Genomic DNA, 72,089 nt, shown 5'->3' with positions numbered 1-72,089 from the left:
TGAGAGAGATTTGGCAGTTGGCAACTTTGTACTAGCCAATACTGCAAGTTTTAGCATCACCTGAGATGGTGTCATCAAATAAAAATGGAGTGTGATCTCCAAAAAGTGAGAGAGGTTATTGTAGGTCTCCCCAACATGGTCCTATAGGAACTAGTATCACATCCATACCTTGCACGAGCTCTGAGATATGCTTTGTCAAAGATCGCAGCCCTATGGCATTTAGTGACCTTTAGGGACATTTCAGTTTGGCGTTCCCAAGAACTTTCAAGCACTAAAGGGGATAGGATGAGGTTGTTGATAAGGTTTCTTAGCCACTCAGAGCTAATGAAGTAGATAGTTCGATCCCACAATGAAAGGTGAGAGAGATTTAGTAGTTGGCAACTTTGTACTATTCAACACTGCAAGTTTCAGCATCACTCAAGATGGCGTAGTAAAATGCAAATGAAGTGTGATCTCCAAAACATGAGAGAGGTTATTGAAGGTCTCCCTAACATAGTCCTATAGGAACTAGAATCGCATCCATACCTTGCATGAGCTCTGAGATATGCCTCATCAAAGATCGTAGCCCTATAGAATTTAGTGACCCTTAGGGACATTCTGGTTCGGCATGCCTAAGAATTTTCAAGCACTGAAGGGGATAGGATGAGGTTGGTGATAGGGTTTACCCAGCCATCTAGAGCTAACAGAGTAGATAGTTTGATCCCACGATGAAAGGTGAGAGAGATTTGGCAGTTTGCAACTTTGTACTAGCCAACACTACAAGTTTCAACATCACCCGAGATGGCAATGTAAAATAAAAATGGAGTGTGATCTTCAAAAAGTGAGAGAGATTATTTTAGGTCTCTACAACAAGGTCATGTAGGAACTTTAATCGCATCCATACCTCACACAAGCTCTGAGATATGCCCGTCAAATATCGTAGCCCTATGGCATTTAGTGACCCTTAGGGAAATTTTGGTTCAGTATGCCTGAGAATGTTTGAGCACTAAAGGGTATAGGATAAGGTTGAGGATAGGTTTTACCTAGCCACTCTAAGCCAATGGAATATAGTAATATAGACAGTTTTATGGTTATTTCCTAAAAGTTGCTAAATTGTTGCAAAAGTTGCTAATGCACCTTTGCAATTTTTGCACTCTTTGGAATTTCAACTAACCACCAACCTAAATGAATCCTAATCATTCTAAATGATTATTATAGACTTAAAACCACTAAAACAACCTACAAAAGTGCAAAAAATTGCAAAATGCAAAAAGTTGCTAAAGAGCAATTTTTGCAAATAATAGTTGTCAAACTGAACATGTGGTTGTATGGTGTTCCAACCATCCAAATGGAAGTTACAACTACTTGAATGCATGGAGTTAATATCCCCACACATGGAAAAGGTCATTATACAGATGGTGAACAGTATTGGTCAATAAGAAACTCAGATTTTATGCCTTTTTTACTATTTTTTCAATTATGTATGGCCTATATGGATTTGTGGTGGTACAAGTCTTATATGTTTGGATAGAGGGTTGAGTCAGGATTCCATTTCAATTGGTTTTGAGGTCTTTATCTTAAATGCAAAAAAAGTTATATCAGTTTTAGTGTAGGTAGGTTAGATTAACTCCAAATTTGAGAGTTTCAGCAAGATGGAATCCTAACATGCAAACCCACCATGGGATTTCAATTTTTCTTTGTGGAATACAAGTTAGGAGAGGTTTCGTTGAGATGGAAAATATTAAGGGTTGTAGGAGCATGGTATCTATTTTTATCGGGAAGCCATAGACTGAACATAATCTTATGTCTGGTCTAGATTTGAAGGAAAAAGAAGGATCAAGCTCCTAAACTAATTAATCTGACCCAAGTGAAGGCTGTGGAAGGAAAATTTTGATATATAGCATAGATCCAAGGGGTTTAACCAAGTTTTTGAACCCATTTGTTTATGTTTTCCTTGTAACCTAGCCTAAACTGGCCATTTAGGACTGTGACACAAAGTGGGCATAACTTGATGCTGGAGTCAAATTGTTGGTTAATATTTTGGAATATCTTAGGGGATGTTGTAGAGTGTTTAAAAATGAAACAAAAATATGGGTTCCTTTTTATGGTTTGGGAGTTTGACCATTAAAACTAGAAATTTTCCTAGTAGGAAGTGTTGGTAACAGTTTTGAAATTTGATTGTTGAGTGTTGAGAAACCTCAAGTTTGAGATTTTTCTTGTTGGTTTGAGTCTATAATAACCATTTCCATCTGAAAATTTGAGTGTTGAAACCATTTAAGAAGTATTTTCCTTTGTAGGCCTATTGGTGGTAGGGAGTTCCAAAGTGTTGATCCAAGTTTTTTGAGTACACTAAGTTTGAGGGTTGGGCTTGCGAAGTGGAGTCCACTTGTAGGGTAGAGTCTCCTTGTATTAGAATTCTATTGGATCCTTAGTCCTTGTTGTATTCAATTAATGTATCTTCATATAATGACCTTAGTACCCCTACACAATTAAGCGATGATGATGAACATGAGTAAAATTATGAGATTTGTGCCTAAATGTTACAATGAAAAAGTTGTATCTATTTTAAAATTAAGAAATATAAAACAAGTTTAAAGACAAGCTTAGGCTATGATGCAAGAGCATCATATGATTATCAGAGGCACATTGGAGGTCCAAGTCATCACAGAGGTCATGGAGAATCTCCTAGAGTCAATTGGGCAATCCTTCAACCAATCATGGCATTTGAAAGCATAAAAAAGTCATAATGTTGTATGATGTTTTGATGGATTTCAATGTTGGAAAAGTTGCAATTAATCCATTGAATAGGATCTAGGAATTTCATAGGGTAGGAGAGTCCTTTGATAGGGTCCTATAGGTTATCATAACCTTAGCATGTCATTTGATAAGTTAAAAGATTCAAAAAGGTCTTTAAAATTAAACATAGCTTAATAGTTAAAAAAATTTAAATCTTGAATGTAATGGCTACATGGGAATTTTGGATGGAAACTCCATAGTTTAAATTTTATGAAGGAATAGGAAGTGAAACCAATTGGAGTTGGTTAAGGGAGTTAGTTTCTATCTCCCAAGTCTATAAATATTTGTTTTGTACGGACTATAAACACAGATTGTATGGACTGTCTCAGAAAAATAGAAGGAAAGTGCTTGGTTCCAAGAGTAATTTGAAGATATCTTTTCTTTTTGAGTGGTTTCACATGTTGGAATGATTGGTAACATCTTAGCAGACATGTTTTGAGAATCTTTACTTAGTTTAGCATTCAAACTTGAAGTTTTGTTCATCAAATTTCTATATTGTTGGTTGTAGCAGTCTTATTTCTAATCATGGTCGTTCCATGAAATTCTCACTATTTCTTCATGGAATTCAATTTATCTAACTTATAAAAATATTTCTAACCATGAAATGAAGATATAACTTGAGATTAGTGACCACCACATCAAATAAAGTTGTGAAAACAAGGGTTGTTCGGAGGGGACAGTCAATTAGGAAGAGATTTTCCTTAAGGAGGGTAGTGTTTGTGAGTTGATTCATGTTTATGGTGATAAAACATAGATGTTTTAATTTTAAATTAGTCCAAGAAGGCTTGGCACGTGTGAGATTAGTGATGCCCTAGGAAAAAGGGTTTTGAGAAGGTGAATTGGGGCTTTTGGGTTTAGGGAATCCATAGACTGAAATTGAGAGTGGATTTGTCTAATTAAAGTAATTTTAGGAGCCTATGCAAAGTTTGAAGTCCATACATTGAGTATATCTATATGTTGCTTTGTAAATGCATTATTGCTTCATTGATGAAAACAAGGGTAGTGTGTAGAATCTCAGATATTTTCTAAAGGAGTTGCATCTAAGTCTTGCATATGTTTTAGAAAAGGATAAAGGATATCTAGAAAGGTAATTTATTCAAGGAGTCATTTGAAAAAATCAAAAGTTATCCATCATTTTTTCTTGTTGCTGTCATAGACTTGTGAAAATGCATTGACAACATTTGGGTGAATTATGCATTTTGGCTTGCAAGGTATAGAAAGTGAAAGGTATTTATGGAAACATGCTATATAGGCTAGAATAAACCTATTAAATCCTAAAAACATCCTAGATTTGACTATTTGTGGGATTTGCCCATTAGGACCTCTATAAGCCAAAATGGGCTTAATCGAGTCATGTAAGGGGTCCAAAGGGAGGTTTCATTTGGTTTTGAGAGTCTAAATGAGTTTAAAACCTCATTCCCATGTGTGGGAGACAATTTTGGATGGTCAAAATTTATTGATAATGTAAGAGTTTTGAAGTTTGAGCAATGAATGTATAGTTTTCCCTAAAATTTGAGTGCATAAAAAGGGGTATGTGATTGCTCCAAAGGTGGATTTAGTGTTTTCTCCAAATAAGAGTTTAATTTTATGTTGTAATTCATCTAATATAACCAAATTGAATGTGTTTCAACCATTTTCGAGTTCTAGAGACGTTGCAAAGTAAGATTTGTAGAAAGCCCTAGGGTAAAGGGGCTAAAAAGGAGGGTTTTGTAAAAACCATTGTAAAGTTGATCATGAGACCCAAAAAATATAAGAATCATTGCATTTGAGTCATCTCTTAAGAATTTTTTGGGTCATGGAAGTTCCAAATGTCAATGGATTGTGAGTTACTTTGTAAATGGCCTTAAACTAGGCCTAGTTGGCAGACTGAAATAACCAGTTTTGAGTGATATTTTACAAAAAAAGTGTAGTTGGTTTTGGAGTATACTTTAGAGCAAGGAAAAGGGTATTTTAATCACCCAATAGTTTAGGAATTTCTATGGGAAAGTTTGGAGAAAACAACAAATTAGTGATTGGCAAGGGCTAGTTGGAACAAGCCTAGAAGAGGCAAAATTGAGAAAGTGTAAGAGATGAGTTGTTGAGAGTGTGCAAGGAGTTTGAACATGTTATATGGGATGTTTTGAGATGATCAAAGGTGTTGGGGTCATGGTATGAAGCCAAGGACAAGTTTTGGTATGTTGGAGGCACCAGGGTACACTAGATGCATGGTGAACAATGTGAGTGTTTGGAAGACAAACTGAAGATTTGGGTTATAACCTCTTAGACATGGTTGTAGGAAGATGTTACCAATTCAATTTACTCCTCTTGAACCCTAGTGGGTCTAATTCCTTGGGTAGATTCCAAGAATACAAGAGAATCCCAGAGTTGAGTTGTGGTTCCTAAGGGAATATAGGAGGGCTTTGCATCAAACACACACACTTGTTGTATAGTCACAGATATTGTGATCATTCATGAACTTGAACAACACCGTGTTAGAAATAGTGTCTTGTAAAAGGACTACAAAATAGAGGGAAATGGCCATTGGCGGATCAACATTATCCTTAGAGAGAACTATATCTGCCACTACCCCATTATCATCAGATTGAGACCTATTTTCCTTCTTAATTTTTGATGATTGTGAACCTCTACAATTCTAGGCATAAGATGATTAACATAAAATGGTACTTGAACAAAGAACACTAATAAAAATTGAGGATGTGAATTGATAAAACCATTTCAAAGATGATTTTGAAATCTCACCATTTATCACTTGTGTGTCAACTTTATTAGCCCTCTTCTTTGGTGACCTGCAAATGAAAAATTAGCTCAGTAAAAAATATAAGATAAGATTAATCCACTAAAATTAAAGAATGAAAAAAATTGAATTTTGCTTGTCATTAAGAATTATCTATTTGTAGAAATCCTTGCTTTTAGAGTTATATGATAACCCTTAATGAGTATTAAAAACTTCTCCCATTGTATCGTTGCTTTGGCTAGTTTAAAGTTTCTGGTTACATGAACACAATCATGACTTTACATCACAATGCATTCAAATTCTAACAATTTTCATGTTCTTTCACTACATTTTGATCTAAAAAAAAAATTCTAAGCTTTCACTTATTCAAATGACTAATCTAAAAATGGGTCCTATTAAAGGATCTAATATAAATTCCAGTAATGTATCTAGATTCTAAACAAATCAAAACTAAATCTCATCACCTACACATCATAACAATAGGGTCCACCTTAGTCATGTGGATAGTCTTGGGGAAGAGGTTGTAACATTGTATTTGGATCCAATTGATCACTCTTTCTCTCTCTCCCTCTCTCCCTATTCAATCTAATGAGCCAACTGGATCTGCTCGACATTTTAATGTCTCAAGTATTGCCTCATGGTCTGACTCACGAACTTTCCAAAGAATCTTATTATGTGGTTTTCCACCATATTTTGTCAAGTAGACATTTGATGTGACAACAAGGTTTGAATAATGAAGAATCTTCCTCTTTGTTTGCCAATCCTTGAATAACCACAAGTTAGGGTTCTTCATAGAATATCATCTAATCCATGTGCCTGTTATAACCACCGAACCGACATGGTAGTCTAAACCTTCACCATCTATAATTGAGTGATCAAATTTTTTTTTTGCTTCAACACAATGACACAAATAATAATTTTTCCCTTCTTAATTGTCTTTAGGTGCAATAACAGCAAAAACATGGCTTGCATTGACAAATGTAGAAAATGTGGTCATTAATTCAAAAAATACTTGGGTAAAAGTTATAAAGTTACATATTGAAATTACAAAGATATATAAATATATATATTACCAGGTTGTACTAGATCTGACAAGTGGTCAAAGTCAATAGATGAATCCATCTCTACCATTTCTAGTGCTTCTGGGGGATGATAGGTGTCATTTGGTTCCGAAGCCTGTAAATCCCATTTGTCCACCCATTCAATTGACTCACAAACATCCCAATTTTCCTCTACACATGATGGACAATAGCATGCCATTTTTTGTGTGTGGACAATCCATGAACCTGCATCAGAGCTTCTAAAAGAGTGTAACTCACTAGATCTTGTTAGTGTGCAAAAATCATAATATAGTGCAATGTTAGTATTATCTATCAACCAAAAAAATTTACAAACCGTAGACTCGCCTTCCTTACCTGGACCCATTGTACCATTACACCATTGGACGATGGATTTTGCATCTATCAATATTGCTCCATCTTTGTACTTTAGTTCTTCACAAGCCAAGGATTTTTTAATGCATGCGGCTATGCCATCATGCTCTCCCTTACCGAGACTAGCCTCTATGAAATTCTAAATATATTGAATTCTACACAACCTGTGCATCCTACTCAACCAATAGAACATCCGTGGGTTCTTGAATAGAGATGTGCAATTGTCTGACCAAATAATGTGCTGACGATATGTTATGCCCCTGTTAGCCAAATCTTCATAAAATAGTTGAAAACAACCATGTACGAACTCCGTAGAATGTGATTGATCATCACTAATGTAAAAATGGTACTCCCTCAAAATCTTTCTGTCATCCTCTATACTTGTAGGTGAATGCATGAATGTTATGTGAACAAATATGGAAACCTATTGAGAAGTATAATACTTTTCTTGCACCTCATTTTGTGGTTGTAGTGTGTAGTTCTCTACGAAATCTACAACCAAAATAATGGTATCTAGTGGAAACGTATCCTTACACAACTTGAATTGCAAATCCAGCCATCGAGCTCTATGGGTATGCCTTGCATTCTCGTAAATAATCTTTTCACAAAAAATATTCATGAACTCATACACTGGAATCTTTTCAATGACTAAATCACATCTTTTAACATGTTTCCCATCTTTTAGAGCATATGTCACTATCTTAAATTTTTTGTACTCTACTATTTCATTTACAATTGCATGTGTACTATCCATATGTTGACAAGTTGATAAAAGTTGCAAAGAACCACAAAATGAGCACGTACCATCCAAGCATGATGTCTTGTAAAATTTTTGGTCATCCCCTATTTCACATAAAATGTTGGATATGAATTCCTTTGAAGATCTTGGTGGCTCATTCATGTCACAATTCTACAAAACAAACAAAGAATGCAAAACTACGCATATATGCCTAAAAATATCAAAATGGTTAGAAAATTCAATATGTATCCTACAACAACAAGTTGTGCGTGTGTGATTTATCTTCACATAAAAAGGTTTAACCATCTCAAAAAATCTTTGACTTATTCAAATTTGAGGATACATACCAATAAATTTTGCAAAAAATTGTGTCTGAGTTGAGTCCAAAAAATGTTTCGCATGCGGGTCACGATTTTGGCTACTAATCTTCCTTTTTACAACATCTCTTTGATTAGGGGAAACACGTGTGTTATTTTTCCAAAAATATTCGATCAATGATTTCAAGGCTTCACTAATTTCTTTATCCTTTCATGGTAGTCTACTGCTAAATGTCCATAACTCATTTTTTGTTGGAGCTTCCAATCTCTCACGCCTTAGCATGGCTCTCTTTAGAGTACCTCTACCAATTTTTAATGTTTTTCTTGTCTTTCTCATGAGTCAAGCTTTCTTCATTTGGCTACTTACTATTTTTGATGTAAGTACTCATCTTGTGATATTACTATCTTTGGTGCGTGATTTAGAACCCACTTTGTCATAAGCACTCATTAGATTCTTTATAATATTTTTTTCATTTGAATTGTCCATCGTCCTTAGCCCAAGAATCTTCATGATAGGCCTAAATTTCAAATTCCTCATCATTTCAACAAATAATTTGCATTGACCTATAATATTTAATTCTTCAAAAAATAATCTCCACATACGATTAACTTTTATTTGACAAGTACACTTGCTAATCTTGTCAGGCATTGATTTCAGAATTTTCGTATCAATATCAATAAAATATTTTGGTCTTCTAAAATGAATTCTTGAAGGTGTTATAATATCTTCCATTCCCTCAATATTTTGAACATCAACATAAGGTCGAGTGTATTGTGTACCTTGAACCAAAGATGATGTGCCTTGACAATAAGATGCAAGAGATGGAATATCACCTACTTGATGTGTTGATGTTGTGCCTTCAACATGACATCATGGAGTGTGTATATCGTCGGATCTACAAATTAGTGTCTCTTCAACATGAGAGGATAGATGGTGTAGCAGACAATATGACTCCAACATTAGAAATGTAAGACTTAGATGCAACTCCTTTAGAAAATATATGAGATTCTACACACTGCCCCTATTTTCATCAATGAAGCAATAGTGCATTTACAAAGAAACATATAGAAATACTCAATGTATGGACTTCAAACTTTGCATAGGCTCCTAAAATTACTTAAATTAGAAAAATCCACTCTCAATTTTAGTCTATGGGTTACCTAACCCCAAAAGCCCCAATTCACCTTCTCAAAACCCTTGTTCCTAGGGCATCACCAATCTCACACGTGCCAAGCCTTCTTGGACTAATTAAAAATTAAAACATCTATGTTTTATCACCATAAACATGAATCAACTCATAAAAACTACCCTCCTTAAGGAAAATCTCTTCCTAATTGATTGTCCCCTCCAAATAACCCTTGTTTTCACAACTTTATTTGATGTGGTGGCCACCAATCTCAAGTTAGATCTTCATTTCATGGTTAGAAATATTTGTAAAATTTAGATAAATTGCATTCCATGAAAAAATAGTGAGCATTTCATGGAATGACCATGATTAGATGCAAAAAAATGTCAAAATGCTTAGAAATAAGACTACTACAACCAACAATATAGAAATTTGATGAACAAAACTTCAAGTTTGAATGCTAAACTAAGTAAAGAATCTCAAAACATGTCTGCTAAGATGTTACCAATCACTCCAACATGTGAAAGCACTAAAAAAGTAAAGAAATCTTCAAATTACTCTTGAAACTAAGCACTTTCCTTCTATTTTTCTGAGACAGTCCGTACAATCTATGTTTACAGTCTATACAAAACAAATATTTATAGATTTGGGAGATAGAAACTACCCCCCTTAACCAACTCCAACTGGTTTCACTTCCTATTCCTTCATACGTTACATTCAAGATTTAAATTTTTTAACTATTAAACTATGTTTTTAAAGACCTTTTTTAATCTTTTAACTTATCAAATGACATGCTAAGGTTATGATAACCTATAGGACCCTATCAAAGGACTCTCCTACCCTATGAAATCCCTAGATCCTATTTAATGGCTTAATTTCAACTTTTCCAACATTGAAATCCATTAAGACATCATACAACATTATGACTTTTTTATGCTTTCAAATGCCATGATTGGTTGAAGGATTGCCCAATTGACTCTAGGAGATTCTCCATGACCTCTTTGATGACTTGGACCTCCAATGTGCCTTTGATAAGCATATGATGCTCTTGCATCATAGCCTAAGCTTCTCTTGAAACTTTTTTTATTGTTCTAAATTTCAAAATAGATACGACTTTTTCATTGTAACATTTAGGCACAATTCTCATAATTTTACTCATGTTCATCATCATTGCTTAATGGTGTAGGGGCACCAAGGTCATTCTATGAAGATAGATTCATTGAAGACACCAAGGACTAAGGATCCAATGGACTTCTAATATAGGAGACTCTACCCTGTAAATGGACTCCACTTCACAAGCCCAACCCTCAAACTTAGGGTACTCAAACAACTTGGATCAACACTTAGGAACTCCTTGCCACCAATAGGCCTACAAAGGCAATTAATTCTTAAATGGTTTCAAAACTCAACTTTTCAAATGGAAATGATTATTATAAACTCAAACCAACAAGAAAAATCTCAAACTTGAGGTTTCTCAACACTCAACAATCAAATTTCAAAACTGTTACCAACACTTCCTACTAGGACAATTTCTAGTTTTAACAGTCAATCTCCCAAATCATAAAAAGGACCCCCTACTATTCTTTCATTTTTAAAAACTCTTCAACATCCCCTAAGATATTCCAAAAGATTAACCAACAACTTGACTCCAGCATCAAGTTATGCCCACTTTGTGTTGCAGTCCTAAATGGCCAGTTTAGGCTAGGTTACAAGGAAAACGTAAACAAATGGGTTCAAAAACTTGGTTCAACCCTTGGATATCTACTATATATCAAAATTTTCTTCTACACCCTTCACTTGGGTCAGATTAATCAATTTAGGAGCCTAATCCTTCTTTTTCCTTCAAATCTAGACTAGACATAAGATTATGTTCAGTCTAGGGCTTGCTGGTAAAAATAGATGCCATGCACCTACAACCATGAATCTCTTCCATCTCAAATAACCCTCTCCTAACTTGTATTCCACAAAGTGACATTGAAATCCCATGGTGAGTTTGCAAGTTAGGATTCCATCTTGCTGAAACTCTCAAATTTGGAGTAAATTTGACCTACCTACACTAAAACTGACATCACTTTTTTTGTATGCAAGATAAAGACCTCAAACCAATTGAAATGGAATCTTGACTCAATCCTCTATCCAACTATATAAGACTAGTACCACCACCAATCCATACAAGCCATAGATAATTGAAAAAATAGTAAAAAAAGGCATAAAATCTGAGTTTTTTATTGACCAATGCTATCCACCATCTGTATAATGACCTTTTCCACATGTAGGGATATTAAATAAATTCCTTCAAGTAGTTGTAACTTCCATTTGGATGGTTGGAACACCATAAAACCTCATGTTCAATTTGACAACTATTATTTGCAAAAATTGCTCTTTTGCAACTTTTTGCATTTTTCAATTTTTTGCACTTTTGTAGGTTGGTTTAGTGGTTTTGAGTCTATAATAATCATTTGGAATGATTAGGATTCATTTAGGTTGGTGGTTAGTTGAAATTCCAAAAAGTGCAAAAATTGCAAAGTTGCATTAGCAACTTTTGCAACAATTTAGCAACTTTTAGGAAATAACCATAAAAATATTTATATTCTTATATTCCATTAGCTCTAGGTGGATGGGTAAAACCTATCCTCAACCTTGTCTTTTCCCCTTCAGTGCTCAAAATTTTTTAGGCACACCAAACTGAAATGTCCCTAAGGGTCACTAAATGCCATAGGGCTACGATCTTTGACGGGGCATATCTCAAAGCTCATGCAAGGTATGGATGTGATTCTAGTTCCTACAAGACATGTTGGGGAGACCTACAATAACCTCTCACTTTTTGGAGATCACACTCTGTTTTCATTTTACGATGCCATCTTAGGTGATGCTGAAACTTGCAGTATTGGCCAGTACAAAGTTGCCAACTGCCAAATCTCTCTCACCTTTCATCGTGGGATTGAACTGTTTGCTCCATTAGCTCTGGGTGGTTGGGTAAACCCTATCCTCAACCTTGTCCTATCCCCTTCAGCACTCAAACATTCTCAGGCATGCCAAACCAGAATGTCCCTAAGGGTCACTAAATGCCATAGGGCTACGATCTTTGATGGGGTATATCTCAGAGCTTGTATGAGGTATAGATGTGATTCTAGTTCCTACAGGACTGTGTTGTAGAAACCTACAATAACTTCTCTCACTTTTTGGAGATCACAATCCATTTTTATTTTACATTGCCATCTCGGGTGATATTGAAACTTGTAGTGTTGGCTAGTACAAAGTTGCCAACTGCCAAATCTCTCTCACCTTTCATCGTGGGATTGAACTGTCTACTCTATTAGCTCTAGGTGGCTAGGTATACCCTATCACTAACCTCATCCTATCCCCTTCAGTGCTTGAATGTTCTTGGGCATGCCGAACCAGAATGTCCCTAAGGGTCACTAAATGCCATAGGGCTGCGATCTTTGATGGGGCATATCTCAAAGCTCGTACAAGGTATGGATGTGATTCTAGTTCCTACAAGACTGTCTTGGGGAGACCTACAATAACCTCTCTCACTTTTTTGGCATCACGCTTCATTTTCATTTTACGATGCCATCTCAGGTGATGCTGAAACTTACAGTATTGACTAGTACAAAGTTGCCAACTGCTAAATCTCTCTCACCTTTCATCATGGGATCAAAATATCTACTCCATTAGCTCTAGGTGGCTGGGTAAACCCTATCCTCAACCTTTTCCTATCCCCTTTAGTGCTTGAAAGTTCTCGAGCATGCCGAACTAGAATGTCTCTAAGGGTCACTAAATGCCATAGGGCTGGGATCTTTGACGGGGCATATCTCAGAGTTCATGCAAGGTATGGATGTGATACTAGTTCCTAAAGGACTGTGTTGGGGAGACCTATAATAACCTCTCTCACTTTTATGAGATCACACTCTATTTTCATTTTACAATGCCATCTCAAGTGATGTTGAAACTTGCAGTATTGGCCAGTACAAAGTTGCCAACTACCAAATCTCTCTCACCTTTCGTTGTGGGATCAAACTATCTACTCCATTAGCTCTGGGTGGCTAGGTAAACCTTATCCTCAACCTCATCCTATCCCCTTTAGCAATCAAACATTCTCGAGCATGCCGAACCGAAATGTCTCTAAGGGTCACTAAATGCCATAGGGTTGTGATCTTTGACGAGGCATATCTCAGAGTTTGTGTGAGGTATGGATGCTATTCTAGTTCCTACATGACCATGTTGCAAATACCTACAATAACCTCTCTCACTTTTTGGAGATCACACTCTATTTTTATTTTACAATGCCATCTCGAATGATGCCGAAACTTGTAGTATTGGCCAATACAAAGTTGCCAACTGCCAAATCTCTCTCACCTTTCGTCATGGGATCAAATTATCTACTCCGTTAGCTCCAAGTGTTTGGGTAAACCCTATCCCCAAACTTTTCTTGTCCCCTTCTGATGTAGACAAAATTATGATGAGTCCTTTAAACAACCTAAAATGAGCAAAAGTGTAGAAGTGTTCCAAGAGACTCTTCTAGGTCTTGATGGGCAAAATCTACAAATAGTCAACTCTAGGAGGTTTCAAGGCATCAATAGGTTTATTTTGGAATATCTAACTTGTTCCAATCAATACCTTTTAGTTTCAATACCTTCTAAGCCAAAATGCTCAATGTACCAAAATGTTGTCAATGCAAGTTTTTCCAATTTTGTGACAGTAGCAAGACAAATTGATCAATAAATTTTGTTTTTCCCAAAAGAATCTTTCAAGAAATGGATGTTTTGAATACCCTTTATCCTCACACAAAACATATATAAAACTTAGATACCCTTCCTTTGGAAAATATCAGAGATCCTTCATGCTGCTCCTGTTTCCAACAATGTAAGAATGATGCAATTACAAAGCAAATGATAGGAAGACCTAAGATTTGGTATGTTGATATCAAAGGTAAATTTGGGGCCATTCTCCTATCTAAAGTTAACTAAAGGAATATGTTGATTGTATCACTTCATATGTACTTACAAAGAATATCATACTTATAAATTGATATAGTGGTATAACCCATTGAGCCAAGAGTTTAATTGAGGATTGAGTTAAAGAGCTTTTGAGCCGAGAGTTTGATTGATGAAATTTTAGAAGCATTCCAAAGCTCGTGATGCCCTTTATCAAGCTATACCCCACTACACTAGTTACAAGCACCTTCAAGTTGTTTAGGAGTCTTTAAGACCTTCAAAATTGACTTGTAACTTTTTATGCCAACTTCAAAAATAAGAAATTTTATTACATTAAATCTAGGCATTATCTTTGAAAAAAAATTTATTAGCATTCTTATTTAGCCCCATCCAAAGTTTTGAGAAAGGTCTAGGAATAATTTGTGCTGAAATGTAAACTTAATTTAAATAGTAACCTTATGCAAATTCAAGGTTGACATTGTCCATGAACAAATCATTGCTCAATCAACCTTGTCCTCTCCAATTTTGAGTTCTCCCTTGTCTACCAAATTAGTCTACAAAAAAACTCAAAAAATCCTAATCATTCTCAAATTGATTGTGTTTGAGAAGGGTACATTGCACTCACCTTCAAGGTGTGAATCTCTTTGTAATGGTAACATTGCTCTCACAAAAGCCATAATATTGAAACCCAATTAATGCATGAAAATACCACATTGTAGGTCATGTGTCTAATGGCTTCTTGTTTAATCATTTTTTTTTATATATTCATTACACATCCAAATTGGCACCAACTCTGTAACTCTCTATCCTCCACTAAAAACATCAAATTGCTAGAGTCAACTCATTGTTTTGTGTTGTTTGTCATGACTAGGGATGATAAGAGTATGAGTAGATATAAAATATTTTCTACAAAATATAAATATATTCCTATGTGAAAATGGATAATCAATATTGACTAACTTTACAGATGTTAAGAAAAGGGAAATTTAGTTAAAAACATTGGAAATTTAGTTAAAAACATTGATAAATTGTTAATGAAGATAAAATATTGAATGGACTTATATCAAAGGTAGTGATGTAAAAATAGAAGATATGAGTCAAAGGGGGAGAAATGAACTATTGGCGAATGCTACTCAGGGAGAGAAGTGTTATAGTTAAGATATGATCAAGCAGAGACATGAAGTAGAGAAGTGTTCCAAGGAGGAGATGAAGGGTTTATTAGTTCTATGAGTATTTTCAGAAAGGGAATATATTATAGAAAAAAGTGGAAACATTATTTTGTTTCATCATAATTTGAAGATGATAAATATTGGTGAGTAGAGGAGGTCTGAGGCCATGCACCAATTCATGCACCAATTATCTAGTAATTACTTTGAAAACCAAACCTAGTGTGACCTTATTAGGTCTATGTACTTTACATGGGTTAGGTGCTACAGGAATGGAATTGGGAATCTAGGCTTTGGAGTCTTAAATAAATTTTAAAAGGGTGTCTAAATCTACCCATAGAATAGTTATATTTCAAACTAAGAGGAATTTAAGTCCAAAAAATTAGAGTAGGAGACCTACAAGGAATTCTATGATAGTCAACATTTTGTACTATATGACAATTGAAGGGTTAAACCAAGAGTTGATTCTCAATTATTTCAACATAAGGAAGGTGTCCCAATAGAAACTTGGGGTTGGTGAAGCCATTGGTGAAGAGTTATAGTTATTGGCTTGGAATAGGGCTAGTATCCCTAAAACAAAAAGGTGCAAGATCTTGATTGGAGAAGTACTCACCTTGGAGGAGTTCACAAATGATGCTATCACTTTGGATAGGCCACAAAAATGATATCCTAAAGGAGTAAGATATTAGGAAGGCCACAAGTTTAGTTTGGTAGATTAGGAAGAAGAAAGTGCTTAAATCTCACTTCTTGCTCAACATCTCTGCATTAGTGAGGGGGAGATGAAGAGGATAGATGGCTACATAGATATGGAAAAAATAGAAATATAAAAAAGGGGGGGGAATAAGAGAGAGTGAGATACAAGATAGAGTGAGATATAAGGATAACATAAGCCAAAACTACCAAATTGCAGTGCTTGAATCCTTCATTAGAAAATTGACACCCAAATTTGAATACGAGTCTAGAAAACAGCATGTTCCTTCCACTTGTTATACTCTTCTATTTCCTTTTAAAGATGCTCTATGATTTTTCATAACATGCATTGTAAATTCATTAACAAGTATAGCTCCCTCTTACAAGTATCTTATGTGAGATCTTAGATTCGTCCCCCTCTCATGTGAGATATCTCTCTTTATTATACATCACAACTAATTATTGAAGCTCAACAAGCTAATTGTGTTTTTCTTCTTGTCTATATTCTTTTTGTAAAAATTATTTTTTCTTCTACACAAACTTTGTGACCACTTGTGATCAAATTTTTATCTTATTTTTAACATAAATGTTTAGAGAACTTTTGATCTAATTTTGTTGGATACAACAATTTCAAACTATTGATTTCTTTCATGGAGTTCCTAATAAATCTCAAGGTTCTCATTTAGGTGACCAATTGCCAGGAGGTCCACGAATATTGCCTAGTAAAGTTTATTGCCAGGAGGTCCTAATCAATCTTGACTAATAAAGTTTATTGCCAATCAATATTGTATCAAAAATTTAAACTAATTAGGTATTGAATTAAACTTGATAAACAAATGATAGAGAAGGAAAACTTTAAACATGAACAAGATCATAAATCATATGACGATTACATATTGCAAATGATTAAATTATGCTTAAACAGTGATAAAATTTATTGTTAATCAATATTCTATCAAAGTTTCAAACAAATTAGGTATTGAATTTAATGTCATACATAAAAATATCTAATTTAATGTCATACATGCACATATCTAATTTAATGTCATACACGAACATATCTAATTTAATGTCATACATGAAAAAACATATAATATAAAATGATAACCAATAATGTCATGTACATTAACAAACACATAATATATTATGATAACCAATAATGTTGTATATGAAAAAACATATCATATATTAACCAATAATGTCATAAGTTGAATAATGTCATACACCAAATAAATGTCATACATCAAATATAGAATGTCATATACATCAAATGTGTATCAAATATGTCCACTAATGCCTATATATATACATGTCTAGATCAACTATATCTTTTCCTTCCCATGAGGGGAAGGAAACAAATCTCTCGACGTCTTATGTCATCATGTGAGATGGTGGAGATGATGGGGTCCTCCTGACATGCTTGCTTGTCCTCTTGTTGAGGCTCTTCTCCAACTTGAGCTGATACAAACAAAGTAGATATGAATCAATATTTATTATATGTTGAAATCAAATATATGTACACACAAAATCAATTTTTTTTTACCGCCATCAAATAGTCACTCTGTAAGTCCACCTCAAAGGCTCATGGACGATCAGGCATGATGAGACCCTACAACAATTCAATAAGTATAATCACTTATAAATAACATTAGAAATTTTTAGACTAACTATTATAAGCAACTAAAATGAAGAAAATTCTTTCATACCTCAGTCAATGTCTATGAGCTAGCCATAGCTACGGCCACTCCATGATCAATAGACTGTCAAAGATGAGGAGGTGTGTCTGACATCATGACCTGCATGTCATAAAATACACGTTACATGTAACATGAAACATGAAATAAATATAATCAAATGAATTAAATTAACATGGAACAGCTATACCTATATGAAGCTCATACGATGTCTATGCTCTGAGTCTGTAGTAAAGGTTGAGGGTCCTGTGGAGAACTGATGCACATGCATAATTTTTTTTGTCAATCCTTAATATGATTACGTAATATATATATGTATTAATTAAAATGATTAAATCGATACATACCTTTGGACTTGTGGAGGGGACAAAAAAAGGGCCTAGAGGATCACTGCTAGGCCTAGCAACACTCTGACCCTAAATTTTGAACAATATAAATAGATGCTAATTAATTAATCATTCACTATACATATGAAATGCCATCAAATTAGTAAATTATAATTGTAATTTACCTATGTGTCAATGCCAAATGTGTCATTCAGAAATTGATCAGTGACAAGCCCATGATCCTCACCATCTCCAGTATGAGTGCCAAATGTGCATAGGGATCCACATGAAGTGCACATGTGACCATGATGCACAGAAGTCTCCCCCTCAACTAATGGTTTCATGGAATGGATGAGGGTCTACGTCAAAGCATTAATGGTCCCTAGAAGCTGGCCTTTGCATGTTCCTTCACAAGTGAAGGAATAGTCACATGCTTACGTTGTGGCTTGACCACAAGTGCCCTAACTACATTAGGGTCATGACATGCTCTTGGCCTCTAAAATGATGACCCCTCACCTCTACCCTGAGAGTCTAATATATCAAAATAATTGGGGATCTCCCCAAGGACAAACTCACAATATAATTTCTTCAAAAAATACATGGGGACCTTGTGATTGTTGCAAGGAGGGGCATCAAAAACCATCAACCATCTATCCCAAAAATTATTTCTAATAGCATTGTGTATGCACCAATGGATGGGGAATTATTTAGTACCCTCTCTAATAGTATTTTTCTCACTGGATTTTCTAAATAATGCACATCTACTACTTTTTTGGTATTTCTTTTTTTTGAACATCTTCATATGACAATTTATTTGCATAAAATATTTTTTGTTCATCCCTCTTAACCCTCCAAATATCTAACTGACCACTAATTGAGGTTAGCTGGGTCTTAATGGATTCGAGGGATGATGCCAATTGAGCCCTCATTGGATTGGTTTGTCCAGATTCTTTCAACTGAGCAATGAGAAATTCTAATTCAATTTTGCCTCTCTCTATTTCATTTATTATATTTTCTTGTGTGCCTAGTGGAGGTCTTGCAATTGGTTTGGGTTGTGGAATTTTTTGTTCTTCTTGAGGAGGGTTTTGGTTTTGAGTTTGTTGAGGGTTTTGAGGTTCTTGTGGATTTTCCAGTTGATTATGGACATTTCCTAATAAAAAATTAATTGAAATCCAAATAAATAAACAAATCTAAATGAAAATTGTAAAAACACTACAAAAAAATATGAAAAAAATATCAAACAATGCAAAGTTAAGTTTAGATCACATACGATGTCGCCATGGGTGCGCTTGTGATCTTGGATTTTGTCGACGAGGAGGCATATTGGCAAAGGATGGTGAAAATGTTGGATTTTTCAACCCACGTGTGCACTGCTCTACAGGAATAGTAAAAACCTCTGATGAAAATGATGGGCTACGGGTGTGTAGCCCATCATATATAAAAAATTTATTTTGCTAATAGCACATACGTGCTATTGAAAATAGAGAAAAAAAAGTGTTGGCACCTTTTTGGCACCACAACTCGATGCATATGCCCTCTATATACTTTTAATTCTTGTCAAATCAATCAATATACATTTTGTATCCTAAAATATAAAAAGATCAATTTCTTTTTGATAGACCTAAATAGTCTTTTGGTCCTCTCAACCTATACATCGGTTGATCAACATTATCCTTAGAGAGAACTATATCTGTAACTGCCCCATTATCATCAGATCGAGACCTATTTTTCTTCTTAATTTTTGATAATTGTGATCCTCTACAACTCCAGGCATAAGATGATTAACACACAATGGTACTTGAAAAAAGAACACTAATAAATATTGAGGATGTGAATTGATAATACGATTTCATAGATGATTTTGGCATCTCACCCTTTATCATTGGTGCTTCGACTTTATTAGCCCTCTTCTTTGGTGACCTACAAATGAAGAATTAACACAATAAAAAAACTACAATAAGATTAGTCCACTAAAATTAGAGAATGACAAAAATTGAATTTGGCTTGTCATTAAAAATTATCCATTTGTAGAAATCCTTGCTTCCTGAGTTATATGGTAACCCTTGCTTGATGAATATTTTAAACTTCTCCCATTGTATCCTTGCTTTGGCTAGTTTGAAGTTTCTGGTTACATGCACACAATCATGACTTTACATCACAAAGTATTCACATTCTAACATTTTTCATGTTCTTAAATTACATTTTGATCTAAACAACAAATTCTAAACTTTCACTTATTCAAATGACTAGTCTAAAAATGGGTCCTATTAAAGAATCTAATATAAATTCCAATAATGTATCTAGATTCTAAACAAATCAACACATAAAATCTATGATTTAAACTAAATCTCATCACTTACACATCATAACAATACGGTCCACCTTAGTCATGTGGATAGTCTTGGGGAAGAGGTTGCAACATTGTATTTAGATCCAATTGATCACTCTTTCTCTCTCTGGCTCTCTCCCTATTCAATCTAATGAGCCAATTGGATCTGCTCGACATTTTAATGTCTCAAGTATTGCCTCATGGTCTGACTCATGAACTTTCCAAAGAATCTTATTATGTGGTTTCCCACCATATTTTATCAAGTGGACATTTGATGCAACAACAAGGTTTGAATAATGAAGAATCTTTCTCTCTATTTGCCAATCCTTGAATAACCACAAGTTAGGGTTCTTCATAGAATATTGTCTAAGCCATGTGCCAGTTACAACCACCACATCAACATGGTACTCTAAACCTTCACCATCTATAACCAAGTGATCCAATTTTTGTTTGGCTTTAACACAACGACACAAATAATAATCTATCCCTTCTTCATTGTTTTCAGGTGCAATAACAACAAAAACATGGCCTGCAATGACAAATGTACAAAATCAATCATTAATTCAGAAAATACTTGGGTAAAAGTTATAAAGTTACATATTGAAATAACAAAGACATATAAATATATATATATTACTAGGTTGCACTAGATCTGACAAGCGATCAAAGTCAAAAGATGAATCCATCTCTACCAGTTCCAGTGCTTGTGGGGAATGATAGGTATCAATTGGGTCCAAAACCCATATATCCCATTTGTCCACCCATTCAGTTGACTCACAATCATCCCAATTTTTGTCTACACATGATGGACAATAGCATCCTAATTTTTGTGTGTGGATACTCCATGAACCTACATCAAAGCTTCTAAAAGAGTGTAACTCACTAGATCCTATTAATGTGCAACAATCCTGATATGGTGCAATGTTAGTATTATCTATCAACCAAAAAAATCTACGAACCGTAGACTCACCTTCCTTACCGGGACCCATTGTAGCGTTACACCATTGGATGATGGATTTTTCATCTATGAATAATTCTCCATCTGTCTACTTTAGTTCTTCATGAGCCAAGGCTCTTTTAATGCATGCACTTGCACCATCGTGCTCTCCCTTACCATGACCAGGTTCTATGAAATTCCAAATATATTGAATTCTACACAACCTATGCATCCTGCTCAACCAATAGAACATCTGTGCATTCTTGAATTCAGATGCGCAATTGTTTGACCAAATAATGTGCTGACGATATTTTATGCCCCTCTTAGCCAAAACTCCATAAAATAATTGAAAACAACCATGTACAAACTCTGTAGAATTTGATTGCTCATCATTGATGTAAAAATGGTATTCCCTCAAAATCTTCCTGTCATCCTCTGTACTTGTAGGTAAATGCATGAATGTTATGTGAACAAATATGGAAACCTATTGAGAAGTATAATACTTTTCTTGCACCTCATTTTGTGGTTGTAGTGTGTAGTTCTCTAAAAAATCTACAATCAAAACAATGGTATCCAGTGAAAATGTATCTTTGTACAACTTGAATTGCAAATCCAACCATCAAGCTCTATGGGTATGCCTTGCATACTCGTAAATAATCTTTTCACAAAAAATCTTCATGAACTCATACACTAGAATCTTTTCAATGACTAAATCACATCTTTTACCATGTTTCCCATATTTTAGAGCATATGTCAATGTCTTAAATTTTTCATAATCTACTATTTCATTTACAATTGCATGTATACTATCCATATGTTGATAAGTTGATAAAAGTTGCAAAGAATCACAAAATAAGCATGTACCATCCAAGCATGATGTCTTGTAAAATTGTTGGCCATCCCCTATTTCACATAAAATATTGGATATGAATTTCCTTGAAGATCTTGGTGGCTCATTCGTGTCATAATCCTACAAAACAAACTGAGAATGCAAAACTACGCATATATGCCTAAAAACATCAAAATGGTTAGAAAATTCAATATGTATCCTACAACAACAAGTTGTGCATGCATGATTTATCTTCACATAAAAAGGTTTACCTATCTCAAAAAATATTTGACTTATTCAAATTTGAGTATACATACCAATAAATTTTGCAAAAAATTGTGTCTGAGTTGAGTCCAAAAAATGTTTCACATGTGGGTCGCAATTTTGGCTACCAATCCTCCTTCTTACAACATCTCTTTGATTAGGGAAAACACGTGTGTTATTTTTCCAAAAATATTCGATCAATGATTTCAAAGCTTCTGTAATTTCTTTATCTTGTCGTGGTAGTCTACCACTAAATGTCCATAACTCATTTTTTGTTGGATCTTCCAATCGCTCATGCCTTAGCATGGCTCTCCTTAGAGTACCTCTACCAATTTTTAATGTTTTGTTTGTCTTTCTCATGAGTTGAGCTTTCTTCATTTGGCTAGTTACTATTGTCAATGTAAGTACTTGTCTTGTGATATTACTAGCTTTGGTGCATGATTTAGAACCCACTTTGTCATAAGCACTCATTAGATTCTTTACAATGCTTTTTTCATTTGAATCCTCCATCGTTCTTTTCCCAAGAATCTTCATGATAGGCCTAAATTTCAAATTCTTCATCATTTCAACAAATAATTGGCATTGACTTGTAATATTTAAGTCTTCAAAAAAAATCTCCACATATGATTAACTTTTATTTGACAAGTACGCTTGCTAATCTTTTCAGTCTTTGATTTCAAAATGTTAGTATCAATATCAATCAAATATTTTGGTCTTCTAAAATGAATTCTAGAAGGTGTTCTAATCTCTTCAATTCTCTCAACATTTTCAACATCAATATAAGGTTGAGTTTATTGTGTACCTTGAACCAAAGATGATGTGCCTTGGCAATAAGATGTAAAAGATGTAATATCAACTACTTGATGTGTTGATGTTGTGCTTTCAACATGACATGATGGAATGTGTATATTGTCAGATCTACAAATCAGTGTCTCTTCAATATGAGAGGATGATATGACTTCAACATTGGAAGATGGCGTAGTGGAAAATATGACTACAACATTGGAAGATGGTGTAGGTTCACAATTCAATTCTCTTCTTAAGCATAATAGTCTCATTTGTTCTCTTTGTATTTCTAATTCTTCCTCTTTGTTTCTTTGTACTAGTGGTTCTTGATCCTCTTCGAAAGTCAATTCTTCATTATTGCTTTGCAATTTTCTTTGTTCATGTAGTAATTTCATTTTATCTCTTTTAATTGCCAAATCTCTCTCCCTATCTTCATTTGTTTGAGTTTTTGGTTTCTTCCTTGGTACGATGATGATTTCTACATGTCAAATTATTCAAACATCTGAATTACTTAAAATGTGTAAATTACAAATTATTCAAATACATATAAAAATTATAATTATTTGAATGAATACACAATATATATCAAATGACTTGTCAAATTTCTAACCATTTCGAAATAACATTTCATTCAAACATACAATTTTCAATGAATTTACTATTTATTAAACAACATGTCAAATTATAATCAAATCTGTATCTATATATCAACAAACAATATTTAAAATGGATTGTACTAACCTTTTTGATACAAGGAATATTCAAAAAGTCTTCAAATTGCATATCCAATGATTGAATTTGGTGTTTGCTAGCTTGAAAAAGTGTTGAAATAGTGTTTTCTATGTTGAAACTCGTGATTTCTATCAGAATAATAGAGTGCACAACAGACCAAAAGTAGAGAATGGATGAAATGGACCCCAAAGTTTCTTTTTGACCATTTTTAGGTGATTTCATATAGTGCATATGCACTATAGCATGTACGCACTATAAAGCGCATATGCACTATAATGGGTACACACTATGTGAAAATACATCACTCCCCATCCTCCCTACTCTCTATCTTCCCTAATCTCTCTCTCTCTCTCTCTCTCTCTCTCTCTCTCTCTCTCTCTCTCTCTCTCCTATCCCCTACACTCTCTCCCATCGCTACATCCCTATTCTCTCTCCCATCCCCTACACTCTCTTTCCCCCCTCTCCCATCCCCTACTCTCTCTCTCGCTCTTCCTCTCCCATCGCCTACTCTCTCTACCTCTCTCATCCTCTCTCCTTTCCCATACCCTACTCTTTAGATATCTCACACACACTCCCATCCTCCCTCTCCCACTTCCTACTATCTCTCTCTCTCCCCCATCCCCCTACTCTCTTCCATTCCCCACTTTCTCTCACACTCTATCACATCTACTACTCTCTCTCTCCTCCCTCTCCCATCCCCTAAACTCTCTCTTTTATGGATACACACTCCCATCCCCCCTCTCTCTCCCCCTCTCCCACTCCCTCTCCCACCACCTACTATCTCCCTCTCAAGTTATCCCTCTCCCCCTCTACTCTCTCTCTCCCCCATCCCCTACTCCTACTCTCTCTCTCCAATCCCCAACTCTCTCTCATCCTTTCACTTTGTCTCTCTCATCCCATACTCTCTCTCTCTGTAACCTCCTACTCTCTCTCACACTCTTTTCCATCCATTTACTCTATCTCCCCCATCCCATACTCTCTCTCTGCCACCCCCTACTCTCTCTCACACTCTCTCCCATCCCCTACTCTCTCTCTTTGACACACACACAAACACACACTCCCAACCCCCCTCTCTCTTCTCTCCCATTCCCTACTCTCTAGATTTTTCACACACACTCCCATCCCCCTCTCTCTATCTCCCTCTCCCTACTCTCTCTCACACTCTCGCCCATCTCCTACTCTCTCTCTCACTCTCTCCCATCCCCTACTCTCACTCTATCTCTCCCATATAGTTCTCTCTCTTAGCCACCTCCTACTCTCTCTCACACTCTCCCATCCCCTACTCTCTCTTACACAATCCCATCTACTTCTCTCTCTCTCTCTCTCTCTCTCTCTCTCTCTCTCTCTCTCTCTCTCTCCCTCTCCCATCCCTTACTCTCTAGATCTCTCACACGCACTCCCATCCCTCTCTCTCCTCCTCTCCCACTCCCTCTCCCACTACCTAGTATCCATCTCTCTCAAGTTCTCTCTCTCCCTCTCTACTCTCTCTCTCCCATCCCCCACTCTTACTCTCTCTCTCCCACTCCCAACTCTCTCTCACACTCTCTCCCATCCCCTACTCTCTCTCACATTCTATCTCCCATACTTTCACTTTGTCTCTCCCATCCTGTACTCTCTCTCTACCACCCCCTACTCTCTCTCTCTCTCACCCTCTCCCATCCTTTCACTCTATCTCTCCCATTCTATACTCTCTCTGCCACCCCCTACTCTCTCTCAAATTATCACACTCTTTCTCTCTTTCAAAAACACACACACACACACTCCCATCCCCCCCTCTCTCTCTCTTCTCTCCCATCCCCTACTTTCTAGATTTGTCACACACACTCCCATCCCCCTCTTTCTATCTCACTCTCCCTACTCTCTCTCACACTTTCTCCCATCCCCTACTCTCTCTCACACACTCTCCCATCCTTTACTCTCACTCTCTCCCTCTCCCACCGCCTACTCTCTATCCTCCATCCCCTACTCTCTCTCTTTCAAAAAAACACACACTCTTATCCCTCCACTCTCTTATCTCCCATCACCTATTCTCTAGATCTGTCACACACACTCCCATCCCCCCTATCTCTCTCCCTCTCCCTCTCCCTCTCCTACTACCTACTATCTTTCTCTCTCAAATTTCTCACTCTCTCTCTCTCCCATCCCCTACTCTCTCTCACTCTCATCCCTTACTCACTCTCTCTCTCTCCCATCCCCTACTCTCTCTCACACTCTCCCATCCCCTAATCTCACTCTCTCTCTCCCATCTCATACGATCTCTCTCTACCACCACATACTCTCTCTCACACTCTAATACTCTCTCTCATCCCCTACTCTATCTCTCTTACACACATTCCCATTCCCCCTCTCTCTCCCTCTCCCACTCCCTCCCTCTCCCATAGCCTACTCTCTCTCCCCCATCGCCTACTCTCTCTCTCTCTCCCCTCTCACATCCCCTATTATCTCTCTCTTTCATAAACACACACACTCCCATTCCTCCCCCTCTCTCCTCTCCCATCCCCTACTCTCTAGATTTGTCACACACACTCCCATCCCCCCTCTCTCCCTTCCCCACTCCCTCTTGCACTGCCTACTATATCTCTCTCTCTCTCAAGTACTCTCTCTCCCTCTCTATTTTCTCTCTCCCATCCCCTACTCTCACTATCTCTCTTCCATCTCCTACTCTCTCTCACAATCTCTCCCATCCCCTTCTCTCTCTCTCTCTCTCTCTCTCTCTCTCTCTCTCTCTCTCTCTCTCTCTCTCTCTCTCTCTCGCCACCATCCTATATGAGCTCTCTCTACCACCCCCTACTCTCTCTCAAACTCTCACACTCTCTCCCATCCCCTACTCTATCTCTCTTATACACATTCCCATTCCCCCCCCCCTCTCTCTCTCTCTCTCTCGCACACCCTCTCCCACTGCCTACTCTCTCCCATCCCCTACTCTATCTCTCTTACACACTTTCATTCCCCCTCTCTCTCCCTCCCACTCCCTCTCCCACCACCTACTATCTCTCTCTCTCACACTCTCTCCCTCTCTCTCCCATCCCCTACTCTCACTCTCTCTTTTCCACCCCTACTCTCTCTCACACTCTCACACTCTCTCCCATTCCCTAATTTCTCTCTTACACACACTCCCATCCCCCTCCTTTCTCCCTCTCCCACTCCCTCTGCCATTGCCTACTCTCTTTCTCTCCCATCCCCTACTCTCTCTCCCCTCTCTCATTCCCTACTCTCTCTCTTTCACACACACACCCATCCCCCCTCTCTCCTCTCCCATCCCATACTTTGTCTCTCACTCTCTCCCTCTCCCACTACCTACTCTCTCTCTCTCTCTCTCTCTCTCTCTCTCTACTCTCTCTACTAGCCCCTACTTTCTCTCACATTTTCACACTCTCTCATATCCCCTACTCTCTCTCTCTCTCTCATATTTCCATCCCCCTTCTCTCTCCCTCCCCCATCACCTACTCTCTCTTCCATCTCCTACTCTCTCTCTCTCGAGCTTCTCTATCTTCCCCCTCTCCCATTCCCTACTCTCTCTCTTTCACACACATGCACTCCCATCATCCTCTCTCTCACTCTTCCTCTCCCACTATCTACTCTCTCTCTCCCCCATCCCCTACTCTCAATCTCTCTCACACTTCCTCTCTCTCCCATCCCCTACTTTCAATCTCTCTCCCCCCATCTCGTACTCTCTCTTTGCCACCCCTACTCTCTCTCACACTTCCTCTCTCTCGCATCTTGTATACTCTCAACCACCCCTACTCTCCCATCCTGTACTCTCTCTACCACCCCTACTCTTTCTCACTTCCTCTCTCCCATCCTGTACTCTCTCCCCTCTCCCATCCCCTACTTTCTCTCTATCTCTTTCTCTCTCTCTCACACACACACATAGCCATTCCCTCACCACCTCCCCCCCCCACTCCAACCCCCCACCTAGCTCTCTCTTTCTCTTAGGTTGCAATTTAGGTCTCAATAGTGCATGCGCTGTATACCACACACATGCTATTGACAATTTAAATGCTTCTAATAGTGCGTGCACACTATAGGGTGCACGCGCTATTGAAAGCTTTGTATTAAAACCAATCCTAAGGCTTGGTTTTTCCTTAGAGATCCAACCCAAAGGTTTGGAGTTTATAAATAGGTCTAAGATGTGTTTTTTAGCAAACATACCAAAAATGATTGATTTTTCTTGTGTGCTCCCCATCAAGATTCCTCGTGGTTGGCTATCGATAAGATCAAGTTACATAGCATTATAAGTCTTTGTGTTAGCTATCTAACCATATAATTTATTTTCAATTTGAACTATTTCAAGCCTTTGATCTATAATTTCTTTTGAATGTATGTTCATTTTTTGTCAAAAACCACCATGTACTAATTGGGCTATAGATTTTAGCTCGTTCATCAAATTTTGCAACAACTTAGTTTTTTTAGAAACTAGACTCCATTCTACACACATTAAAAAAAAAAGTTTTGATTTTAGATTAGTTTTCAATTATTTCTAGGGGGAGCACACAGATATTTCACATTTTTGGGATGTGTCTACTTAAAAAATTCATTGAAAAAAAATACACATTATAAAATTACTCGAAAAATCTGGGATAAACTACATAGTGTTAAGTAACTTTTGACCGGAGCAATTAAAGAATTTCAAAAAAAAAAGTTAAAATTTTAGGGGGGCCACACTTTGTACTATGTTATGTTTTTTTGGAATAAACAGTATCACTTTTGGTGGCCCCCTTTTTTGAGGACCTAAAACTAAACCATTTTGAAAAAAAATTAGTAGTTTAGAAACTAGATTCAAAGGACTACAACTTTTGTTTTTGTCATATCTTAAAATTTTCAGCATAACTATCTTCAAATTCTTGTTGAAGTTCAAAATTTTTAGATTTTAGGAAAAAGGTGTCCACTTATACCCCCCTTTTGGCACCACAACTTGGTGCACTTACCCATTCACTCTTATTTCCATTTTTCTTAAGACTCAACTTAAGTTCTACTATTTTCAATTCATATTTCAAATTTTCATTTTCTTTCTTCAGATCTTCAAAATCATCATCACTAGTCTACTCACTAAGTGTTTTAAATTTTAGGTCATCTATCTTGTCTTTTAGTTTACCAATATAAACTTTTGAAACTTCATATTTATCCTTCAAGCCATCTCTCTCCTCTGTAAGAAGATCAATTTGTTTAAGAGCCTCTTCAAGATTCTTATTCAATTGTTCCATATCCATAGGGATCTTATTCAAGCCATTAAGCCTCTTCTGAATAACTACACTCAAAGAGCAATTGTTATAAATAGATAATACTAAGGGTGGGGGGTGGCTAAATTAGTATTCTAAAAACTTTTTCCCACAATTGGATTTTATTAATTACTTTATAACTTGCATATGCAAGTAAACCAATAATGTTGAATAGTATAAATAACCATACATACAGAGAACTCATAACACCACATTTTGTTAACTAGGGAAACCCTGGCCAAGGGAAAACCCTGGTGGGGATGATACCTACAAGATGATTCACTAAACAAAAGTATCTAGTTAAGGATATTGATCTTGTTAGGAGTCTATGAAGTACATATAGTGTCTTGAGTCCTTGTTAGGAGACTAGGCCTTATTAGAAGCCTCAACCTCTTTAGGAGTTCCTTCAACCTTATTAGGAGTTGCTTCAAATTTTTAGGAGTTGCTTCAACCCTATTAGGAGTTTGTGGATCATATGTAAATGATGGAAGAAGAGCCCACTTCCCTATCATGCAATAATATAGTTTGGTTCTTCACAAGAATAAGAATACATATATAATACTTTAAGTTTTATGTTCTATCTCTGATCATATATTAGATCTCGCATCATCCTTGAGCCTTCTATAAAATGTAAGAAATCCTTACATAAGCTCACTCAACATCATAACCATAGCATAAATTCACATATAGTAATTTGCATAAGTACTTCGCATCATCATATCACACATCATATCTTCATTTTAACTTCGCAGGTTAAACTCTTTACTTATACCAAGTAACTTAATAAATATTTTCTTGGTTGGTTCTCTATAATATAAAATATTATCTTCATAGTTAGCTCATTAAGACTTAGTAATTATTTTGTTACCAAAATAATTCCTCAATTCATACAACTTATCTTACTTGTATACTGTGTAATACCCACACTGGTATTTCAATTATAACTCAAACTATATTATTCATACATGCACGCACACTAATACACATCATTAGGACAATGTCATGCATTAATCCTTAACATTGCAGGAGTCAATTCTCAAACAATAATCCATCTTTAATTAATCTTCTCTATGTTGTTGTAAGTTTTCTAACACTTAGATAGTTTTCTATCTCTAATATCATGACTGAACTATAAATTATATGTTTCCATAAATGACAACCTCATAAATCCTCTATATGGCCATATTTTCAACACCACAACCTATGAAGGTGATACAAATGTCAATAGAGCCAAAGCTGAAAGCCTGAGAGGTAAGTTTAATGATATGAAAATGCTCGATAGTGAAACTATTTCTAAATCTTATGCAAGAGTGAAAGATGTTGCCGATGTTATAAGAGACACTAAAGGAACCATTGAAGTGAAACTATGGTAAGAAAAGCCTTAAGAACTCTTCTACCTATGTATGCCATTAGAGTTTATACTATAGAATAATTAAGATGCATTCCTGGAAATGGTATAACCCTAGAAGGACTGGTTGGAAGACTTACATCCTTTGAGTTAGATAACTTTGATAATGTTCTACTAAAAATGTTGAGACCACCATTAAAGACAACCTAACTATTTATGATTCGAAGGACATAAAGAAAAAGAAGAAGAAATATGATGATAGTAACTATGATACAGATGATGAGGACATCGATGAGCTTGAAGCCCTACTTGCTAGAAGATTCCATAGAGGGAAAGCAAAATATAAAGGTAAAATGATTATCAATTTCTTTAATTGTCATGTGGTTGGTCATATTGCAGCAAGATGTCCTGAGAAACAGAAAAGTAGAGATGACAAATATGAAAACAAATACAAAAGTAGAAAGAGTTATAAGGACAAAGGTAAGAAATCCCACTATATTGCTAAAAAAGAAAGTGATAGTGAGTCTAGCATGTCTGATGATATTGAAGTAGTATATGTAGCAATGAAGGTTGATTCTAATGAAGATACTACTGGCCTAATATCCTATGTGAACAAAGATGATAAATTGATAATAGATAGTGGATGTTCACATCACATGACTAGTAATAAGAATAAGTTTAAAAAAATTGAACCTTATGTTGGGAACACTATAAAATTTGGAAATGATGCCATGTCCTATTAAAGGAATAGGGTCTATTATACTAACAACCAAAATCACTTGTGAGAACACCTATTTTGTAGAAGGATTAAATTACGATTTGTTAAGTGTTTCACAACTATACAAATCAAGATATAGAGTTGAATTCAATCAAAAAAAGGCTTTGATCTACAACTCTGAAGGAAAGCTCAATGGTAGTGATCAGAGAACAAAAGGTAACTTATTCTATCTTGATGAAACTACTGAGACATATCTAATGGTTAAAAGTGATGAAGTTTGATTATGGTACAAAAGGATATATCATATAAACTTTGATAATATGATAAACATTAGTAAGATGATGAAACTTAGAGGATTGCCTAGGGTAAGTGCACAAAGATGGGGGACCAAAAAGGGGGTATAAGTTGCCACTTTGTTTTTCTGAAACCCAACAAATTTAAACTTTAGTAGGAAATTGAAGATAGCTGGACTCAATATTTAAAGGTATGATAAAAATAAACATTGTAGCCATATGAATCTACTTTCTAAACTACTTATGTTTTAGTTAAATGGTGGAGTTTAAGGCCCTTAAAAAATGGGAGCACACAAAGTGGTCTTATTTTTTGAGTAAATTTATATCATATTGTCAGGTGTGCTCCCCTAAAATGTTTTTTTTTTTTTGAATTTTTTTAATCACTCTAGTAAGGATTTAGCTAACACTGTAGTTTATCCCAAACTTTTTGGTAATTTTTTACTTTATATTTAATTTATTGTGAATTTCTAAAGTCGAGTCATTTCAAAAACATAAAAAAAATTGTGGCACCCCTAGAAATTATTGAAGAATAATAAAAAATAATAAAAAATTTCTTCTAGTGTGTAGAATGGAATCTAGTTTCTAGAAGTTAACTTGTTGCACGAAATGATGAAAGAGCAAGAATATACCCCCAAATTACTACAAGTTGGTTTTTCACAAAAAATGGACAGACATTGAAAACAAATTAGTGATAAAAGGCTTAACATAATCCAAACTCAAAATAAAGTATATGGTCAGATAGCTAACAAGGAGATGAATAATCTTATGTAACCTGATTCTCTTATTATATAACCACAAGTGAACGTGATGGATGCGACAAAATCAAATATACTTTTTTTTTGTGTATGCTTGTTGGAAGTCACATCTAAGACCTATTTAAAATGTCCAAGCCTTTGGGTTGCACATCCAAGGAAAATCCAACCCTTAGGATTGGAATTCTTGAAAAATATGCACAAAAGGATATATCATATGAACTTTGATAATATGATAAACATTAGTAAGATGATGAAACTTGGAGGATTGCCTAGGGTAAGTGCACAAAGATGGGGGACCAAAAAGGGGGTATAAGTTGCCACTTTGTTTTTCTGAAACCCAACAAATCTAAACTTCGGCGAGAAATTGAAGATAGTTGGACTCAATATTTAAAGATATGATAAAAATAAACATTGTAGCCATATGAATCTACTTTCTAAACTACTAATGTTTTAGTTAAATGGTGGAGTTTAAGGCCCTCAAAAAGTGGGAGCACACAAAGTGGTCTTGTTTTTTGAGTAAATTTATATCATAGTGTCAGGTGTGCTCCCCTAAAATGTTTTTTCTTTTGAATTTTTTTAATCACTCTAGTATGGATTTAGCTAACACTGTAGTTTATCCCAGATTTTTTGGTAATTTTTTACTCTATATTTAATTTATTGTGAATTTTTAAAGTCGATTCATTTCAAAAACATAAAATTTTGTTGTGGCACCCCTAGAAATTATTGAAGAATAATAAAAAATAAAAACTTTTTTCTTCTAATGTGTAGAATGGAGTCTAGTTTCCAGAAATGTAACTTGTTGCACGAAATGATGAAAGAGCAAGAATATACCCCCAAATTACTACAAGTTGGTTTTTCACAAAAAGTGGACAGACATTGAAAACAAATTAGTGATGAAAGGCTTAACATAATCCAAACTCAAAATAAAGTACATGGTCAGATAGCTAACAAGGAGATGAATAATCTTATGTAACCTGATTCTCTTGTTATATAACCACATGTAAATGTGATGGATGCCACAAAATCAAATATACATTTTTTTTGTGCATGCTTGCTAGAAATCACATCTAAGACCTATTTAAAATGTCCAAACCTTCGAGTTGCACATCCAAGGAAAATCCAACCCTTAGGATTGGAATTCTTGAAAAATATGCACTATTTTGGTGTTTTCAAATAGTGCATATGCACAATAATGCGTACACGCTATAGCGCATAAGCACTATTGTGAGTACGCATTATTTGAAAATACCAAAATAGTGCATAAATTTATCATTTTTTACATAGTGTGTAAGCATTATAGTGTGTATGCACTATAGTGCATATGCACTGTGTTTTACCCTTTCCCAAGCCTTTGGCTCGGGTAAGGAAAATCATAGTGTGTATGCCCTATAGCACATACGCCCTATAGTGGCGTATGTTTGTGCACATTTTTCATAAATTGGAGAAAACTGAAAATACAATGTTCAAATAGTATCAATTGGGAAATATGTCTAGATCAAGTTTTAAAAGTAAAAATCATACATCTAATGAAATCCTAGAATTGGTTCATACTAATTTATTTGTAGAAATAACACCTCAAAGCTACTGTGGTGCTATATATTATATTTTGTTTGTGGATGACTCCTCTAGAATGATGGTTGTAACATTTGTATCTAAAAGAAAAGTTTGCAACTTTTAAAATGTTTAAATGGTACTTGGCTAGAGTTGAGAAAGAAACAAGAAAATGTTTGAAATGTCAAAGATCTAACAGAGGTGGAGAATTTACCTCCCATGAATTTGAGCTATTTTGTAATGATAGAGGAATATAAAGATAAACCTCTACACCAAGAACACCTCCTCAAAATGGTGTTGCCAAGAGAAGAAATAGATGTATCATGGACTTTGCAAGAACACGAATGACGAAGAAGAGTGTTGCATTGAAATATTGGAAGGAAGCTATGAGTATTGTTGTTATTCTCTAAAAAATTTACGGGTAAAGAAAGTCACAAATCTCACACCTTATGAGCTATGGTTTGGATATATACCTAGTATAAAATATTTCAAGATATTTGGAAGAAAATGTTATATTCTAATAGATGATAGGAAAGGAAAATTGGATACTAAAGGTGAGGAAGGTTATACGAGGTTAGATAGTGGAAGAAGAATTAGACTTGATGATGATGATGATAGTGAGTACAAAATGTCTAAGATTACATGTGTGAAAGATTTGAGAAGATTGTGAGGCGTCAATATTAAGTAACTCAGAAATAAGTGTTTATCTTAGTGAGCTCCTATTATAATTAATTGGCAAAGCCTCAAGGCTAACTCAAGGAATAATTTTGAGGACATGGTATAAAGGAAGGTTATTTTCCTTAATTGAAAAGAGTATGGAGTAAGTATCAAGTGTGAGATGAAGTGAGCGAGAGTATAGTATTTGGTAAATATGAATAAGTGATCCAAGGGATAAAAGGGATAAATCCTAACATTCTCTAATTGAATTCTTTCAAATCGAGGCCACCAAGGGTTGTGTCTCCAATTTCTTCCCACTTCAACATGATTTTGGATTTGGGCTAGAATCCTTTCCTTTCATTCTATAATAATTATCCTCGTGTTTCTCCTATTTCTTAGGGTTCTATCATTCTTCCTACCTATGAAATAAAAAAAATGTTCATACATTAGAATATGCAAAAATATAAAAACACAAATAATTATTCAAAAAGATGAAGCTCTGGGAACTTCGTCAAGACTTCAAGATTTTTCCTTGATATTTGTTTTCCCATTTTTTCTCAAAAAACGTGTAAATTTCTCCAACTCACTTAAAAAGTTCCTTTCTGATGAAGTTCGAAATCCACGTTCATGAATTCCAAGCAAAATCCTTTTCTCTCTCCTCAATGATCACAAAAAATTTCTTCTAAAATCTTCCTTCCAAAGCCATTAAATTTCACTTTTTACTTTCCTCAATTCACTTTTAAGATTTCTATGTTAGAAGAAATGAATGAAAGGGTTTCTTATAAATGCCATCCTTCTGAAAAACTCTCAATAAGTTATAGGCTAAAATTAGGCACCTGCATTGCTTAGTCACCAAGATTCAAATTTGTGGACATCACTTGTCATTTTTTTTCTCCTAGTATTTCAAAAAGTTTCCATTTTGATGCTCTTAGCTTCAATGATGAAGCTAAGTCCCAACTCATCCAATTTTTTTTTTTTGGAAATTAAATTAATTAATTAATAATTAAAATTTAATATTTAATCAATTTTCTTGATTTAAGACAGAAAAAACTATTTCAATTTCTTCCAATTCTTACTTATTTGAATTATTTTCAAAATAATTAAATTAAATATTAATAAAGATTAATTTTTTTTTTTTTAATGTAAATCCCAAAAATATCTTGAAAAGCCTTTTGAAAATCACTTTTAAATTCTAGTTTTCCATCCTTGAAGAATTCCCAACTTTTTTCTTTTATCAATGTGAATTGATTCTCCATCATTTTGCTTTTTCAAAATTTTCAAACTTTTTCAACATTTTCCAAAAAAAAAAAACTTTTTTAGATTTCTTATCTTCCAAAATTTAACAAATTTTCCATGGAAATTCCACATTTTTTTGGAATTTTCACAATACTTGGGATTTTCCATATTTACCATCTTGGGCGAATTTTAATGTTTTTTTCCAAAGTTTCCCATATTTTCCATCCTTTATGTTTTTTCCAATTTTTTCAAATTATCCAATTTTCTGAATTTTTCAACCTATCATGATTTGGATATCTCCAAAATTTCAATCTTTTTTTTTAATTTTCTCCTTTTCCATGACTTTTTCCATTGTTTTCCAAAAAATTTAACTTTTTAAGATTTCCTATTTTCCAAAAATTTAACAATTTTTCCATGGCAATTCTACAATTTTTTGGAATTTTCACAACACTTGGAATTTTCCATTTTGACCATCCTCATCGAGTTTTAGAGTTTTTTCCCAAATTTTCCCATTTTTTCCATCCTTGCATTATGTTTTTTCCAATTTTTTGGCTTTACCAATTTTCCAAAATTTACAACCTTTAGCGATTTGGATATCTCCAAAATTACAACTTTATTTTATTTTGTTCTTTTCACTTTTTTGAATTTTTCAACATCAAATTTTCACAACATAATAGATTTCGAATTTTGTAAGATTTTTGAAATTTTCCACAATCTTCACACTTTGAAATTTTCCCAACATTTCATATTTTTAGAACAACTAAATTGTGACTTCTTAGATTCCCCATCTTCCCAAATTTTCCAATCTTCCCAAGTCTTAAGATTTCTCCAAAATTATTTTAAAAAATGGACATTTCCATTTTGTCCCAAATTATATCCCTATGGTGGATTCTCCCAAAATTCCAAATATTTTAAAATTTTCTCACATTTTTCCAAATTTTTGAAAATTTTATAACTTCTCATGGGCACTCGATAGTTCGAAAGAGGTGGAATTTTTTTAACTCGAATATGCATTTCAATGCATTTTGCTCTTAAGATTTTATCCATGATTCTAAAAACACCATGTGATGCCAAAGATTGGAGCATGTCATGGAATTTAATTGCTTTGACCATTCCTTGGCCAGCGTTAACTTGCACTCCAATGTTTTGGGAGGGCGGAGTTTTGTAGCCATCAAGGATTTCATCCCGCTGGAGGATTATTTTATGAATCAATTTTAACTATCATTTTACAACACTTAGGATTATTAAGTGTTTTCTAGACCGCAAGAACCACATTCACACCTTCAAAGGTTTCATGCTTGAGAGAAAAGAAAGCTATTGTAGGAGTTTCATCATTTTCAAGTTGATTTAGAGTTCTTAATTGAAATTTCCAAAAGAAATCCTCTCTTCTGGAACAGTCTAATAAGCCCAATTAACATATCTCCAATAAATAAATGTGAAACTACAAATGGTGACAAATAACAATATTAGTTTCCTCATGGTGACAAATAACAATATCATTTTACAACACTTAGGATTATTAAGTGTTTTCTAGACCGCAAGAACCACATTCATGATCCTAGAGATGCTGGTATTTACTCTCGCCTCTCCTTTCCTCTTCAAGGTTGCACTCCCTTGGTCCCCCACACCCGCTTTGGAAATAGAGCTAAGCAACACTCTCAGCGTATTAATCGTGAGGGACATTGGTCTCCTCTTGAGGCGGGCATTCTTAAAATCAACACTAATGGTTCTTCTCGAGGAAATCTAGGTCCAGCTGGTATTGGGGGAGTTGGGCATGATAGTTCTGGTGATATTCAGTTTATGTTTTCTATATATAAGGGTTACCATACTAATAACCTCATGGAAGCCCTGGCTATCTTGGTTGCAATGGAACAGTGTTGTCAACGTGGCTGGAAAAGAATCATCTGTCAAATTGACTCGCAGGTGGTTGTGAATTTATTGAATAAAAGGAACCTTGTGCATGTGGATTGGCATTTGGCTCTAGTTATTTAGCAAATCATTTAGTTATGCAATTCTCTGGATTCTGTGTCTTTTATGCATATCCCTCATAAGTGGAACGGCGTGGCTGATTGTCTGGCTAAATGAGCCTTTGAGTAAGGGCCAACTTGGAATATTATTTGTTGTAATATTAGATTGTTTCTAATATTGAAAGAGCTTTCTTTCTTAAACTATTCTTTCTTTTCCTGTAGCTTTCCTACAATTGTTTCCTTTCCTGTAGCTTTATGCATTTGGCACACAATTATATATGTACCTGTACAGTTTTATGTGAATACAATGAATGGAAAATATTCCTCTAAATTTCTATTTTTCAAATTCATATCAGAGCTTTAAAGCTTGAATTATTTGTATCCCTTCATTGAACTATGGCCGATTTAGATTCGGAAGTATTTGAGAGAAAATCTGCTTCCATTATTATTCAATCCAAAGGTTCATTGTTCAAGGCAGGGATCACTAATGGTGCTAAAAAATCCACCTACAAATGCACCCATTGCAATCAAACTATTGCCGAACAGATCTCGACATTAGTAGCAGTGGTAGGTAATGGTGGTAAGTCTTTAAATATGTCTACACTTGTTTCTAATAGTGCATGGATAATTGATTTTGATGCTACGGATCATATGACATTTGATTCTAAACAGGTCTCATCCCTTAAACTATCCTCACAAAAATTTGTTTCCACTGCCAATGGCTCTCCAGCCCCAGTTATTGGAGAAGGATCCTTACCTCTCACTGATACTTTGAATCAAGATTCTGTTTTAGTGGTTCCGTCTTTGGATTACAATTTGTTGTCAGTTTTCCAAATCACCACTACTTTACTTTGTGTTGTAATTTTTTGACTTGATTTCTGTGTGTTTAAGGACATCCAAACGAGGCAAATGATTGATTGTGGTGTTAGGTGAGGGAAGTTGTATTACTTGGACTTGGAGTCAAAGAGTTCAGACAAGCTACGTCAAACTCTAGCGATGGATGGCTCTAAGGAGGACAAGTAAAAATTTGAAATCTGGTTATGGTATCAACGTCTGGGACATGCTTCCTTTGGTTATCTGAAGAAATTATTTCCTAGTTTATTTGCAAAAATTGATGTTTCTAGCTTCCGGTGTGAAGTTTGTGAACTTGCAAAAAGTCATCGTGCTTCTTTTCCATTAACTTTGAATAAAAGTCCAATTCCATTTATGATCATATATTCTGATGTTTGGGGTCCATCCAAAGTCACTACCTTGGGTGGATCACATTGGTTTGTTACTTTTATTGATGATTGTACTAGGATGACTTGGGTATGCTTAATGAACTCTAAAAGTGATGTGAACTTGTTATTTCAAAAATTTTATAACATGATTCATACTCAGTACAATGCACGCGTTCAAGTTCTTCATAGTGACAATGGAAGCGAATATTTGAGTTTTGAACTTCAGTAGTATCTGGAAGCACACAGAACTATTCATCAAACTACTTGTTCCAATACACCTCAGCAGAATGGGGTAGCTAAGAGGAAAAATTGTCACTTGTTAGAGGTTTTTTGTGCTTCTCTAATAGAAACCCATATGCCATTATCCTATTGGGGTGAAGCACTTACCCCTACAGCATATTTGATCAACTGAGTACCCTCCAACACTATTGATTTCTAGACACCATCCCAGGCTCTCGTTGAGGTTGTTGTTGCTCCTGTTGTCCCAAATTTACCTCCTTACGTCTTTGGTTGTGTAGCTTTTGTACACCTCCATAAGCATCGGCACAAGAAGTTATCTCCTCGAGCACTGTGATGTGTCTTTCTAAGATATGTTGCTTACCAAAAGGGGTGCCGATGCTATCATCCTCCAAATCAACGAATGTTTATTACATTGGATGTAGTTTTTCATGAAGACTCGATGTATTTCTCCTCTGAGCCTGAACTTTAGGGGGAGTACCAGATGGAAATTCAAACTTTAGATTATGATGATCACATCTCTGAAGATGTGGATGCTCACATCTCTAAAGATGTAGGTGGCTTGAACATCTTTGAAGATGTGGATAACACCTCTGAAAATGTGGATGTTCACATTCCTAAAGATGTGGGTAGCTTGGACATCTCTAAAGAAGGGGAACTCTTTGATATTGTTAATCAAGAAGTAGGTGAAACTTTGGATCAAAGAAGTGATGAAAATCCAAAAACTGATATTGTTAATCAAGAAGTAGGTGAAACTTTGAATCAAAGCAATGATGAACGTCCAAAAACTAAAGCTATGGGTCCACCTCCGTCTGAGTCCCTGACACCACACCAATCACTTACCAAGGATGTTCCTAAATCATCTAGAAAACTACTACCTCAATGTCTCACCAGAGGTATTCCTAAATCCACATATGAACCCAAACTTTCTAGTAAAGTTAAATATCCTATGAGTCATTATGTGTCTAACTATTGTTTGTCAAAATCAAATAAGTCATTTGTAAATCAATTATCTACTATATCTATTCCTTACAATGTTCAGGAAGCCTTAGCTGATCCAAGGTGGAAAGCCGCTATGAATGAGGAGATGAAATCATTACAGGAAAATAATACCTAGGAACTTGTTGATCGTCCACCAAGAAAGAAACCAATTGGATGTCGGTGGGTTTTATATTGTTAAGTACAAAGCAGATGGTACAATTGAATGCTTTAAGGTAAGACTGGTGGCAAAAGGGTACACCCAAACCTATGGGATCGATTATACAGAGACATTTGCACCTGTAGCTAAAATTAATATAGTATGGATCTTGTTTCCTCTAGCTACGAACTTGGGTTGGCCATTACAATAGTTTGATGTGAAGAACGCCTTTCTACATTGAGAGTTGTCCGAAGAAGTCTACATGGAACTCCCACCTGACTGCATGATACCAAAAATACATAGTCTGAAGGTGTGTAGATTAAAGAAGTCACTATATTGGTTGAAACAATCTCCAAGGGCATGGTTCAAAAGATTCACAAAGTCAATGAAAGTCGTTGGTTATCATCAGAGCAATTCAGACCATACTTTATTCATAAAGAATCAGCAAGGTAAGATCATTGCACTTATTATGTATGTGGATGACATGATAGTTATAGTAAATGATCCTGAAGAAAGGAGGGCTCTCAAGGATTACTTGTTCAGAGAATTCAAAATAAAAGATCTCAGTCCCTTGAAATATTTTCCTTGGGATCAAAGTGTCTCGATCTAATAAAGGGATCTTTCTGTCTCAAAGAAAGTATGCCTTAGACTTGTTACAGGAAATCGATATGTCAGCATGTCAACCCACTGATACACCCGTGGAATAAGGATTGAAGTTATGTATTTAGTATAATCCAGAACCAGTTGATAAAGGAAGATACTAGAGACTCATAGGAAGATTGATGTACTTAGCACACACAAGGCCAAACCTTGCCTATGCATTAAGTATTGTTAGCCAGTTTATGCATAATCCTGGAGAGCAACATATGAATGCAGTTATGCGCATTTTGAGGTATCTGAAGTCTGCTCTTGGAAAAGGAATTTTATTCACTAAAAATGAGGATTATCAAAGTGTGGATGCATATATTGATGCTAACTAGGCTGGAGCAGTAGATGATAGGCATTCTACTTCAGGCTATTTCACCTTTGTAGGAGGTAATCTTGTTACATTGAGAAGCAAAAAGAAAAATGTTGTTGCATGATCAAGTGCGGAGGCAGAATTTTGAGGTATGACATTTGGAGTATGTGAAGTGTTGTGGCTAAGACCTCTCCTGAGAGATTTGGGTTGTCCGCCTAGGTGGCCAATTCAACTATATTGTGACAATAAAGCAGCATGTGATATTGCTCATAATCCAGTTCAACATGATCGTAGAAAGCATGTGGAGGTAGATAGATTCTTTATTAAGGAGAAGTTGGATGAGAAGATTGTGGAGCTGTTTAAGATTCAATCAGAAGATTAGCTAGCTGATATTCTTACCGAAGCGGTTTCAAGTTAAGTGTTCTCGAAGTTTTTGGGCAAGTTGGGCATATGGGATATCTATCCACCAACTTGAGGGGGAGTGTTGCAATATTAGATTGTTTCTAATATTGAAAGAGCTTTCTTTCCTAAACTATTCTATCTTTTCCTGTAGCTTTCCTACAGTTATTTCCTAAACTATTATTTCTTTTCCTGTAACTTTCCTACAGCTGTTTCCTTTTTTGTAGGTTTATGCATTTGGCACACAATTATATATGTACCTGTGCAGTTTTATGTGAATACAATGAATGGAAAATATTCTTTTGAATTTTTGTTTTCCAAGTTTATTGATCATAAGATGCTTCCCCTTGATTTATCTCAGATGTTGGTTCAACTTGTGGACCAGGATAAAGCTTTGTAGTTCCCTTTATTTCTTGTGTTGTTCTGCTCTCTTCGATATTCAATAAAAATTTTACCCTCTTTTAACTGAGAAAATTTACACTAACATCTTTTATTAAACCAAAAATTTCAATTGCACTCACTGAGATATTAATTATTCCAATTTTGTTATCATGAACAAGTGTTGAGCAGTCAACACGATTTGAATATTTTTTCCTGCGTTAAAAATTCTAACTCATTTCATGGTTCGTAGTGGACTTGACCATAAGATACTTTTGTATATTTTATAACTTGAACTTGGAGCAGTTTCTAGCAAACCTTCCTCTTCAAATTATTAAGCCCGTTCAATATAACTATGTTAGAAATTTTGAAACGAATTCAATGAAAATCCTCTATTGACATTTTATTTACACTTCACATTTAGCTTCTTTTTGGCAGTATCCTCGTGTATTAACTGCATTCGAGCTTTAAATTCTCCATCTTTTAACATTTTAAGTTTTTAACTTCTAAAAATATTTAGATAATACTCTTCATACCGAAGGAATGGTTAAGATGATTAGAAACATTTTTTATATTAACTCTTCTTTCAAGTACATCTGTATTATTTCTTAGTAACAGGTTGGTGGCCATTGCTCAGTGAATTGATAGTTTATGTTGTGTTGCATGCCAGTAGGGTAGATTAATACGATAAAGAATAGTGATTCATCGATTTATGGGGCAAAGTAAAACCAATAATATTTATTATAATTAATTAAACCAACCATTCATTTAATTATCATTTGTTGCTCATTTCTAAAATGAACACAATTTATTTTCATTCTAAATGCCTCTTCTATCCACCATCAATAACCAATTTATGTATTACGCCATTTACCTTGAGACAATGTATTGAATCAAACTAAACTCTAGACTGCGCACAAATTCAAGGAATTCAACAACATAGAATACTAATCTATGGTCCTGAAGAGGGCTTTTAACATAAGAGATTGAAAGTACTTTGGAATTCATCCTATCAAGAACTGGCTTTGGAGTTGCCTCTATAATTTATTGACCCATTTTGTTCTAAGCTAAAGAGAATTTCAAATTATAACATTTTCTTCTAAATTAGGAATGCACAAGAATAATATAATTTATGAATGTTGCATCAGAACATAGAAAGCTTACTATTTCTGCCTCCAAGCTCTTCTAATGTATTTAAAAATTACAGACAGACAAGGACACCATCAAAGGAGAGGAGACATAGAGTGTTTGTATAGCCTTATGTGTTAGAAATTTGAAATGGTCGATTGTCCAGTCGGTTGCCCCTTGAGCCACATGCCCACCTACCCGACTGGTGCATTAAACTCGATAGGTGAGCATTAAACTCGATAGGTGAGTTTGAATTCAAAAATGAGAGGGAAATTTGTTGAGGACAAAAATAAAAGGGCAAAAGGAATGTCTTAATCATTAAGCAAGAGAGAGACATAGATCCTAGCAGAGGAATCAAAGCAGGCAAAAAGTAGAAGAAGTGCAAGGTTATTTTTGCAGAGAACAGAAGGAAGGTTCAGTCAGAGTGTGCTCCAACTTGTTTTGAACCTCTCTATTTTTCAAGAAGTGCATTTCATTTTTGTATGTCCTATTGAAGCAGTGTTTCCTCTAGGCATTATTTTATGCATCCCTTATTTAACTTTCTTCTTCTCTGCAACTATCAAATAATCTGCATGAAGAAATCCTGTAGTCACAGAATTTAATCTAGAACTTTGATCCAGCCCGTATCTAATGATCATGCTGATCATATTTCTTCAATCTGATTTTGTCTTCAACTTAGCTTCTACTAACTTCTTCACATTCTTCTCATTAATGGGATTGCATCCTTCATTACATAATCTTGTAACTCTGTGAATCATATCATCATCAATCAACACGGGTGCATCTCCAACCCAAAACATCTCTTCATGAACTCGGCTCAATATGATCCGACTCTATTCATGATTATCAAATTATGCATGAAACATGTACTTGATCAGGTTCAAATCTTTCAGATGTGCGTACTCAGATTTCAAACTCAAATCTCCATTGCAAATTGTACTTAACTCCTGATTACTGCAATTGTCTCCAATAGACTCAAATTTACAAAGAATGTAACTCCTAACGTCTTCAACATGCAAGACATTCGACGGAACATGAGAAAATGCGCCAAGAGGATCATCCAACAAAGAAACAAAAGGGTGTTTCTTGAATTTGTACCTTGGCCTATCACTGATATCATATAATGAAGAGCTTGCCATCTTTTCAACTGATAATATCAAAAGCTTCCTTAAATACCTTGTTTACGGCAATTTAGGGCTTCAGCAAACTTTGCGCTTCACAAATCTTCAAATCTCACAAGCATTTGCCTTCAATGCTTCTAAGCTCATCACACAAGAGAAATAGTACTCAAAAATTGTTTCGCACTCCTTATAACTTTTCAAATTTGAATTTGCATTAAATTCTCATCCACTTAATCCATATAAAATTGTGTAATACTGAAAAGTTCATACTATAACATCATACCGCTATCACGAAAATGCTTGTTCACTTAGACATAGCTTCCTCTTAATGCCAACTATCTTTACGTAACTGCGCATCCACTGATTCCATCTCTAGCCTCAGTTCTTACTAACTGACGCTATGTGCTTACTATAAATTGCTTTAATTCAAACATGATGAATCAAAAACAATTGCTGACTTCAATTTGTTATCAGGTGCATAGAGAATTCCTCTTCTTCAACTACAACAAATGAACTGTGGCTCCTTAGCTTTAACAAATGTTTCCTTGAATTCTTTTGTTTATTCTTTCATTTCTTCTTTCAGACTGTCACTAATGTTGCTATCATTTCTTCTAACATTTTTTTTTTTCTGATTATATAAAAACAAGTTTTGAAAGGACCCAAAACCTTTTACAAAAGAAAAGAAGACTAGCTAAGAAAGCCCAACGATACGGTGTTACAACACCAATAGGCAAAAGCCCAAAACATGGAAATAAAAGACAATAGACAGACAAAAAATAATAAAAAGACAACATAAGACCAGCAACAAGACAACTAAAGGGTCTTGAGGAGATTAGTAGCTTTATCTGTCAAGACATTCATGTTGGCACCGGAGCCTTCAACTCTTCAAGTTCCTTCTCCTTTATGCCCTCAATCTTCTTCATATTAGCTCTTGTTCATTTTTTGGGACCCTGCTCCTCCTCCTCTTTATTGCACTAAACTGAACCTTTCTATTATGTTCCAGGTTTTCTAGGAGGATCTTTATGTTGTCAGTAGTAGCCGAAGAATAACACCACTTTGATCAACTATTTTTTTAAGAACACATTCAATACTTTCAATCCTACTATCAAGGTTACCCATTTTCTTCTGCATATCCCTTAATAGTTGATTAGTGTCTCTAGATTTCACCTCAAGAGGAGGCACTCTTTTCATCATATTTGACACCTCAGCATTCCCAATCCCTCATTGAGTTTGTCCAGGTGCTGACCAAGAGTAAACTCCTCCCTATTGGTCTTACTGAGGCGATCAAATTTCCACCTAAGATCCTCCATTTGCTCTTTTACCATATTCATATCCCTTCTCAATAACCTAGGGTTACCAAACACACCAATTAGGTGTCCATAAGCATCCATGCTAGATCTTTGGTTCTGTATCTCATCTATCTGAATAGCGGGGCCCATCCCAACATTAGCATTGAGAGTATCTTTATCGGCAGTATCCCCATGCTGGACTTTTTTCTTGCCTTTCACATCCTTTTCCTTCTTTTGGGCAGCAGGGGTCTCATATAAAGAAATTATGGTCAAGTGTTTCTTCAGATTCTTGGTGCTCTTCCTAGATTTAGTTCTGCTCCCAATTGTTCTCATAGTTTTCTTACACTTTCTTCTATTCTCTTTCCCCTCATGGCTCTCTTCGTATGTGTCCTTCTCTATCTCATAGTCTGCCTCTTTTCTCTTCTTAGACAACAAACCCCCAAGTGAAATCTTCTTGTTCTCCATTCCTCCTCATCATCCTCCAAATCACTCCCCTTTGTTACAATCAAAATCCTTGATGCTCACCCTAGGTCTGTCCACTTTCTTATCTTTTAGTAAACTCATAATCAACACCATCAAACCCTCATGGCAAGCATGATTGCCCTCCGGATCATTCTACAGGGTAAGGATGGTACTACCCAGGGACTGATGGAGATAGAAAGGGAAATTAATCCTTAGCCCATGCCTAAAGTGATTAACAAGCATAAAGTGATGGCCATAAATCTTAGTAAAATGCCCATCGAGGGTTATATATTCAATTAGGGCAAACGAAAAAAACTCCAAGGTCAGGATTGTTAGGAATAAGGTGTCTCAACCTTGGATAATTCTTATTTTTATTATCTGTTTTGTAAAATGTATTTCTTGCAAATAATGTTGATGTGTTGGCATCTTGAATTGTGTATAAGGAGATCATCACTAAAATGGTTATGATGGATTCCTATGACACGTAAGAGCTATGTTAGGAAGATTTAATGACAGGTGAAGACATGTGGCAACTGATAAATTTGAGTACTGTACACTCTAATACGGTTACATTTGGGAGTAGCCCTACAGTGAAGCGCCTGTTATAAGTATTTTTAGGGTTGTGAAGAGGAAGTATGCGAGAAAGTGTATTGTTGGTACTGTGAGTTGCTACTGGTGTCTTTTGTTGTCATTGTTGAACTTGCATTGCAAGTGTATTGTAACCTTGTGTTGAAGATAATACATTGTCCAGGTTCTGGAGGGGTGGTGTTGTTTTATCGAAAGGTTTTTCCCCACTAGAAAATCTTTGTGTTAAAAGTTTTTCCCCACTGAAAAATCTTTGTGTTATGTGTTTCTTTCTCTATCTATTCTCTTTATGCTTGGTTTGCTGAAAGATTGTTATTTACATGATATTGAATCTTTAAGTGTAAAAGATTTTAATGAGATTTGCACCATACTTCTCTTAAGAGATTAGTGTAGGAAGTTGTTTCTGCACCTGAGTTTCCTTACAGGGATATGCTATTGGAGCTAAAATAAGAATTACTTATCTTGACCAAACATTTCCTCTCGTCGCTCTATCCGAAACTTTTCTATCTTTGTAGAAGTTCATACCATCAACCTCCAAGCTAGTAGCTTCTACAATTACATCCTCCAACACCTCCATTCTCTAGTTTTCAACAAGAACACTACCCTCCTTCCATGTGTTTATGAATTGTTTTGTGATCATCATATTGCTCCCCTTCAATCTCTCCATAAAGCCAATCAAATTACCATGAACCAGAGTATCCCAAATATCTAGTTTATCCTTCCATTCCTAGTAGCTCACAGGTTCACTTCTCTTCCTTTGACCACCCATGATCCTAATACTACAATGATTTCTTTCATCCTTTCCCAACTCTAGAAAGTTCAGAGCCTCAATTTTGCCTTCATCGTAAGCGTTTCTATTTTGTAACAAAACCCATAATCCATGTAAAGAAAAGTAGATAGTCACATCATAACTAATCACCCTCCATGAATCGTAAATCCACCATATTTCATAATTGATCCTCATAAGCATTGTAATCATGATTTGACACTTGCCTACTTTCGAGCCTGTTTAAGTCCATGAGGGATTTACCATCAATAGGGATGCCATTATAATTATTCCAAATAACTTTCTCATGGCTTTTACAGACCACATTGGCTGCCTAGTTAGCCATTCTATTTATTTCTCTGTAGTTGTTAGTAATCATATAGTCAAAAAAAGAATTGACAATATTGATGGCTTTATTTATAATATTCTAGATAGTCCAAGAAGGTAGTGTATCCTTATTAAGACAATTCACAATATTTAAGGAATCCCCCTCAAGCCATATTTTATCTAAGTTCAAACTTTTAGCATAGGAAAGCCCATAAAGAGCAACACTAACTTCAGTGATATGGTTAGTTTGAACACTAATAGGTATGGCCATAGCACCAATAATATATCCTTGCTCATTCCCAATCACAATCCCACAACCCACATTTCTAGGGTTGCCATTTGAGGCCTCGTCAAAATTAATCTTATACCATCCTTGGGGTGGGCAGTCCCATTTGGCTCAACTTCTTAGATTTGCCTTGATTTGGACATCCTTGACCTCCTCCATATGCAAATTTTTTATGATTTTAGTTTCCCATTCATCATTAGTTTCCTGATAATTACCCATTAATCTAACATTCTCTATAACCATACGTTTGATCTTATGAAATATATGTTTTGAACTAGTTTCCTTTCCCCTGAAAATTCTATCATTTCTCACCTTCCACACTGTCCAACATAAATAAGGAAGGATAAAGTTCCATAAAGTGTTCACAACAATATGTGGGAAGGGGACTTCCAAGCTAAAAATATCTCTTGAATGCTATAGGGGATAGTCTAGTCAATTTCCATGAGTCTAAATATCCTTTTAGATAACTTTCTAGGAATAGTGGATAGTGAAATGGTTCACTAACTCCTCTTCCTCTTTCCACAGATAGAATCTATTAAAAAGGCACATAGCTTTTTTCTTTAAGTTGTCAGTAGTAATAATTTTATCCTACAGTAAAATCAAAAAAAAAATGTTAATTTTGGGGGTCATACCCTTATACCAAGCTTTAGCCCAAACAGGCTCCTAATAGTCATCATAGGTATTTCTATACAAGGAGGAGACCAAAAAATTGCCCATTAGGATTATCCTTCCAAATTAGAGAGTCCTCTTCATTAACTAAAAAGATAAGATTCAAGAATTTGTTAAGGTCCTTTAGAGAAGCATCTAGAGTAATTAGATCCACCCAATTATCGCCATCCTGATAGTCAACAAACCAAAGACCCAAAGGTTATCTTGCATTGCATCATAAAGCCACTCCACCTCTTATCTAAATTAAGGGTATGGTCCAAGATCCAAATATCATCCCAAAACTGAATAATTGTGTCATTCCCAACCTTCCATCTCACCCCTTTGTTGATTAACTACTTTTTTTTTGAGCTTGTTTCCAAATAACCGAACCACCTTGCACATCCTCACTCAAAAGGAAATTATGAAAACATTTATTCTCAAGATTATATTTATTATTTTGAATGTCCTTCCATTCACTAGAATCATAAACAATCTCCATATTATCTTGGCAAGCAAGAATTTATTCATTTCATTAACTTTTGTTAACCCCAAGCTACCTTTCTTAATAGGCTTACAGACCTTGTCCCATGTAATAAGAGTCATTCTCTTCTTTTTTTCCATGCCAGACTAAAGGAAGTTTCTCTAAATTTTATCAATAGCTTCAGCAAATTTTCTCAGAATCTTGAAGAAACTTAAAGCATAAAGAGGAGAGCTTTGAAGGACAGATTTGAGCATAATTAACTTACTAGCCTGACTCGAGAGGGACCCTTTCCACCCAACCAATTTAGAGTGAATTTTATCAATTAGAGAGCTCCAAAAAGAGTCTACAGGTTCCAAGCAAAGAGGTAATCCAAGATAGGTTCCTGGAAGACTGCCAATATCACATCCCATAATTCTTTGAATTTTTTCTTGTCTCTTAGGATTCACATTTATAAAATATATAGAGTTCTTATTCCAGTTAATAATCTGACCTGTGGCCTGCCCATAATCATTGAGAGCCTTTTTGAAATTTTTTGCATTTTTAATTGAGGCCTCTCTAATAAAAATAGAATCATCCACAAATTGTTGGTGGGAGAAAATTTGTTTCTTAGAAGAGGGATTCAACCCCACAAAGCCCTCTTTTTGAACCAAAGCCTCAATGCACCTGCCCAAACATTCAGCCATCAAAACAAATAAAATAGGGGATAAGGGATCCCCTTTTCTTAATCCATGAGAAGCATGGAAGAAAGGAGTAGGAGAACCATTGACCAAAACTGAAAAGGTGGCATGGGACACCAACATATGTATTAAATCCAAAACCCTATTATTGAATCCAAAAGCCTCCAAAACACACCTGAGGAACTCCCAATCCACTTTATCATAGGCCTTAGATAAATCCAATTTCAAGAGAAACCCTTCCTTTCTATTGTTGGAAAGGGGGTGAATGTTTTCATGGACAGAGATAATGGAATCAAAAATTTGTGTTCCAACAACAAAACCATTATGTTGTCCCAAGATAAGAGATGGTAAGAGGTTCAAGAGTCTAAGATAGATAACTTTAGAGATGATATTGTAGAAGGAATTACATAGACTAATAGGATGAAACTAGTCCATAAAGTTAGCTCCTAACTTTTTAAGAACTAGGAAAATAAAAGTGCCATTAAGTTCTTTCAAAAGCTTTCCTAATCCAAAGAACTCCTTCACCCCATTAATAACGTCCTCTTGAATAATATGCCAAAAAAAATGAAAGAAAATAAAGGGGAAAGCATTAGACCCAGGAGCCTTGTCACCCTCAAAATAAAAGACAACATTTCTGATTTCCTCCTTAAAAGGTATAACAATAAGACCTTTGTTCTATTCAGCAGTTTCGCTCTTAGGAATGCAGTGCAAAAATTCTATTTGTTTTTCCTTATCAAGTTGAGGATCTTTCTTTAGAAGATCACTAAAAAAACCAATAGCTTCCCTTTTAAAGTCCTCATCCTTAGTTAAGGCATCATTCATTTTCAATCTGGGAATCTTGTTTGTCATGATGTGCTTCATTGTAGTCAAATAAAAGTACTTAGTATCTATGTCCCCTTCTTTAAGGAAAACCTTCCTAGATTTATGCCTCCAATAGGTTTCTTCCTTAGTAATGATATAATGTAATTCAACTAGCTTTAAGTCCTCCTCATCCCTAGAAATGTTCTTATAGCCCTCTACTCAAATATTATCCTATATAGCCTTCAATTCCTCAAGAATTTTCCTTTTGTTCTCAAAAATATTACCAAAAGTATCTATGTTCCATCTTTTGATGTTATCTTTAACATTTCTTAGCTTCTTGGCCACTCTAAACATAGCACTTCCATGAACTTTTATATTCCACCATTCCTTAATAATATTTTCTAGCCCAAGGTGTAAGATCCACATTTTCTGAAAGCAGAAGGGAAAGTTCTTTTTCATAGAAGTAAGGTTAGCCAAAAGAAAAATGGGGTTATGGTCTAACCATGCTCTTACATTAGCAATCAGAAAGCACTTATAGTGATGGAACCAATCACTACTAATAAGTGTTCTCTTAAGTCTAACTTGAATAAGATCCTTACCCGTTCTCCTATTCATCCAAGTATAATCAATCCCTTGCAGCTCCATATCATGCACAATATGCTTGTCAATGAAATCCATCAGGTCCATCCTGCTGTCCAGATTTTGTTCCAGCTTCCCCCATTTTCTCACTTTCTTTTAGTGGAGTATTAAAATCCCCCATAATGACCCAAATGTCATCCAAAAAATCTTTCCTATGATTGGTAATTTTAATCCAACACTCTTTTCTTCCCCATTTGGTGTTAGAAGCATAAACATTAGAATGAACCCAAGAAGTATTATCCTTAATATTTAAAAATCTGAGATGAATCACATTCTTGTTCTAAGAGATGAGTTCACCTTCAATATTTTTATAGTTCCAAATAATAGCCATGCCCCTAGAGGCACCATCAGTATTACTACCTAAAATCTTGCCATTTTTTAAAAGAGACAAACTCTCCACTTTATCTTTAGGCATCTTTGTTTCTTGAAGAAGAACAATATCCAGTTTATTATCTCATGTTTCTAACCATATCTTTCTTGTGAGGATTATTTAATCCTCTTATATTCCATGAAATTATCTTCATTGCTTATGAAATACTTTTGAGTCCATAATAGTCCTTTGACTACCATCAACAATACTTCTACTACCTCCAAAGCTCTCTTTTTCTGGTTTGAAGGTCTACTTGGTGAGATGTGGGTGTATCCAACATCTCATATTTTGTTACTCTTCGTGCTTCTAACCCCCATCTGATTTTCTTTGTTATTTTTCATATTCTCCTTTTTCTTGTTCCTTACTCTTTTTTTATCTTCCACACTTGTCCATCCTTCCTCCATATCATCCTCTCCCCCATGCAAGGCCTTATTAATGTCTTCCATATCTCCCCATTTGGGCTCCATTGGGGTGATGTTTCCACTCTTGGTGAAGATATACTATTTACTTTAGTATTCTGCTAGGAGCACTTCAAAATGCTTGATTCAATATGATCTTTTTGAGACTCCACTTTCTTACTTGACATAATGACATTGCTGCTTGCCCCTGACATTTCTCTTTCCATGATGCTCACATCATAGATATCCTTGGATTCATTCATCACCAAAATTCTACTCTGGATTTCCCCATCATAGCTTTCTAAGTTCACAATACTAGTTTTGTCTTGGTCTGATGGATAAAAAATATCATGTTCAATTGCTTTATTAATGCTTTCAACAGGCCCAATTTGGGCTTGCTCAACAACCTCAGGGTCCTTAATACCTTTCCTAACCCATTTCTTTTCGAATTTCTTTAGGGCCTCAACTTTATTAGAGAAAAAGGTATGGTTTCATATTCAATCTTTTGCTGCCATCCTCCTAGTTTAGATTGGAGGGTAATGCATTATGGTATATCTACCACTTGAACAAACCCCACACATATTTTGGCATAGGTTAGTCTTCTTCTTGAGACTGTAACTTCTCCAAAGGTGTTGGTAATCCATTTAAAGACATCTTCTACCCAAAACTCAAGAGGCATCCCAAGTAATTTAATCCAAACCAGAGCTTGAACCAAACTTTCATTCTGATCCTTGGAGTTGGGACTCCACCTTTGAAGAATCATAGTGTGCTTGCCTGCAAGCCACAATCCACTGAATAAAATATTGCTACGATCATCTTCACAAAAAGCAAAAAGAAAGGCTACCCTTGGAAATGGCCACAATATCAACCCATCCCTTCAAAAGCCATTTTCTTTTGACAAAGGCCCTAATAACCTCAATATTTGGTGTGGCTCCTAGAAACTTACCCACTAGAGTATTATCCATTTTAGATATATTCAAAACTATGATTTGATCCAAAATCTCTAGGATAAATGAGTCTTTCTCAGAAATCAAAATATTCTTAATTGGAGGGAGAAAAGACTTACCAATCAGCTTGACTCCAAATAATTCAAACCAAATTTTGGCAGGAATCTAGATAGAAACCAAAGTATTGGGCCCCCCTAGGATCTCCAAGAACCCCACCTCCATCAGAATCCTTAGCTTACTTCCCTACCTCAACTATCCCCTCCTGTCCTCCCTCTCCTGATGGGCATGCACCATGAGACCCATTTGAAATTTGAATCCCGTTCTTCTCACTCACTACACATGCACCTAATACTCCCATCACACAACTCCCTATCATTTTTGTTGTTATTTCTTCTATAATTCTAATTTCTATTCAGATTCCTTTTGTCCATTCTACAAAATTTTGCAGCGTGTCCAAAGTTATTACATAATTGACATACAGGTACATTCCTTCTTTGATCTCCATCACTTTGATTATTAGGTGCTCTACAATTTCTTGCATTGTGTCTAGGATTGTTGCACTTGTAGCATACAATCTACCTTCTTTCTCCATTATCATTATATCTGCTCTGTGATCTTCTTCTTGCATTGCTTCCTATAGGGTTAGTACCCTTAAACATTCTACTATTTGCATTATTACTATCAAACTTAGTTCTATTACATATACTGCATTAAGTCCATAGCCATGACAATTCTAACAATAAAACTTTGAAATAGGCTTAAAAACCTTACCTGTGTAGTCTCTCTTTGGATGTCAAAATTCATTAGATTTGAAACATCTACCATGGAATTCATGTCTCACTTCTTTAGGTGATTCAACTTGCTTAGGTTCTTTAGTATTCTAAGAATGAATAACATTCTCATATACTTCAGGTACATCGACACATTGATTTTACTCAATCTTATTTAGATCTTCCTTAACCTAGAGAGGTTGAGGATTAGGTTCCTTTCTTTCAACAGGTTTCTTAGCTAACTAACTAAAATGATATCCAAGACCAGTTTTATCATAAGTAGGTATCTGTACAGACATTTGCCCATCAATTTTCTCACTTCTAGAATACAACTTCTCAAGTTGTTGTTTAGTCTGTGTTAATTCTCCTTTCACAATAATATTGTAATTTTCTAATTCTACATGATTAATATTGATAGAATCTAATTCAGATGTTAGTTGACTAAATTGAGATCTAAGGTCTACATTCTTAAATTTTAGACCAAACTCATTCTTACTGCCACTCTTCTTCAAACTCAACTTAAGTTCCACTATCTTCAATTCATGATTCAAAATCTCATTTTCTTTCTTTAGATCTTCAATTTCATCATTACTACAGGTTTTCTAACAATGTACTTTAGTAGCTTTTAGATCATCTATCTTGTCCTTGAGTTTACCAATATAAAATTTTGCATCTTCATATCTATCTTTCAGGTTGACTCTTTCTTTTGTAAGAAGATCAATTTGTTCAAGAGCTTCTTCAAGATTTTTTTTAATTGTTCCATATCCATAGGGATATTATTTAAGTTGTTAAGCCTCTTATAAATAACTTTTCTCTGATAACAATTGTTAGAAATAGATAATACTGATAGGAGGGGGGGGGGGGGGGGGAGAAGGGGGTGGCGGTGGTGAATCAGTATTCTACAAACTTTTGCCCACAATTAGATATTATTAATTAATTTATAACTTGCATATGAAATTAAAACAATAAGAATAGTAAATATAACCATACACAAAGAGAACTCTTAACACCATATTTTTTTGACTAGGGAAACCTTGGCCAAGTGAAAACCCCGGTAGGGATGAAACCCACAAGATGATTCACTAAGCAATAGAATCTTGTTAAGGATATTGACCATGTTAGGAGTTTGTGAAGTATATATAGTATCTTGAGTCCTTGTTAGAGGACTAGGCCTTCTTAGAACCCTCAAACCTATTAGTATTTTCTTCAATCCTATTAGGAGTTGGTAGATCAAATAAAATGTATGCAAGAAGAGCCCGCTGCCCTAACATGCAATTATACAATAAGGTTATTCTCAAGAATAGATATGCATACAATACTTTATCACTGCTATAATTTTCACTATCTTTTCTCAAACATCAAATATTGCATCAAATAGGCCTTCAATATCACATATACAATCTTTGCATAAGTTTTCTTATATTATCTATGACCACATAACTACACAAGTTATGATCTTTACTTATATCATAGATTTTAATTAATCTTTGTCTAGTTGGCCTTGATGTCTTCACACATTTGGCTAATTATAAAATTAGCATTTGCTAGCTTAGAGTTAACATCTAGGATGTCATCCCATCATAGTTAAGTAATTATTTTGTTACCAAAATAAATCCTTACACCTTAATACCATAGATCACACTATGATCTGTTCTTCTTAGTTAATTACCCTTAATGGCAATTGGTTTGTAACTCTGTCTGTACAGTCCATATAGGCTTGCACTCTGGCATATGTCATTAGAAAACTATTATAAACCTTCCTTTAGCTATGCACATGTGTACTTGAACTCTATTATCCATACAAGACAATACTTTTATTGTGTTTCTCCAAACTATCTAACACTTGGACAATTTTCTATCTTTGAATACATACAAAGATATCAGAACAAATATGTTTCCATAAATGACAACATAACATATGGCATATCATGCTAACCATATTTCCAAAAAATTTCCTTTCTATTGATTCACTACTAAGGGGAAAAGGTAAAGGATCCGAGAGGAGGAAGACTAATATATTTTTAGTTCTTAAGGATTTTTGCATCCCAAAATGAGAATATGGTTGCCAAGGAGTTTTTCTTTAGCACATGTGCATTCATAGATGCTGAGATAGAGCATTCTAATATTTCAAGGAATACCAATTTGGTGGAAACCTTCTATCAGAAGATCCTTTGATTCCTCTCCCACCATAGTGCCCAAACTATTATGGTTGGAATTACAGTCCATAAGGAACCAAAAAGGGAAGAATGGTACAACAAGGACCAAGACTGGAGCAGGTCCCAAAGATGATTTGGGAGGGGAAGGCTCAAATTTAGATTTGAAAGAATAAAGCTCCAACAATCTTGAGCAAAAAGGAATAGGTGATCTCGTTCTTCTATGTGATTTTTACAGAAAACACGAAGAAATGGATTGGAGATATTTAGTCTGGCAAGGCGGTCACTTGTTAGTACTCCCTTTTGAAAACCTAGCCATAAAAATCATCCAACCCTAGGTGAAATGAGATGTCTCCAACAAAAAATGAAGGGTCTATAGCCAGAAATATCATGATGGATTACTAAGAGTGCTTCATATCCTCGCTTGACTAAATACTACTCGGAATTTGAAGGGGTCTATTTAACTTCATCTTGGATGTCTAAGAGAAAAATGTTCTTGCTACATAAAATGTCACAAAATAAACGTTGGTGAGCAAGGGGAATAGGGAGATCAGAAAAGTTTTTCCATATGACTTTATTAGTGCCAATTTGAATTGCCTTAATCCATTCCATAAGTTTTGTGCCCCAAATTAATAATACCATATTTGCTATTACCCTAAGCTCCTAAATAGAAACCAAAGGGGGGGAAAAAGAGCAAGAATGTAACCAAAAATTGACATCCTTTCCATTGTCGACTTCCCATGTAATGTAGGAAGTGATAAGCTGCCTTGAGTAGAGCGTAAAATTCTAAATAGCTGATCTAGAGGGGGGAATTTGGACAATGAAGATTTGTGTATTGCTGAGAGAAACAAGGTATTTGTCTTGCATTATACTGATCCAGAGGGTTGAGTGACATGTGTACATTTTCCATACAAGTTTTGGGTCAAATTCTTTATTTCTGAAGGTTAGATCATGGAGTCCCACACCACCAAACAATTTACCAAGCATAATTTTTTTGAATGAGACCAAGCAGATCCTTCTCTTTCCTATCATGTTGTTTGTCTAAATGAAGTTGGAGATAATCTTATAATGTTGTTTGATGATAACAACAAGGGCTTTTAGGATTGAAATGACATAATTTAGAATTATGGCAAGGCAAGATTTTACCAGAAGTAGTATGCCTGAAAGGGATAGCTAGAGCCTTCCATGAGGAAGTTTTTACCTTAACTCTATCAACAATGGAATCACAGAACTTACTTTTGTTGTTGCCAATGAAGATGGTGATTCCCAAGTATGTATTTGGTAAAATAGATTCCTTGAAGCTAAGAATAGAGGCAATATTATTTTTTAATGTTGCCCTAACATTAAAAGTAAAAAATGATGACTTAAGAGGGTTGATTTTTTTGCCCTGAAGCAGTTTGATAAATATAGACTTTTCTCATCTGTATAATTTTTGTTGTAGTAGCTATCCCAAGCAACAATGTATCATATGAGAATAGAGTGTGTGTAATTGATATGAGAGATACACTGTAGTATGCCTAAATTTTTTACGAATGGCAATTGACTGGTGACTGTGTTAAACTCATTTAAATGATTCGCTATAGATCCTCCCTCACCCATTTTCATATTAAATAAACGCTTCATAAGAAATACCTTATTTGAAGCTAAGGGTTTCTCATATAACTTAGCTAGTGTCTCCATCAACTCTAAAATCATTTTTTCCTTTGATATATTGAATGTTACAGGTAGGGCAAGGCACAATTGAATAGATCCCAGTGCCTTCCTATCCAAGATCTCCCAATCTTCCTTTGTGATTGTTCCTTGTCTCTTAGCTTTCCCTTCTAATGGCTTCCACAGATCCTTCAGATACAAATAATCTTCCATCTACATTTTCCATAACTAAAAATTCTAGCCATGGAGTTTTTCAATCTTGAATTTGGAATCCTCCATTGCTCCCACTCAAATTTGAAAGTCCTGTTAGTCTATAGCAATAGACCTCGCTCTAATACCAATTGTTAGGAATTGAGAGATCTGGAACAATATAAGAATAAACAGTTGAATGCATAAATAAAAGAAGAAAACCATAAGAACATAGATAATGCACAAATTTAACATGGTTCACCCAAAAATTGGGCTACGTCCACCTACATAGCCATCCGACCTTTCTTATTATCCAGTGATTACAATACAAAACCTTACAGCTCAATCCTGTCAAAGAACAACCTATCTCATTATACATCACATTTTCTTAATCCCTAACCCTAAGCTATCTTATATGATATATTCCTTCTTTAGGGTTAAAATAAGCTTATTTGAATAATGAAGTATGTATAGTACTTCTCTTATCAGTCACCACAAACTAATATGTGATGCATTCATGGCTGGGTGCTAGATGTTATTGGAAAGTGCAATGGTTTCCAAGAAACATAAGTTAAAGTGAAAGCAAAGTGGGGATGGGAAAAGCTCAGGATAAGGTGATAGCAGGTGATATGATACATGATCTATGTACATGGAGGTGAAATTTGTGAGATGGATATGATGTAAAGATAGGGTACATGATATGTATAAGATATGTACAAGATAGTTACAAGCCATGGTATAAGATATGGTACAAGGTATGGTACAAGAACACCAAAGGAACATGGGGAGACAGTCGATGGGAGATGGATGATGGGGGATGGTTGGGTGGGAGATAGATAATGGACCAGTCCATGTATAAACAAGGTGCCTATTGCTAGGTTTTCACCAAGGTACCTATCCAAGGCACTTGAATTGCCAAGTTTTCACCATTGGACACTTATTTTTCTTTTTTCTTTTTTTGGGCCTTTATTTTTTATTTTTTATTTTTATTATAATGTTCTGATAGGATATACTGAGGATGTTCAAGCATAGAACTTATTGAGGTGAATGATGTTGGTGCGGTCATTCAAGAGTTCACCTTCAAGTGTGGACAACTGATATACATCAGAGCCAAAAGATGCAGTAACAACATAAGGACCAAGCCTTGTAGGCTCAAACTTGCCTTTCTTTTGTTTGTCTACTTGGACATTCATGTTCTCCTTAAGGACCATGTCACCAACTTGGAACTATCTGGGATGGACTTTCTTGTTAAAATTATGCTTGGGATGATTTTGGTAGATAGTAAGGTGATCATAGGCCTATTGCCTCTTTTCATCTAGAAGATCTAGCTGAGTGAGCTGAGCGACTTTGTAGTAATCATCTCAGATTTGACCTTGTAAAGAGATGCACAAGGATGGGAGTTCAACCTCAATGGGTAATACAACTTTGGCTCCATAGACTAGGGAGTATGGGGTTGTTCTTGTGGATGTGTAATATGAAATGTGATAAGCCGAAAGGGTCAGATTAATTTGAAAGTGTCATTCACGACTAGAATCATTAACAAATTTGTTTAAGATTTTGAGGAGAGTTTTTTTAGTTGCCTCTGCCTAACTATTACCTTGTGGGAAGTAGGGGTTGGAGAAGTGATGATGGATATGGAGGGAGGTACACAATTCTTCCATATTTAGATTTTCAAAATTTCCTCCATGGTTTGTGAAAATAGTAGATGGGATGTTAAAGTGGCAAATGATATGGTAAAGGATGAAATTAGAGACTTGAACTCTTGTGGCTGTAACAAGGGGTATTTCTTTGATCCACTTAGTAAAGTAGTTCGTGGCTATGATGATCCATTTGTGACCTTCAGATGATAAAGGTGTAATAGTGCCAACGAGATCGAAACCCCAACAAGAAAATGGCCAAGGTGGTGCAATAGGCTAAAGATCCTATGCTGGAGAATGGATGAGGTTTGCATGTTGTTGACATGGGAGATATCTTTTCACCAAATTGCAAGAGTCTTCCTCAATGGTAGGCCAATAATATCCTACTCTAAGGATTTGTTGTGCTAGGACAATGCCACCCATGTGGGAACCATAGAGTCCAAAATGTACTTCTTTTAGTGCCATTGTGGCCTCATTTTGATCTAAACACCTAGAGAGAGTATTATGATAACCTCAACGATATAGGGTGTTGGCTATGATAACATATCAATTTTCTCTTTGAATGAGGTTTTGGCATTGGGTTTATGTGAGATGGGGGGTTATGATACCATCTTTTAGGTAAGCATGAATTTTTTGGTACCAAGGGGATTGAGGACCAACCAAGACACATATATGTGTTGAGTCATCATTCTTATTTGGGGGCTGATGTAGCTGATTGACTAATAATTCATATTGTATAGTTTCTTGAAGGATTTCTAAGAGTGCGCCAATAGTGGCCATTGCATCTGTTGCCTTATTGTGAAGCCTGGGCACTTGAGTGAACTGGATTTTGGTGAAGTGTTGTGCTAGTTGATCAACTAGTTTTTTGTATGGTAGAAGCTTATCATCCTTGGTTTAATATTCATCAAGGACTTGTTTGATGATATGTTGAGAGTCTCCAAAAACTTGTAATTCTATAATGTTCCACTCAATTTTTATTTTGAGGGTTGCTGCAAGGGCTTCATACTCTTCTATATTATTGGTAGTAGGAAACTAAAGTTTGAATGCCTTGGGGATATACTCATCTTGAGGTGTGACTAGTAGTATACCTACTCTAGATCCATGGGATGTGTATGAACCATCAAAATAAAGCTACCAGGAAGGTTATTCTTCAATCAAACATATGTGTTCATTAGGAAACTCCATGACTAGTGGATATACATCAATTAGTGGTGCATCTGCTAAATGGTCAGCTATAGCTTGGCCCCTAATTGCTTTCCTATCAACATATTGGACATCAAATTCACTTAGGAGCATGACCCATTTAGCTAGGCAGCTTGTCAGTGCTATCTTTGAAAGCATGTATTTCAAATTATCAATCTTTGATATGAGGTGAATTGTATGACCCAACATATAGTGGCAAAGCTTTTGAGTAGAAAAAACAACTGCAAGACAAGCCTTTTCCATAAGCATGTAGTTAAGCTCATAACCAACCCATGTTCTACTGATATAGTAAATGGATCTTTCTCTTCCATGATCATCACGTTGTGCCATGAGTGCCTCTAAGGATTTTGGTGTCATTGAGACATATACTATTAAAGGGCACCCAAGAACCGGTGGTACCAAGATGGGTGGATGAGCTAGATATTGCTTGATCTTTCCAAAACTGAGTTGACAAATTAGATCCCATTTAAAACTCTGATCCTTTTTTAGGAAATGTGTGAAAAGTTGGTACTTATTAGCTAATTGTGAGATGAAACTTCTGATAGATTGTAGCTTTCCTTGAAGAGTGTGAAGCTGCTTCAATGTCTTGGGAGGAGGCTTATCCATAATGGCCTTGACCTTTTGAGGGTCGATTTTAATACCACACCTTGATACAATAAACTCTAATAGCTCACCAGATGTAACACCAAGGACATATTTCTTTGGGTTAAACATTACATGATATTTGGCAAGTCTATCAAATACTATTTCTAAGTCAGAGAGGTGATCCATGAGTTTTTGGGATTTGACAAGTATATTATCTGCATAGTCCTCAAGAATTTTGTCAATGAGATCATGGAAGATAGCTGTCATTGCTCTTTGATATGGTGCCCCTACATTCTTTAGACCAAAAGGCATCATGTTGTAGCAAAATTTTCCCCAAGGGGTTGTAAATGTAGTTTTATGCTGATCTTCTTCTACTATCAAGATTTGGTTATACCCTAAAAATCTATCCATGGGTGACAAGATTTCATGTCGAGTTGTGAGATTGACTATCATATCTATATTTTGCAAAGGAAAGTCATCCTTTGGACAAGCTTTGTTAAGGTCTCTGAAGTTAGTATAGATTCTTATATCAACAAATTTTTTTGGTGATGGGTACCATGTTAGAAATCCACTATGAATAGTCGATAGGGTAGATGACTTTTGCTTCTAACATTTTCTCTAATTATACTTTGACCAATACTACCTTTGGATGCATCTTGCAAAGCTTTTGTCTAATTGATTTGATCTGGGGATCTACTATAAGATGGTGAATAACTAGCTTGGGATCCAATCTCAGAATGTCTTGCTAAGATCATGCAAATCTAGCAATGTTCTCCCAGAGTACATCTATAAGTAGGTCTACCTATTCTTGTGGTAAGGAAGCCACTATATAAGTGATTCGGGGAGGTTCTATCAAATTGATATTGAAAGGCCTTAATTCTTCAACTAAGACAAAAGATGCCTTTGGTTTGAAATCTGGTGGTGGCAAGAGAGAGTCCTCATATTTATTTTTTTAAATGAGGTGAGGCTTTTTTGGAGTTCTTCTGATCTCTAATTTTCTCATTTTTATAGCTAGAGTGTGTGGTTTCTCCAAAATACCCTTTTGGATTGATTATGCACACACATTTTGATGGTGGTTTTGGTTGCTTGTGTGGTGTTTTAGCTCCCATGAATCTTAAGAGTGCCTCTTTAGTTGGGAATTGATCAACATGTAATATACTTGGTTGACCCCAATCGATGAGTTCTGGTTTTGAGTGGTAGGTCAATGAGATGGATGGATAGTTCACAGAGTATAGAGTCTCTGAGGGAAATTTCATCAGCAAGGATATCATTGTAGGCTCTCTTTTCTACTTCGTTAGGGATGTCTTCAATTTCTACAAGTTTATTTTGGATATTTAGGAAGGTATGTTTGTCTCTACTAGTGCCCCTAGTTGTGGGTTGTTCAAAACCAAGGCCTTTCTTCTTGGATTCTTTGTATGCCTCTACCAGATGTTTGATGCCTGCTTCTTCTTTTCCTAGACCACCTCCTTGGTAATCCCATTTTTTAGTAACTAGCTTTTGTGACTAGGGCTATTTTTGACTAAAGTATTCGAGTAACTCTTGATTTTTTGGATGTGGTTCTCTATACAACCAAGTGTTAATATCCATAGTTGATTCTTGACCATCAAGAATTTAATTAGATACAAAGTTTGTTAGGAAAAACTAATTTTGTGGAGGTGTGTTCTACTTTTCTTGTTGGGAGGTAGGGTACCCATAAGTATGTGGATCCAAAAACAAAGCACCCATAGTAAAGGAATATGATAAGCTATATTATCCACAACCCTTGTAGTTGATCTTAATGGTGGAAAGTGTGGAGACAAGGATGGTGTCTAGATCATGGAACATCTTGGAAGAGCTGGCAATTGTGTTACCAATTTCCATTCCAGGGTAATGATTGTGATATGAAGCTTCAACTACATTACAATAACCAAAGGGTTCTTGATTAGCATGTATGATTATCTCGGTGCCATGATGTGGAAATTTGATGCACTGATGATATGTGGATGGTACACCCTTCATGGCATGGGTCCATGGGTGACCAAGGAGGATGTTAAATGGAAAGTTAAGATCAACTACATGGCAAATTGTCTCTTGAGTGGCTGGCCCAACTCTGGTAGGCAACAAGATAGTCTCTTATGTAGTTCTTTCCCAATTGTCATAGGCTTTGATGGTGATGGCCTCATTTATATTATCAACCTTGGTATATCCTTCTTGTTTTATGAATTTTAAAGTGTAGATATTGAGGGCTCACCCATTATCTATCATGACTCTTTTGACAACAAAGTTGGAGACCATGATGGTGATGTGAAGTGGAAGGGTATGATTGTGCTCAACTTTTGGGATGTCAGTATTTTTGAAGGATAGAGAACATGGAGTAGATAGGTGTCCTACCAAGTTATAGAACTCTATGGAATTGATGTCTATAGGGACATGGGGTTCATGGAGTGCACTATGAAGGATTTCTTTATAGATAGGACATGTGCATAGGAGATTTAAGATGGATATTTGGGAAGACATGTTCCAAAGGTGCTCAAGGATATTGTATAATGCTTTGTATGGAGCAAGTGTTGGAGGCCCTACTATGTTGAACCTTGCTCTTTTGGTAGTAACAACACATTTAGTGTTTGAGCCTTGGATGTTGATGACATTTACAGAAGGCTTGGCTTGAGACACACAACTAATGAGGTTTCCATAATCAAGGTAGGTTAAGGTGTAGCCTTGGGATGTATTTCTTTTATCACCTTGCTTGGTTTGGGCATTATTCTGTTGGTTGGTGTTGTTGATAGTATTGTTTTGAAATGGAGCCTTGCCTTTGTTTTGATTGTGTGAATTGAAGGCATTTTGGTAGATTTGTAAACCTGCATTTGGGGATGCCTATGCCCCCACTATGATTTCTTTTTGGTCTATGAGGTGTTGCACATAATATTTCAATTGCATGCATTAAAGGGTTGTATGACCTTTCACATGATGGAATTTAAAATACTCATTGGCCTTGTAGCAAGATGCTTTTGATTGGCTTTGATCATTATGTTGTGTTGGCGAGTAGCAAATAAGATTATCTTTGGAAAACTTCTCAAAGATGACACCAAGAGGTTTACCTAAGGGAGTGTAAGTCCTAGATGGCTTGGGGAATTGGCTTTTGCCTAGTGGTAGTATTGATGGCATTGGTTTAGTTTGTAGGCCCTTAAAAATGAGGAGTTGGTGTGTTAGGCTAGTAGTGTTGTTGTGGATTCTACTAGAAGTTTTGTGGAAGATTAGCACTTTTTTGGTAAGATGGTTTTTGTGTAGAGCCAACTATGTTGATGTGCCAAGTATCAGTGGCACCATCTATCACTATATTCTTGTTTTTTTTCCAATTCCAAGGTTTTTTATTAGAGTGTGTTTAGTCTTGGTTGCTCTATTTGTAAATTTTAATTACATCATCTTTGATGAGTCTGTGCTCAAGGATCATGCCTTTCTCTTTGATGTCTTTATAAGTTTGAACGAAATTCATGATCATGTGGTGAGAAAGACTTGGGTGAGTGTTGTTAATGAACATTTTGACAAGATGTTGCTCTTGAAGGGTGCAAGAGATTCTAGTAGTGAGAGTATGCCATCTTTGTAGATAATTAGAAAGGATTTCTCATCCTTTTTGTTTTCTATAGACTAGATCTACCATAGATAACTCAATTTCTACTAAGTGGGCATATTGGGCCACAAAGGTTTCTAATAGCTAAGCAAATGTACTAACTGTGCTATATGGGATTCTATAGAACCATTCAAGGGCATGGCTTGTGTTGGTGTTTTAAAACTACTAAGCAACAAAATGCTCAATACCAAGATGACATTACTCAAAAAACCTAAAGAATAGCCAATTCTTACTAAAAATTGTATGTGCAAACCATTTGGGCCCAACTTCAACAAAACCAAGGGTGGTTTTCTACTCTTTTGGCTCTGCAAAACTAGGGTGGGTATACCCAGGGATGATTCAAGACTGGGAGACACTGTATGAGGATTATTTTAGTTTCATTTTGATTCTCATCTCAAATTCTCAAATACATGTACAATTCTTGATAATTTGATAAATACATCCCATATAATAGATATGGCCAAAAATCTTCTATAGGTCTGCAAATGTTCTCAGCAATAGTGGTTAACTAAAGCTAAAACATTCCATGCAAACAAGTACAGGCCAAATTTGAAAATCTTCAAGAAATAAAAGTAAAATTGATTAAAATTTTGCATTTTTGACAACCATTTGTGATACATTTATCTTTCAGCTAGATCAAATCTAATAAGTGCCTAATCCATTGGGGTTCAGAGTCTACAACAAATTATTAGATCTAATTTGTTGCCTTACAACAAATTTTATCAGAAATTCTTATCAAAATTCATCATTCAAAATCCTTTCCACTACTACACCAACCTTATCACATTCATCAAAGATTTTACTTAATCCATTGAATTAACAACAGTAATAAACAGATATACAACCTAACTAGATTGCATTCAATTGCACAAGCCTTTCCTTATACAACATCAAGATAACCAAGTAATCAAAAGGAGACAAAGTTTAGAAAGAACTGATATGGGGACAGTTCATAATTTGTATTCACTTTTCTTTGAAAATTATATACAATTTACAATAGACTCAAAATGACCTTCAGAAGAAACATAGATCATACTATATTCATGTATTCTCAAGATTTGATAGAGAAAATACATCACAAACTTGCTTAAAATGATGGACCAAAAATAGACTAAGTATCACTTAGAAAAATAGAATTCAGACCCTTTCTCTAGCCCTAGAATCTCACTTATATAGTGTGAGATGCAACAAGCTTCAGGCTAAGAGAAAATGAAAGGTGTGCTTTACAAGAGGAGGACACATACATCTGCCCAGAAAGAAAAGATTAACAAGAAATTATGCGAACCCTATATACTCTTGCGGGCTTCTGTTTATCACATTCTTTTGCTGATTTAGCTCCAACTATGATTCTATCGTATATGTAACTGCTAATCTTTCCCATGACAAAATCTAATCTGATGATTGCAAACTAACTTGAACCCATGGGTTTTACCATCATCATGGTATTGGGAGAAATACCCTTACTTCCCACTCTTCGCTGATTAATACAACTCATTAGGATAACGGGGTTAACCCTTAAGAACAAGACTCAAGCATGGAAACAATGTGGCTGTCAAATATAACAAAATGAGCAATTTCTTCTTAGCCAACCATGTCTGCATCCAAAACTAGCTTTCAACCAAATTTTTTCACCTACGGACACAAAAAGATGTGTACTAAGAAAGCATTAGAGGGACTATTTGCATGAAGCCCATGGGTATAAAATCTTCTTCACCTTCGCTAAAAATTTTGCACAGGGTCCTACATACTTCTATTGCCATAGCATTGAAGTGTGCCATCTTGAAAATTTCCTTAGAGAAAGGTGTTACTGCTGATAGGGTTTTTATTTTATCAAGTTCATTCTTTTCTCCCCTCATTACCTTAGTATCTTGATCACAGCCCATAGAAACACCTAGGATTACTAGTCTTCCTCGATCAAAATTCCACATACTAACATATGAGACAAACAACTTCCTCTCTGTAAACCACCTTTCAAACAAACTTAAACCAATTCAAGAGGAAAAAACACTAGGGATACAATTACTCTTGTCAAGTAATCCCTCTACTATCCACAATCTAAGAGTTAGTGAACTCTTTGGAGCCATTTCTACTACACCACGCAAGACTACAACTCTTCAGAGACTATAGTAAAATACACACTCAAAAACCTCTTATCTACAGTTCTTTTATGCTATTTGGCACTCGTGCCAAAATCTACACAATCCTCTTAGTAAATGATCCTATTCAGAAAAGACTTCAAAATATTCATTTGCATAGGGTGCAATTGAGAAAATCTAAGTTACACTCTATTTTTTCTTTCACATGCAAAACTTTTCAAATCTCATTAATATGTAGAGTGCCACCATCTTCAGTATTTAAACCTGAACTATCAATCTTTAAAATCATACAATCATGGGGTATAGAGAAAGACAACTCGGTGTTTCACTTGACAAGTTGGTCAATCGATCCAATGAAAACTGACCATGTATACTGCGCCTTCCTTGATGGCATTTTCACCTAGACCCATTGGTGACTAAGGAAACATGTCAATAGCTCACTACTTCGCCATACATAAAGAATGAGCACCTTTCCATAATGAAGCAATGATAACCATTAATTCATTTTCGATCTTGCGGATGATATATTGCTTGTACTACTTAGAAGACAGTGGTGGGCCCTCGATTGCTATCTCGCTATACGTATCATTTGCGCAACTCTTTATGACGAGACAATGATGGCCATTGATTCGAGGTTACATCAATGGTGGAGAAATTTCACCAAGAACCCTGAAAGGTGGTGGGCCCCATACTCGCTATGTCGTACAACTTAGATAACTTGCAACTTTCCAAAGTGAGATAGTGAGGACTGTTGATTCTATCTTGATCTGATGATTGAGATCCCTTGTGTGATTTTTGAATGGGGCATGGATCCGAGGCATTGATGACGTAGGAGGCTCTACACTGCTGGCACCCAAAAAAGTCCTTACTTTAGTTTTAGTCACCATCCACATCACTTGAAGTCCCATTGGATATTCTTTTCATGGCACCTCACTACTTCACTAACGGTGAGATGTCAAATTTTTCCAATAGGGAGGTAGTGAGCTCCGGCAACCGTCAACAAAACTCGGCACCGAGAAATATAATGACCCATCGAATCACCATGGCTCTTACTAACGGATTCTGTCAAAAGTTGTTATTGCTTGTCATGCCACCTAGACAGGCCATGGTTACTGAGAAATTTTGAGGCCACCGTGCTTTTGATTTTGTGGCACCTTGCTACTTCACTAACGGTGAGATGTAAACTTTTTCCGATAGCAAGGTAGCGAGACATCAAAAAAACCATCATTTTGGTGCTGACTTTTGACTGCTTTCATTGGGTCCCTTTTTCAGTACTGATAGTACTTGCAAGGTGTACATGACTAAATGATCGGCTAGAAAACATTTCTCTAACTACCATGCTTTCATTTTACAGTCTCGTCTTATAAATTTTTGGCACTCACTACCTCACTATACATAAGGAGTTCCCATGTTTTCATAGCGACGAAATGACAATGGTGGATCTATTTAGATCGGACAGCTAGGGAATCTGAGAGGAAAAGTAGCTTGAGGGTGTGGAGGATAAAAGACAATAGAATATTCGCCCTATTTGAAAATTCAAATATTTCATGCCCGGCCATTTAAGAATGGAATGAAACATAGGGTTTCCACAAAAATTTTCAAAGGCTTAACAGAAGGATGACTTAACTAGGAACCCTACTCACCATTAACAGATATAATTTGAATTTTCTATGTTTGGACAAAGGACTTCTATCATGCAAAAATTCAGACCAATAGTGGCTCTATCTGGGGACATTGAATTCTCTAGATTCAAGTGAGGGCTCAAAATTTTTGGGAGAAGCATACCACACACCTGACAGCAAAATTTTCCTTCTCGAACAATTTTATCAAAAGAAAGAAGCTACCACTAAGATTATCTGTAAATCATGGCCTCGGGCCATCAAAATTCAACAAAAAATTTGACCTCTATCATACATCTGATTCACATCTGAACATGTATGAGGTAAACTGAAAATATTTCTTCTATCAATTTCACCAATCAGCTTAGCATCATGAATCAACTCTCTCGATAAAACTAGAACTACAACTTCACCTTCAGAATGCATATAAAAGATAAATTCACTTTCAACCACTTTCTCATTATAAAGGTTCTGATCAACATTCTCAAACATATCAGACTAAAAATCCTCTTCATTTAATGACTTATACATGCTATCAATCTCGAATGTAAAGGCATCATACTCAACCTAGGGAAAAAGGTCACACATACCTTTAAAATATGCACCCTTATGTATAATCAGATGATATTCAAATGAACACTCTGACTTGTACTCATACATGACATCCATATTAGAATCTAAAATTAATCCATAATCTTCAGATGGTTCTTCACAATCAACGAACAACTTAGTCTTCACATTAGAGAGTTCATCGTAAAACTCATTGCATGGTGCATACTGATTTTCAAAAACAACTTCATCAAACACCTTGTCATCTATCTCATTAGATGCAACATAATCATCAGTTTCAGACAAGGTACCATCATCAAACTCATTCTCAACTAAATTTGAATTTTCCATGTGGTCTTCAAAAAGAGGATTGATAACTCCATGCAAAGCACCTTTGTAGACATTAGGACAAGTGATGTGCTGATCAACATCAAACTCCTCACCATATAACATATTAGTGAAAACTTTAAAACCATTTCTAACATCACTGTCATAAATGCTTTCAACATATGAAGAAGAAAAATCAAAATCATCATTCGAAAACACATCATTAATTCCATCAACGAAGCATGTAGAATATAAATCAAAGTTACTTTCATTGTCTTCATGTAGATATTTCAAATGTCTTGCACGCAAATCATCATTTATCTTACCAATAGGTGTTGATGGATTAATCTTAGGATCACCTATCTACTGATTATCACTGCATGTATCCTCAAGACATTCGTCGACACAACCAATCAATTTGTTATAAATAATCTTTTTATCCTCATACTGTATAGACAACTCTTCTTCATAACTTTCAACCTCAAACTGATTTGCACAATTTTGAATTGGAAATTCACTTTCAAATTTAAGAAAAGAACTCATACCTTTACTAACAAGGGAGTACTCACTTTCATCATTGCTTTCTTCCTCCCAATTTGCATCTGATTCACATGAAGACAAAAATATACTAGCACTTTCCTCTTCTTGAATTGAGTAACTTCTCTCATCATTGTCTTCACATGATGTCTCTTAACAATACACTAGATCAGCAGCTTTATTATCATCAGTTGAAACATGACTTTCAGCTTCATCATACTCACATTGATATGACTGTCTTTCAAATTTAGATTTAATAATGTTCTCAATATGATGCAATCTATGAAGAAGATAAATCATTTCTTGCCTATTTAACTGATCAAGTGAATCTATATTACCATCTACTGCTAAAACATTAGAAACATGTGAACTCTGTTCTTCGAACTGTGATTGAGATAAGTGTGATTCATATTCTTCATTTTGTATTAACTTTCCATGGCATGTCAAATCATTAACATCAAACTCATGATCATGGAGACAACTCTCAGCTTCCTCACTTGCACAAAATTGAGATCTAGGTGCAGTAACTTCATTAGCAATAGAATCATGTATACAATCAACATTATAAGAACTTGCTAATGTAACTAATTCTTGATTTATAATATCAACACATTGCTGAAACCTATCAAAGTCTAAGATACATCCTGTTGCTGTAACATCATGAACATGTGTGTCATCATTTGTAACCAAGATAACCTTACTTATACACATATTCTAATCTGAATTTTCCACTTGATTAAAACCTACAACAAGGGTATTGATACGCTTATTTGAAACTGATGCATCAACACCACATTCATCCTTTCTTTCAAATACATTATACCAAAAATCATACATAGAAAAATAACCTCTAGTCAATCTGTACCTCAAATTATTTTCAATATCCCTAGCAGTCACAAAAGCCTGATATAATGTTTGTGGTTCTTTATCCCTTAGTAGATAATTCATTTTCTTGTCAAATGCATCAAAATACACTACTAAACACATCTGATCATTAGGTCTATAATTCTCAAGGATTTCATTCAAAACTCTTGTAAATTTGATGTTAAATTGAGAGACAAGTTCATCACTCTGAATATGAATCTTTAAGAACTTGTCATATGAATCACATATGCTTACCCTTTCTCCAAATTGCTCCATGAAGGCAGAATGCAACTCACCCAAAGATGAAATAGAACATGCTGGTAGAAAAGAAAACTAGTCTCTAGCATCACCTTCTAAGGTTTGAAAAAATAACTTCATGTGCACGTCCTCATGGGCAATTTCACAGTCACCCATCAAATCAGAAAACAACTCGATATGATGACTAGCTGAGACAAGATGGTTCCCATTAAACTTAAGCAAAAATTTTCTAACATCACTAGGAATGACATTCGGGAAACCATGAATACCATTAAAACACAATGGCATATACCTCTTGGTAGAAATGGATCTAGGAATTACACTAACTAACTACATATTAGGTGAAATGAATTTTGACATCCTTTGAAAATTTGAACCTCATTCACCCATATTCTAATCTGCAATTTGCAGCAATTCTACACCCTTCTACCAATAAATCACTTCAAACTATACACTTTAAAAATATAGAAACAACAATTGAAATTTGATCTAATGAAGTGTATGAAACTTTTCAAACTATTCTCCTCTTCTTTCTTGTGTTGAAAATCACTTAATAGAGGAACTCATTCTAACATTTGACTTCCATGAGAAGAAAACATGAAAACCAAAATACCTCAAGTACTGATGCAAACTTCAATTTGCTGATGTGGCACAGGTGTAAGACTAAAAATCCTTTACACCACTGATCAAACTTTGTAGAGTCGCCACCTCCTTTGCAAGAGGAATAAAGAAATCACAACTGTGATCTATTTTTACACTTCAATTTCTTATAATAATAGATTGCAAACAACACTTTAAAAATTATCAAGAATTTAAAATTCCTTTCCAAGAGACTATTAATAGCTTATGATCTGCCCATACAACTGAGAGTCCTTAAAAATTTTGCAATGAAATCAACTAGGAACAAACTAGTACAAATATTTGAGAGTTGTCACTCACACTTTGTGAGAAATAAAACATAATTTGTCACTTGAAAAATTTGAACCAGACCTTCAATGTAGGAGAAATTTGCAGATCATTATCATCTTGAAAAGAATTTACACTTTATAACTCATTTCTTGACTCTAAAACTTTCTCAACAGCACTGGCAAAGATTGAAGTGATTGAAGATAGACTTATAATAGTCATAGAACACAATTTTCATCCAATTTTACAAAATACTACTAATTATGAATAAAGCTTAACTGGGGAACATGAAACTTCAGCAAGGAAATAAGAAATGCCTCTTGCT

This window comes from Cupressus sempervirens, chromosome 2, assembly GCF_028749045.1.
Source record: "Cupressus sempervirens isolate cs-2001-9-10 chromosome 2, ASM2874904v1, whole genome shotgun sequence".
Lineage (NCBI taxonomy): Eukaryota > Viridiplantae > Streptophyta > Pinopsida > Cupressales > Cupressaceae > Cupressus > Cupressus sempervirens.
This window is presented reverse-complemented; position numbering follows the sequence as displayed.